General features: G+C 42.6%; 1 protein-coding gene and 1 long non-coding RNA gene across 2 annotated transcripts; one reads left to right on the top strand and one right to left on the bottom strand.

Annotated features, from left to right (window-relative positions):
* Positions 1–34613: 34613 nt before the first annotated feature.
* Positions 34614–52752, bottom strand: LOC136482935 (uncharacterized). The gene is made up of 3 exons (XR_010765254.1): positions 52265–52752; positions 51647–51803; positions 34614–34760 (listed from the first exon to the last, which is right to left on the bottom strand). It is a non-coding gene; the product is annotated as an uncharacterized lncRNA (long non-coding RNA).
* Positions 52753–54804: 2052 nt separating this feature from the next.
* Positions 54805–55395, top strand: LOC136480889 (uncharacterized protein At4g06744-like). The gene has a single exon (XM_066478321.1). It carries the CDS (start codon positions 54805–54807, stop codon positions 55393–55395), a length of 591 nt encoding a protein of 196 aa, XP_066334418.1.
* The last annotated feature ends 16694 nt before the right edge of the window (positions 55396–72089 follow it).

Below are 72089 nucleotides of genomic sequence, written 5' to 3'. Positions count from 1 at the left end.
TACAAGACGTAACTGCCCAGAGTGTAGTAATCAGTATGCAGAGTTTAGGCAATCTCAAGCCAACCGCCGGTCCATCCATGAGCATTTGAATTATCAATCTAGCAACATGGATCGGCGCATAAAAAATAAAGGAGTTCATGGTCGGTTAGGCAAGCATGTCCATGATCAAAATTGGGCTGATCGTGATGGAGAGAAAGAGCATGTTTGACAAGAAGGACAATGGTGTCCAAGAGGTCTGACAAGGAGCTAGAAAAGAAGAGTTTAATGCCTAAGAAACAGAGAACTAGAAGCTTAGAAGTATAGCAGACCTCGGACGTGGCACATTAATGGGAACGGGGATCCCGGTCTTTGGTCAGGTAGTGGTAACTATCGTTGTGGCGGAGAATGACACACTGATCCGGATTCAAATCGAAAGATTGAACCCTGCAATCTTAGCACCACAACTCCTCTGGTTATCAACCAAGACACGGATCCGGTTGACCTCACCAAGAAGGCTAACCCTACCTGTGCAACGAAGAACACAAGCAAGAACAAGAAAGAAAGCAACCAAATTGCAGATGAATGATTAATCTCACGAAGTTGGGGTTTCACAAACCGATGAACGGCGAAACTGTTCTTGACAGATTAATCTAAGCAAAACCCCCCAAAACCTAGTGATGGCAGCAGTGTACGATTATAAAGGTCTTAGGGTCATCGCCTACCCTTGACGCGCCCCCTAATGGGCCCAAACATGATACACGGTCCAATGGACCAAAAGACGGTGTCGCAGCACCATGGTAGATTCTGGACGCTGAATTGTTTTGACGATTCCCGTTGATTCTGAAGGCCTTTTGATGTGAGACCACTTGGATTGGCTTCCTTATCAAATTAGATTTCCAACCATATATGGATCGTTGAAAACAGAGTCCGGATGCGTCCTGGGTGACTAGTTTAAGGCAGACTGGTCCTGGAGGCCAAGGCAGACTTGAAATCATGTTGGACCGGGCCTCCGGTTTCTATTGGACATCCTTGCTGGTCATCAACGCCTCCACCTCTTCCTCTAAGTCCCTCATGACCCTCTCCAATGTTCTTAAGCAAGATAACATCATTAGGTAGTAGTCTATTCTCAAAAGTATGAAAATGATCGCTTAAGAACGAGCTCACCTCTAAATTGAGTTGACGCATTTAAGCCCGGGTCATTGGACCTTGCATGATGGTTGGAGGATCAGCGGGTACATCAAAAGGAGTGATGTCCTCATCATCCTCCCCCTCTTGAAGCTGAGTCGTCCTCGACTCAAACTCATATTCTTCTTCCAAATAAGGCTTCAAAACTACAATGTTAAAGGTGGGACTAACCCCGAACTCGGGTGGCAACTCAAGTTTGTAGGCATTATCATTTATTTTCTCAATTATCTTATAAGGACCAGCTGCTCTTGGCATTAATTTAGACTTACGCAACTCAGGAAATCTATCTTTTCTCAAATGATACCAAACCAAATCACCCGGTTCAAGTTTAATTTCTTTTCTACCTTTACTACCAGCAATTCTATACTTTTCATTCATTCTTTCAATATTTGCTTTAGTTGTTTCATGCAACTTACGAATGAAATCAGCACGCTCTCTAGCATCACTATGTGTTCTCTTAGTGGTAGGTAAAGGCAAAAGATCAATAGGAGCGCGGGGGTTAAAACCATACACTACCTGAAAAGGACTTACCTTGGTGGTGGAATGTTCCGCCGTGTTATATGCAAACTCCACATGCGGCAAACAATCTTCCCACATCTTCAAATTGCACTTCAAAATTGCTCTCAACATTGTGGACAATGTTCGATTCACTACCTCAGTTTGCCCATCAGTTTGGGGATGACATGTTGTATAAAACAGCAGCTTGGTCCCCAATTTATTCCACAAAGTGCGCCAAAAATGACTCAAGAATTTTGCATCATGATCTGAAACAAAAGTAGAAGGCATACCATGCAAGTGAATGATTTCTTGAAAGAAAAGGTCAGCAATATGAACAACATTGTTGCTCTTATGACAAGGAATAAAATGTGACATCTTAGAAAAACGATCAACCACCACAAAAATACTATCCCTCTCCCTCTTAGTCCTTGGCAAACCCAACACAAAATCCAAAGATATATCAGCCCAAGGAGTAGAAGGAACAGGAAGAGGCATATACAAACCATGTGGGTTCAACCGCGACTTAGCTTTTTGACATGTAGTGCACCGAGCCACGTACCGTTCTACATCTCGCCTCATCCTAGGCCAAAAGAAATGTGTGGACATCACCTCCTCTGTCTTCTTGGCTCCAAAATGTCCCATCAATCCGCCTCCTGCAACAACAAAAGACAAACAGAGCCAATTGGAATGCATAGGCAGTTAGCTCTAAACAAGAACCCATCATTGATCATAAACGTATTCCATGTATGTCCCTCTCTACAATTTAGTAACACGTCCTTAAAATCAGGATCAAGCGCATATTGTTCTTTTACTGATTCAAGCCCAAAAATCCAACAATCAAGTTGGGTCTGCAATGTATATCGTCTAGATAAAGCATCAGCAATCACATTATCCTTTCCTTTCTTGTGTTTGATAATATAAGGAAAAGATTCAATAAATTCAACCCATTTAGCATGCCTACGATTCAGATTATGTTGAGAGCGAAGATACTTAAGTGATTCATGATCAGAATGAATAACAAATTCTTTAGGCCACAAATAATGATGCCACGTCTCTAAAGAACGGACAAGTGCATACAATTCCTTGTCATATGTGGAATAATTCAGAACAGGACCATGCAATTTTTCACTAAAGTAAGCAATGGGTTTACCATCTTGCATCAAAACACCCCCAATGCCAACTCCACTAGCATCACATTCTAGCTCAAAAGTCTTACCAAAGTTTGGAAGTTGCAGTAATGGTGCGTGTGTGAGCTTGTCCTTCAAAGTGACAAAGGACTCCTCATGTGCCTTTCCCCAATGAAACACCACCCCCTTTCTTCGTCAACTCATGCAACGGGGCAGCAATGGTGCTGAAATTTTTGACAAAGCGGCGGTAGAATCCTGCAAGACCAAGAAAACTCCTCACCTATGTGATGGTTTGGGGAACCGGCCAGCTCTTTATGGCTTCAATTTTAATCTCGTCCACCTCAATTCCCTATGGAGTTACAACATAGCCAAGAAAAGAAACTCGATCCGTGCAAAAGATGCACTTCTCAAGGTTACCAAATAAACGTGCATCACGTAAAACATAAAAAACAACACGTAAGTGATCCATATGTTCATCAAAAGACTTGCTGTAAATCAATATACCATCAAAGTAAACTATCACAAAACGACCAATAAAAGCTCACAAAACCTCATTCATTAAGCGCATGAAAGTGCTAGGTGCATTGGTCAAACCAAAAGGCATTACTTACCACTCATACAACCCAAATTTGGTTTTAAACACGGTTTTCCATTCATCTCCAAGTTTCATTCTAATTTAGTGGTAGCCACTTCGCAAGTCAATCTTGGTGAAAATTATAGAACCACACAACTCATCAAGCATGTCGTCTAGCCTAGGAATAGGATGACAATACCGAATAGTAATATTATTGATGGCTCAACAATCAACACACATACGCCTAGTTCCATCTTTCTTAGGAACCAAAAGTACAGGAATGGCACAAGGACTAAGGCTTTCGTGTACATACCCGCGGTCCAAAAGGTCTTGGACTTGTTGAATTTCCTTAGTCTCCTCAGGATTGGTTCGATAGGCAGCATGGTTGGGCAAGGTCGCTCCTGGAATCAAATCGATTTGATGCTCTATCCCTCTCATAGGTGGCAGACCCGGGGGTATCTCAGCTGGAAAAATGTCCTCATACTCCTGCAAAAGGTTAGTGATAGCAGGAGGCACCGAGCTAACAATATCATCAAGCGAAAACATAGCTCGTTTGCATAACAAAGCATAGCAAATATTATCATCAGAAATTTCAGCAACGTCACATTTTGTTGCAAGCATAACACCACCCATCAATTTAATCCCGCCGGCCCTAGAAATAGATGTACACTTATCCTTTTTAGGTGGGAGAATAGAATTAGCAACTTGCTGATTTTTAGATTGAACATCATTCAAACTAGCAGCACGTTCTCTATCAGCTTGTACAATTTGAGCAGGAGTCAAAGGTACCAAAGTAATTTTCTTTCCTTTATGCACAAAGGTGTATTTATTACTTCTACCATGGTGTGTAGCATCATTATCATGTTCCCAAGGACAACCCAATAAGAGTGAACAAGCTTGCATAGGTACCACATCACAATCAACAGAATCAGCATAAGAACCAATGGAAAATGATACTCTGCAAGTTTGTGTTACCTTTGCTTTACCAGAATCATTTAGCCACTGAATATGGTATGGACATGGGTGCGGGCATGTGGTCAAGCCAAGCTTCTTGACCAATTCAGAACTCACCAAATTATTGCAGCTACCTCCATCAATAATGACACGTGCTCGACGGTTGCTGATGATGAAGAAAATCTGGAACAAGTTATGGCGTTGTAGCTTCTCAGGTTGCTGTACTTGTGAGCTGAGCACCCGCTGTACAATGATGCTCCTATAGGCCGCCGTGGCCTCGTCACCAAGGACTTCGCCGTCCTCCTCATCTGTATCTTGGTCTTCTCCATCCTTAATGTTAGAGGTGCTGATGTAACCATCTTTTGTAGCAATGTATGCCCGCTGACTTGGGTAGTCCTTCTGCACATGGCCAATGCCATGGCAGCGGTGGCACTGAATGCCCGAAGTGCGTCCCATCGATGCAACGGATGAGGCACTCTTGGTAGGCACCTGCAAAGAATTTTTACCTGAATCTGAAGGTCGTGCGAGAGGTGCCTTAGGTGTAGCGGTAACTCCAGAGGCTGCTGGTTGCTTGCTTGCTGGTGGAGGTGCCCAAAAAGTGGTTGGCTTGGTTAGCCCTGAAGATGGCGCCGAGCATGGCGTGTATGTGGTGCTGACCTTGCTCTTGCTCTACTGTTCACGCCCCTGCAATTCCTTTTCTACAAGCATAGCAAACTGAATCTCGCACCTCAAACCCGAATAGAAATGACAAATGGAATCTTCGTTCCCCTCCACAACACTACAACGCATCAATTCCTTTTGGAGCTCACCATAGTAATCCTGTACAGATTTCTCTCCTTGTTCTAAATGCATCAATTTCTTACACAAGTCTCTATGATAAGGAGGAACAAAACGATCATGCATAGCTATCTTAAGTTCTTCCCACGAACCAGGTAAAGCATCCTATGCAGCTAGCCCATTCCACCAAATAATGGCAAAATCCTTAAACTCACTAGTAGCTTGTCGAACTCTATGATGCTTAGGCACAAGGTGGGTGCTAAACTTTTGTTCTACTGTCATCTCCCAATCAAGATATCCCTTAGCATCATAATGACCCAAAAAAGATGGTATTATGAACTTAATCTTAGCATAAGGATCATCGGGCACACGGTGATTATTACCTTGATGGTGGTGGACCCCACCCATACCTATCGTGTTGCGGCGAAGACGTCATCGTAATCTTGCTTGTCGGAGACTGCTCGATCTATGTTCCTAGTGGCATCATACACCATGTCTTCTAGCAAGAGACCATCGGTGTTGCTGCCGGAGACATCGTTGTTGACCGCCACCAAGGTTTCCAACTCAGTAACCTTGTCGGTTAGCGTGGAAATTCGTTTGTCCAATCTCTCCATGCTGTTGCCAATGTTGAGTTCAATGAGTGCGTTAGTGACGGCCTTCCTAATGACCTCATTCATCCTTTTTGGGGCATTATCTATAGCAGCTTGCAGTTGCTCGTGGCTGACACACTCATTGAAATCCTTGGGGCTGTTATCTCCACTCTGATCACCTCCTGCCATTGTAAACACAAAAATAGGAACAAACGGTGAAGGTTATCCCTACCAAATGACTACGTGGTTGCAGTGGTGTCACTTTTCACAGCAAGTGGAAGCATCTTACCAAGCTCTTACAAAGTTCTTACCAACACAAGCAGTGGGCAGTACAACCGGTGGCTGGTTCGTGATACCTGTGAGGTAGTGGTACCGAGATTGCAAGGCCCTTTTTCTGTACTGATCTGAAGAGTTTGTGGAGCTTCGAAGGCACACAAAGAATAATATGTATATTTGGCAGACAAGTCAGTAACAGAAAGTAATGCTAAATTATAGCTCAAAGTACTTGTTCTCATTGCTGGTCTAAAATGTTCCAAGTACCAGGTGTGTGACAAACAAGTATGGTGGATAGCAAGGTGATAGGTGTGTGAAAAATAAGTATGTGTAGTACCCGGTTTTAAGAACAAAACCAGATACATACCATATGTGAGTCCAGGAAGTCAAATCTCACATATAGCTACAAATAAGGGTAATATCAAAAGACAGTGCTTAAATACATAGCATATAAGTGTAAAGATTATAACCTCAGAGTATAGACAGTGGAAAGACAACTCTGATCTTTAGGCGAAGACTCCAGTTCCACAGGGACAACTGACTGTTTGATCACAAGCCTAATTCCTCCAAACTCTAGCAATATGGTACCCATCCAGGATTTTTATCCAATGTATAGAAAAGTAAATCAAGCATAAGTACATGTCGTACTCAACAAATATAACATGGGGTTCATGAGGCTCAAAAGACTGACACTGGTTCAACTGCGGTTAGCTTTTAATGAGTCATCTTTTAGCAATTGAGTAGCAACAAGTTCATCACAAGCCCATAAACACATGATCAGGTAAGCATGAATAATGAATAGCATAAACAGTAATCATTAACGAGCATCTTCATCATCAGTGTTCATCATCATTAACCATTAGTGATCATCTATTCCGTAAATGTTCCAAGGCCGCTCGTGACCGTGAGCACGGCTGATATACCTATTTTACACTCTGTAGAGGTTGTACACTTTCACTGTGAGTCGTGATTTACCCTTTCGCCCGAGGTAGCTAATCTCTTGACCCACTTCCAAGGAAGGTCGGCAGGGTTCACTATGAAGCTTTTCAAAGGTTCGTCTAACAAGTTAGGGCCATTAGATTCACTCGGCAAATAGATGTAGAGCTCCCCTTCCTGATGGCACATTGACATGCAGCCTATACACATGGGGACAAAGGCCGCTCTATATCCGATTTGGCAAGCCATTCTTATGCCAATAAAGGTAACCTCTAACAAGCTAGAAAAGGTCCTCATACTGAGCTAAAGCCAGAGCCATATAGCCCTCATAGCTATACTGTAAGTCTCGGATGATCACTTACAGATAAGTCCTTAGGGAGAGGAATCTAGAGCACCATAAAATAACCCAATGCTCTAGCCCCCTTGTTCCATGTTGCTAAAAAGCATCTTTTAGTGTTTATTGCATATACCATTAGTCAAGTTACAAGATCATGGTCTTTAATTGAGCACTAGCATCATACTACCCAATGCAATACCCCAAAGGTTTCAAGGCACAAGGTACAAAGTACTAGGAAATCCTTAGTGGTAGTCAAGGTAGACACATACAGTATGAATTAAATAATTAAAGGTATATAGGACAACAAGAAAGATCCCATGCTATACTTGCATTAAACACCGATCCTTCGGTAAGCTTTAATCTTCAACGTTCTTCTTCTTGATCACCACGTATAACTCACCGACTAGACAAGATTATAAAGCACCACACAAGCATCTATGCAATCATACACGAAGGAAACAATAGATCTAAATTAGAACAGTACACCAAACATAAAATCGAGATAAAAAGTTTGTAAAACGAATCTACGTCTCGCTACGAACACACAAACGCGAAAAAGCATTCTAATCGGAGCTACGGTGAAAAAGATACAACTACCGAAAGATCTACTCGTAAAACTATTAGCTTCATGTGCTTTAATTATATAAAAACATATATAAGATATTTTCTAGATAATACAATTTAAGTCAAATTTAAGTTTGAATTGTAATACAAAAGTAAAACAAATCATATTTTATTTATAAAACCCAATTGCATAATTATTATTCAAATTAGAGTTTAAACCATGAAATTTTAGAAATAGTGGCATGGTAACTACTGTTACTAACATGTAGATCTTGTCGCTTTGAATCTAACGCAACTTGAATGGACTAAAACGGATCTAAGACGCAGAAGATATGATTTAAACAATATTTCTTTTAATGAAATAATAGATTAAATATAATCACGAATTTTAAAAGTTGAAAACACATCTAACAATTGTATTAACATGTAGATTAGGAAATTACGAACCTAACGCAAGTTGCGCGGATCAAATCGGAGTTAAAACGGAGAAGTTATGGCTAAAACAAAATTAGTGGCAAAACTGTAAATAAGGGAAAACGTATTTTGGATCTAAACCGATGAAACTACGCTTTCCAAAGAAGAAAACGTAATCTGGATTACGCTTTGGACTGCGGGTTCTAATATTGAAAAGTGCAGGGTCTCTTTAGCAAAATTGGCTGGTGAAGAGGTATCAAGCCATATCGGCCGTTGGATCTAAATTGTAGGGCCCGGATTAGATCAGAGAGGGGATTTGGGGAACAAATGGCCGGAACAGTAAGGCCGGCGCGGGATTTCTCGCCGGTGTTGACAATTCCTCGCCGGAGAATTTGGGGAAGACCATTACGGCCAAATTGGACTCGGGTTTTGGCACAGAAGATAGAGGGGGCCAAGGCGAATGTGACTAGATGATCACTTGCAGCTATCGGCGAACGGAGACAGCGGGCGACGACCTATGGCGGCGGCGGAACAGCTACAACGCGGGTAGACCAAGACGGCATGAGAGAGAGGGGAAAATGGAGTGGTACGGGTTAGAGAGCTCGGCTAGAAGTTCTAGGACGTGCTTACCGTGATGGAAGGAGGATGGGATGACCCGGCAGTGATGACTTCTTCCCAGCGGAACCTGGATGGTGGCGCTAGCTAACTCGGGCAAGGGCGGTGCTAGATAAGGCGCAGGGTAGGAGGCACGGCGTGGAGGGATCGCTATTTATGGGACCGGGCAACGTAAGGCGCAAGGCATCGACGCAGGGCGGAACGACAGCGGACTCCGTTGGTGGAGCAGAGTCCGGCTTTGGTGCGTGCTGGAGGTGGGAGATACTCCTGACAGCGAGGTCCCACCTATCAATGAAAGGAGGGCGCGGGGATGGGCTATTGACGAAACTAGGCGGGGATCAAGCGTTTGCGCGGCCTGCTTGCTGAGCGGCGAAACGGAGACAGGCTGGCCTGCTGAGCTGCGCTGTCCTACTGCTGGGCCGCAGGAGAAAGAGCGGGCCGACGCGGAGAGAGGGATGGGGAAGAGCTGGGCCTATGCGCCAACCACGGCCCACGCTTGTGAGAGGAAGAGGGAGATAGGGAGAGGGCCGGGGCGCTGGGCTGAGAGTAGAGGAAAGGCCGGGCTGGCTTGGAGCATGGGCCAAAAAAGAGAGGGGGAGGATGAGTTTTCCTTTTCTATTTCTTTTTCCTATTTCATTTTCAAAACCAAATTCAAATATAAACCAATTGCAACTTCAAATAAAGTTTTGAATATACTTTTCAATTCTAAATAAAAGTGAGCAAAATTTAGTAAGTTTTCAAAAATAATTTTTTTACAACTTTTAAATTCTTTAATTTTCAAATTTTCTTTTCTTTTACTTCAAAGCCATTTTCATTTACAAAAGAAATTTTAACTGTTTTAAATTTTCAAGCAAAACCACTCAATCAAATACATCAAATGCAAGAGCATGTATGCGCAAACATGTTGCTAAACCTTATGATGAATTTTAATTAAATGAAAATTTTTATTTTCCTATGTTTTATGAGCACAAAATTTAGAAATAAATTATTTTAAACCAATTTTCAAAAGAGGCAAATTTTAGGGTGTTACAGTATGGTGGATAGCAACAACAAAACAAATAAGGAACCAGACAGCACACGCTAACACAACACACTTTGGCCTTCTCTATGTGCTCCTCTAGATATTGTTCCTCTTTTGCCCCTCTTTTTTCTCTATTTTTTTGGGTTGTCGTTGTTTTTTTGGAAAATTTTGACTTTTTCTTTTTCTTTTTTGATATTTTCCTTCACTTAGGAGCACAAAAGAAGTAACCATAGAAAATATGAGCTTAAACAAGTGAAAGGCGTGACCTGTGAAAATTTCAGAAGACGTGCTCAAAATCGACAAAAAGCTTGTGACCATGAAAAGAGGATTTGTGACCAGTTTTTGACCAAAATAGAATTTTCCGACCCTGGCAAAACAGGGAATGGATGGATCCGAAATTTTTTTTCTGATCGATTTTGATATATGGAACGTCGAAATCGGAGTTCGTATGCGAAAACTAGACCAGTTTTAAGAACGGACTCCGAATTAGAGGACAAAACAGGAACAATGCGCGCAAAATTGGTCATGGCAGCAAGGATTTGATGGAAACGATGGGGGAAAACACACGAACTAGACTCTAACATGACCTAACCAGCAACAAGACCTCGACTAGGACACAACACGGACTCTGAAACTGAAATATGCAAAGGCTATGGCGCGGGAGGTTCTAGGACAGGAAAAAAATATGGCACTGGACTATAGGATGAATGCGAAACACTCAAAACTAGGGGATAAATGTGAACATAATGGTATACCTTAGCTTTGATTACCACTTAATGGGAACGGGGATCCCGATCTTCTGTTAGGTAGTGTTAACTATTGTTGTGGTGGAGAATGACACTCCGATCCGACTTCAGATCAAAAGATCGAACCCTGCAATCTTAGCACCACAACTCCTCTGGTTATCAACCGAGACATAGATCTGGTTGACCTCGCCAAGAAGGCTAATCCCTGCCTACGCAACGAAGAACACAAGCAAGAACAAGAAAGAAAGCAACCAAATTGCAAATGAATGATTAATCTCATAAAGTTGGGGTCTCACAAACCGATGAACGGCGAAACTATTCTTGATAGATTAATCTAAGCAAAACCCCCCAAATAATTAATGATGGTGGCAGCGTATGATTATAAAGGTCTTAGGGTCATCGCCTACCCTGGACGCGCCCCCTAATGGGCCCAAACACGATACACGATCCAACGGACCAAAAGACGGTGTCGCAGCACCCTGGTAGACTCTGGATGCTGAATTGTTTCAATGATTTCCTTTGATTCTGAAGGCCTTTTGACATGAGACCACTTGGATTGGCTTTCTTATTAAATTAGCTTTACAACCATATGTGGATCGTCGAAAACAGAATCCAGATGTGTCCTGGGTGACCAGTTTAAGGCAGACTGGTCCTGGAGGCCGAGGCAGACTCAAAATCATGTTGGACCAGGCCTCCGGTTTCTGTTGGACGTCCTTGCTGGTCATCAATGCCTCCACCTCTTCCTCTAAGTCCCTCATGACCCTCTGCAATGTTCCTAAGCAAGATAACATCATTAGGTAGTAGTCTATTCTCAAAAGTATAAAAAGAATAGCTTAAGAACGAGCTCACCTCTAAATTGAGTGGACGCATTCGAGCCCGGGTCATTGGACCTTGCATGATGGTTGGAGGATCAGCGGGTACATCCGAAGGAGTGATGTCCTCATCATGCGTCAAGCAAACAGCCGACAAGGGTAAGCCATTGGCTAATATTGATATGGTCTTCATCTTGCCTGCAGAATTTAGAGCTCCCTGCAAGTATGAACAAGAAGAATCTGATGGGGAGAAGTATGATGAAGAAGAGTTAGGAGAAGCAATAGCTCAGTTAGCCCTCTAGTCCCAACAAGCCATATTTGACAAGCCATCTCAGCATTGGCACTTACAAGCTTTATACATGAAAGGATTTGTCAATGGTAAGCCGATGACCAAGATGTTAGTCGATGGAGGTGCAGTAGTCAATCTCGTGCCCTATACTACCATCCGCAAAGCTCGGGAAGGGCCCAGAAGATCAGCTTGAAACAGATATGATGTCGAAAGACTTCGGTGGCAATGCATCTAAGACCTGGAGGGCAGTTAACGTCAAATTGACGATCGGAAGTAAGACCCTACCTACTACTTTCTTCGTCATCGATGGTAAAGGAACATATAGTCTGCTCTTGGGTCGTGACTGGATCCATGCCAATTGTTGCATTCCTTCGATAATGCACTAACGCCTCATCCAATGGCAAGGAGACAATGTCGAAGTGGTTTAAGCCGATACGTCCATAACCGTCACAACCGCTGATCCAGCATACTGGGAGTTTGAGGATTGTGAGTGCTTCTCTGGTAGACTCTAGGAAGGAGGCGTCATCAAAATCAACGACGAACATCAACAGCCGATCCAGGCAATCAGCTCTAAGAGTTTATTTTAATGACTTCTTTTGTTGGTTATTATGGATCGTCTAAACATTGCTCTTATGAATTGGTTCATCAGAGTGTAGACATTCTATTTCAAGGAGTCAGGTTTAGATTTGACTGCATAGACATTTTAAGAAGCTTGACAGCCGGTGATTTATGATTTAGTGTTTAAATCATCATCGGCTATTTTGGAAACAATTTTCATTATGTAATTCAGAGTCCTGGTGATTAAGGGTTAGCGCTTAAGTGCGGATCATCGCCAAGTCTAACAGCCGATACTAGCAGAGTATCGCCTTTAGAACAAAAAATAAAAGATCCCAACTTAGCCTAAGGAGGCAAAAGCCGGTGCGGTATGCATCGCCTATAGTCCAAATATAAAAGAGAAAATACAAATCATATAGCAAAGAGCGTCAGTGGCATTCATAGGGTCAGACAGAGAATTCCACATAGGGGGAATCAACGTTTTTTATTCATAATAAGTCCCTAAATAAAAACTACTTGCCGAAGAAAACTTTGTTCACAATCCCTTTGGCCGAAGAAGCGTCTATGGCGGCTTCTGCGTGCCCAGCAAAAGTCTCCACCAGCTCATGATGGTTGTCACCGCTGGCGAAGCTGGGTTGAAGCCCCTGGAGTTCATGCCTAGTGTTCACCTTGGCAATCATCTGGGCAACTGTAGCTCCATGGCGGATGCCATGAAGAGCAATTTCCTAGGAGCATGAAGGGATGTCCTGAAGGTGATTGACTACCAGGTCACCCCAGGCGGTTAGAGCCCCAGTGGCATCATTCGCCACCAGTTGGAGGGTCTCCAGTTCTTCTGTCAGGGCTATAATGGTAGGAAAAAAGAACCATCAGGGAAAGCATAACAAGGCAGAATGCTAAGGGAATAGGGTTTCTTCTAAGGATCTTACCCGCGACCCTGGCATCTGATTTAGCAAATCATGCCTGGGCAGCGCTGCTCTCCCCTTCCACGGTGGCAAGAGCAGTTTGGGAGGCAGTTAGAGCGGCCTTTAGATGCTTGGATTCTTGGGCCGCCTCCCAACAGCGACCTAAGGCTTCATCCCGCTCATGGAGGTAACGCCGTGCATCATCTCCGGTGTACGAATCAGAAGAGTCATTGGAAGAGGCCGATGGCGCCGCCGACTGAGTGCCTAGGGCCGCGAATCTCACTAGGGTGCTATGAGTAGTGGCACAAGAGATGGTCCTACAAAGATATGAAATGAGTAAACCTTGAATGAGAAATCTTGAAGCACGACTAAACCTACCCTAGGACACGAAGACGCCGACGTGGTGGAAGATCCTCTTCTGGGAGATCGCCGGTGGGGCATTTACCGTCTGCCATTGCTCTTCGGGACTGAGTTTTGAGATGTGAGGATGAGGAAGAAAATATTGTGCAGCGGCAAGAGGGAAGGCAAACGCAGATGTGACCTTTCGACCATCTCCTTGGGGTATATTTATGGCTAAGGTAAGGATGACGTGGGGTAGGTTCACCGAGCTATGTCAAAGTAAAGTGCACTTAATGGAAGGTGAGAGGCCATTCCAAGAATTGAGAAAGCCACACGTAGCTAAATGAGAAAGCAGCGGTTGGATGGAAGAGTTACCATTTTTCTAAAATTTCACGTTCCTGTTCAGTTCCGGGCTACAGAAAAAGTCCATTCGCTATAGTTTTGTTGCCATCCAAACCCCAAAGCTAGCTCCAAGGATGAATCAACTGAAGACGGTTGCCAGAAGCTGGTTTCAAAAGTCTAGAAAGAATCACTAGGGAGCCAATCGATGAATGACGTCAATTTATACAGGAGGTGGATTGGCTAAAACATTTACACCAAGTGCTACAGGATTAAAGCTTATAGGTTCAAAACCACTCAGATTGCATCTAACCAGATGTCACCGTATCTGCAACCACACTATCACTCAAGATCTAGACCACGGATTTTTGAAGGAAGTTATTCGATATGGTTTCATTTTTCAACCCTGGACGGCCTGACTCGGTCTGATTGGCTGTTCTTAGATCAACTAGAGGACCTAAGTTTTAGTTATTTGATGAATACTTCAAGTTATCAATCCAGAGGCTGTCGCTAGGGGAATTAACGATAATAGAAGAGACGCTCAAAGCCAAAAGTACAAAGAATAGGTGTAGAAGAAATTTTATTAAATATAACCCTTAGTTACAAACTAAGGGCCAAGGAAGACGTTGCTCACAACTTCTTCGGCTGAGGTTATGTTCGCCACGGTGGCATCGGCTCTCTCGAAGTCATCCACTAGGTCCTGGTAGTCATCGGGGTTCTCCTCCTCCAGGAAGCTTGGCTCCACCAGGCGAAGATCATGGCCCGAGCGCACCTAGGCTATTGCTAGGGCGATGGTAGCACCACTATGGATGCCATGAAGGGCCACCTCCCTGGCACGCATGGGAACATCTTGGAGGCAAGCCTCTAGAGTGTTGCCCCGGGCGTTCAGGGCGCTAGAGGTGTTGCCTGCCACCAACTGGAGAGCTTCCAGTTGCACCATCAGGACTGAAAAGGAAGGAACGCAAGAAACCGTTAGAAGACCGGCAAGATGGGGAGCATCAAAGGTAACCGGGATGATTGAAGATCTTATCAGTGACCCTGGCGTCCGACTTCACCAAATGCGCCTGGGCCACGTTTGCTTTCGCCTCCATGGTAGAGAGGGTAGCTTGGGAGGCATTCAGGGCAAACTCTAGTTGCCCATTACATCGGGTGGCCTCGGAATAGAGGTCGACCGCCTCATTCCACTTGCGATGGAAGCGCCACGCGTCATCTTCATCGTAGGAGTCGGCGGAGTCAGAGGAGGAAGCCGCTTGCATCGCCGATTGGGCATCCCGGGCGGCGCCTGAGTGATTGCCACTACAAAAATCAAACGAATCAGCAAAAAGGGGATCAGAGATCAAGAACAATTCAATCTTACCCTTGGAAATGGGGGTGCCGATGAGGAGGAAGATTTACCTTTGGGAGGTCACCAGCAATGCGCTTGCCGTGATCCATGCTTCTCTAAATGCAGTTTCTGAATCTGAGAACAAGGAGAAGGTAAATTGGACGATGGCAAAGACAGAGGCAGGAACCAATGTGATCCTCCAGCTATCCTTTGAGGACGTATTTATAGCCAGAGTGGGTCACCGATGGATATTTTGAGCCATGGAGAGATAAATTCATGGAAGATGGAAGGCCATCTCAGATATCGAGGAGACCATGCGTGGCCTAATAAAAGGGCAGCGGTTACAAAAATGACGAAATTGAAGGCTCTATTCATCAAGATTGATTGTAGTTTCATTCAAATCCAGGCGTGGACGTTAAATATTATCCGCCACAGTTTTGCATTTCCAGACGCGTCCGGAGGTAGGCGTTAGGATTGGTCATTTAATGTTCGATCGACTAAAGGCTAAGATTAGCCGATGGACCAAGCTCAGGATCTCGGCAAGAAAGGTGATTGATCTAGGAAGCCGATCACTGGTGCAACGGTTAGCAATGATAGAAGAATTTGTGTGCAAATATGATAGACTCAAGGAATAACGGGAGATCAGCTATGTGCACGAGTTGGAAGAAGAGAAGGACGGCTCAAAAGGTCGAGAAGATGATCACCATTGGATAACCGAATGTCACGATCTTTGATATAATTCTAGGTCAAGAGAAGCCAATGGAACAAATCTGCAAGGAAGCCGAAGAAGTTAGCACGAGATTGGAGCAGATGGTTAGGTGCAACACGTGCAATGATCATAATAAGTAATTTTGGAATAAAATTATTTTATCCCTGTTTACACCAAAATTTGGGAGAGGAACACGGGAATTTGAAGGCTTCCAAAATTGTGCCCATCAAGGAATCGATTGCATAACGATCGATATCAGCTAATTCAGATACGACTCTGGAATCGGATCTCTTTGGATGACGTCAACATATAGCAATGATGATCTACGGTTGGTGCCAGGAAACAATATATCGGACACAACAAAAAGGGAAAGATTAGGGTCCAAGTTATCTTAAATTCGAAATGTTTTCTTCTATGCCGAAGATTGTAACGAGTCGTGCTTGAGTAGAATTCATGTTTAGGCTCCGAGTATAAATATTGGACCCCGGATATTGTAAAAGACACACAATCAATCCAATACAAGTTACTTACTTTTTTCGGCTCCGGCCACCCCTTAGGAGTAGGAGTAGAGTAGATCTCAGTGAGTTCTTCAGTGAGTAGGGCTGCATTGGTCCGGCCGACCTCCGGCTTGTCTATAAGTACTGTCATGGCTTATACTTCTGTTCATACGGCTGCATCGATCCGGTCGACCTCCACTGCGACTCTGGTATAAGTTAGTTATCGACTCTTGTTTAGTTCAAGTACGACTGCATCGATCCGGTAGACCTCCACTGCTCAAACTAGATTAAGGTCAAGTTATCGGCTTTATCTAAGGGTGGCATTCCTTTGGATAGATTCATTAAGTTACCGATATTGCTTATTGCTTTTATTATTTTTTTTATTACAGCAATATCACTTTGCCCGATTGGGATTAATCTAGATCGACCTTATATCCTTTTTAACCCATCATTTGTTAATCTAAATTTGATCTAATCTGCACTTTAAACGATGAGTTATGTTTTATCGGCTGTTTTATGTCAATCTTGATCATGTATAGTGTGCGGTTAAGACATGTCTGATCTTGAGTAGATCTATTGGCTAGCGAAAACCATTCCATGGTCCGTTATCATGGCCTATGTGATTCTGCCTCACACCCCACTCTTAGCACTGTAGAGTGGGGATCGTTATTTGGTAGATCTGTTCCTGATAGGGCATGACCTTAACTGTGCGCTATGCCTGAATCGGCTGTTTTAGCCAATATCGACTGCTTTCACAAACAATTCACGTCAGAAGACCGTTGAAGTAAAGATAGGTTGAAAGATATGTTAGCCCCATGATCTTATTATTATGTTACAGCATGCATGATTCTGCCTCATGCCCCACTGATATTAGTAATGAGTTAGGGTCATCGAATCTATTGTTGTTTCTACAGCCTGCATGATTCTGCCTCATGCCCCACTGGTCATAGCGATAGATGAGATCTAATATGTTCATTAGATTTATCTTTATTAAATAATTAAATGATGATGAGCTGTTTCTTTTATATAAAAGGGATTCGGTTACTTGTAGTCATTGGCTTAGCATAAACTAGTTATTGTTGACATCTTATTGCCATTGACTAATATTTTGTCTAAATAACGATATTCATCCTGAATGATAACCGATTTTTCTTACGCAACCCCATGAGCTTTAACTGATTTATTCTTATGAGTATGCTAGAATCGACTCTTTAGTCGATCTCCTTTCATATCGGCTCTCAGAGCCACACATTCGGGACTGTCTGGCAACACTAGCACGTTTCGCCTTAAATTTCTAGTTAGCTTTCTCTCCTTATCAATTGCAGGGTTAAATTGACTGACATGTCTTGGGAGGAGTACGTAGGATCGACCACCCCTGCGTTGAAGCCAGACAGATCTACAACTCCATCGAGCAGACCCTTCTGGCTTGCTCATGTGCCCTCAGCACGGGACAAAATTTTTGTGCCGACACACGTTCTGACACGCTAGGTGGGACCCCACAATCGTCATGGCAGTTTACAACAACAATGACATCCTTGTGGTATGTTACAAAGACTTACCTAATGGAGATAAAGGTGTCATTAGCAAAGCTATAGAAGAGTTTCAGAACAAGTGTTTGTTGTCCTACACCAAAACACGTGACAACACAATTGTTTAGAAATATCCACTACCGAGAGTTCTATTGCATGGGCAGTCAGATACAGATGAAGCTGAAGACAAGCGTTTCTTCATGGAAGCTGTAAACAAATCTATTCATGATGCCATATCAAGCCATAATGAAGCTTTCTTTGGCACATTCCACAACGCCATGAACAAGGTGTTTCATGGTTTTCTAGTTGGTCAAGTTGGGCTGGCTTATTACAACATTACGCATCCATCGACCCAAGGGACTAATCAAGTCGGTACCAGCCATCAAGAAGCAGCACTAGCTAGTAATGATGATGTCTAGGCAGTTCAGAGTTCATCTGAACAAGCTGAAGGTACTACTACGAATCAAACACAATATAATCCAAGATCATCAGCACAGCATGTGTAACTGCCAGCCGGGCAAGGTTAGAACCAGGTGATTAATTTTGGTACATCAGGCCACATACCGTCGTCGGCTGAAAAAATAGCACCATCAATTCAAAGGATCCATAGAGATATAGATCCTCATGTCTACAATCAGAGACTTCAAGCAACAAACCAATAAAGGACCCAGCAGATAGAGATTCCACATGGGTATCATTATGGCACATATTATAACACCCTTCACATGATTTTGAATCCAGGGTATCAAGGCATATGGGATTTCAACCCATAGATGGGTCACAGGTGCAGAGAAATCCAAATTCACATGCTGACAAGTTGTTGCTAAAGGTGACCGAGATGATGAAGAATCAGTTCGGTCTGAAGCCAAAAAGACTGACCTTTTCATACAAATGCCCATATACAGAATGGTATGATTTAGTTGCTTTTCTTACAAATTACAGGCTCCCGAAGTTTGTAAGTTCACTGGCCAAGACAGCACAAGCACGATAGAACATGTCAGTCGGTATCTTACACAATTGAGCAAGGCATCAGTTGAGGAGGCCCATCGAGTTCGTTTCTTCTCCCTGTCACTGTCAGGACCAGCCTTCACTTGGTTTTCATCATTGCCAGTCAACTCCATCGCCAACTGGGCTGACCTGGAAAAGAAATTTCTTACATATTTTTATACTCGGACTGGAGAAAAGAAGATTATCGATTTGACAACTATAAGATAGAAAACTAATGAATCGGGCACTGAGTTTCTTCAGAGGTTCCGGGAGACTAGGAATTTATCCTTCTCATTAAACTTGGCTGATGATCAGCTAGCTGCTTTAGCCATTCAAAGAATGCTGCCAACATGGAAAGAAAAGCTACTGGGGCAAGAATTTGACAACTTAGGTCAATTGGCTCAACGAGTGGTAGCGCTCAATAGCAAATTCCAGAGTATGCACATAGATACCCGATTCCAGAAGAGTACCACAGTGGCTGAGGCTTATAATCCATATTCAGTCGATGACGGCTGTGAAGATGAAGAAGAAGAGGTTGCCGCGGCTGAATGCAATTGGGGCAAAAAGACAGTACTGGTGCCCAATCCTTGAGGAACAGGAGTCGAGGAGAGCTACGACTTTGACGTCACAAAATCAGACAAGCTCTTTGATTTCTTGCTTGAGAAGGGATAGATCAAGTTGCCCGATAATCATGTTATGTTGCCTCCTGATCAGTTAAAGAATAAGAAGTTCTGCAAGTTTCATAACGCTACTTCTCATTCCACTAATGAATATAGAATTTTTCGGCAACATATACAGAGGACTATTCAGCAAGGAAGACTCAAATTTGATACACCTCAGAAAATGAAAGTTGATGATAATCCTTTCCTAGGAGATCAAAACATGGTCTATGCTAGGCTGCTCAAAGGAAAGACTAAGGTCCTAACATCAACCAGATCAAGGGAAGCTAGAATAGTCAATCCCGAGACACAAATATCGGCTGACGAGTACAAAGAGATTAGAAGATGTCGCGACAAGCAAAAGAGCCGATATGAGCAAGGAGAAACGTCAAATGAAGGGGCGATAAAGCCGTTGGTTACATCTTGAATTCTGTTGAATAAATGGCAGCGGCAGAAGGAAAATGATTATCAGCGTTGGTTAGAAAAGCAAGAATACCAGCGTCAATAGGAAAAAGAGAGGTATGAAAGAAAGCAAGCTGAATTGCATTGGAATTGTCCTTTCTTCAAACATTGCTGGAATGAAGGTTTGAAGTTGCCTACCAGGAATAGCTATCCAGAGTGCAGCGATCAGTATTGAGAGTTTAGGCAATCTCAAGCCAACTGCCGGTCTATCCATGCTCAAGATGCATATCATCACAATAACATGGATCGGCACTTAAAAAATGGAAGTGTTCATAATCAGCTTGGAAAAAGAGTTGTTGATAAAAACTGGGTTGATTACGAAGAAGGAAGTAATGAAGGAAAATATGTTTGGCAGGAGGGCCAATGGTGTCCAGGAGGTTTGACAAGAAGCCAGAAGAGTAGGTTGCAACGCCTAAGGAATAGAGAGTTGAAACAGGCTCAGGCATCCGGTAAACCTCAAGTATGGCGTACTAAGCAAACAGCCGATAGAAAGCAACCATCGGCTAATATTCAAATGGCTTTTCTGTTGCCATCAGAATTCAGAGCTCCAGCAGATCAAGAAGTTTATTCATATTTCGATGAATTAGAGTATGAGGAGATAGTTGCCAAGTTGATAGTTATACAGCAAGCAATATTTGATAAACCAATCAAGCATCGGCACTTAAAAGCTTTATATGTGAAATGTTTTGTTGATGAGAAGCCGATGAACAAGATGTTGGTGGATGGAGGCGCTTCTATCAATCTCACGTCTTACACCACTTTTCATAAACTTGGCAAGGGACCAGGAGATCTAATTGAGACTGACATGATGCTTAAGGACTTTGGGAGTAATGCGTCCAAGACCCGGGGGGCAATGAACGTCGAACTAATAATCGGGAGTAAGACTCTGCTCACCACATTATTCGTCATCGATGGAAAAGGGTCATACAGTTTGCTCCTTGGTCATGATTGGATTCATGCGAACTGTTGTGTACCATCGACCATGCATCAGTGTTTGATTCAATGGCATGGAGATGATATCGAGCTAGTTCGCGCTGATGAATCTGTGAGCATCGCAATAGCCGATCCAGTCTTTTGGGAACTAGGAGATTTCGAATGCTTTTCTAGCAAGTTATGGGAAGGCGACTTCATTAAAACCAGTAATGAAAGCCAACAGCCGATGCAAGCAATCGGCTCTAAGAGTTTGTTTTAGTAAATAATCACGGCTTCACATCAGCCATTAGATTAAGGAAAAAATAAGCATTGGTTCTGGAGATGGGCTTAGGCCGACGTATGTGAAAGCTAAGTCAAATCATAAGTGTGATTCAGAGTTGATAGATTTCTTACAGGAAGTTTTGTTTCGGTTGATGAGATACTTGCTCTGGATCGATCGATCGTTTAACTTTTGGTCTAGAAAAATTCTGGTACAACCTGTCAATAGCGATCGATGAAAATATTTGAAGGAATATTATACTTGCATTTGATCAACACTTGATAGCCGATTCATTTAGTCATCGGCTCTAATAGCCGGTATCGGAAAGGTATCGCCTCTAGTTCAAAAATGGAGAAACTTCAAAGACATAAAAGCAGATACGATATGTATCGCCTCCAGAGTAAAGAATAAAAACAAAAACATTCATGACACATACAGGGGCATTGCACTGAGACACATTCATGAAAGAATAGGAGTCTTTGTTCATCAGTTTACTCTAAGTACAAACTAATCGAAGACCTTGTTCACTACATCCTGAGCGGATGTAATGTCCACAATGGCCTCCGCGGCAACGATGAATTCTTTGAGCAGGTCCTCATGTTCCTTAGGGCCATCGCCCATCGGGAAGCCAGTCTCCATGGCGTGGAGCTCATACCCAGTCTAGACCTGCGCCACGGTTAGCGCCACTAACGTGCCGTGACGAACATCGTGGAGGGTGATCTCTTGAACGCGGCCGGTATGTCTTGGAGGCGAGCATTGATGAGGGAACCCCGAGTGTTGATGGCATCCGCGGACACGTTCGCCGCCAGTTGGAGAGACTCCAACTGCATCGTCAGGGCTGGCGATCATAGAAAACTATCAAGATAAAGATAGTGGAAATCAGAATAGAAGCATTCATGGAACTCATCTTACCTGCCACCCCGGTGTTAGACTCAGCCAGCCACGCTCAAACGGCACTGGCCTCCTCCTCAGCTGCATTAAGGGCCGCTTGGAAGACCCAAGATGGATCTCAAGCTGGTCATTTTCCGAATCACCTCGGAATAGCGGTCCTCGGCCGCCCTCCATTCTCAAAAGAAGCGCCGGGCATCGTCGTCGTTATACGAGTTGGAAGAATCCGATGATGAAGCAGGCGCTGAAGATGCAGCGTCAGAGGGCTTGTCGGCCCTAGGGAGGGGATGAAGACTGTCATTCACAACGAACCTATAGGCAAGTCAGAATAGTTCATCGTCACAAGAAGAAGATGTTGATCTCACCTCATGCGTTGAAGGCGCTGATTCACCGGCATGTTCTCCTCCGGAACCTCCTCCTCTGCGCGCTTGCTGTGATTCTCCTCGCCGGCCATGAAGTTGATCGGATCCACAGGAAGAGAGAAAGGCCGCTACAAAGTTTTGCGAGGGCGGAGAAAAGCAAAGGAATAGGAATGGTTGCAAGTGCGGATGTGTTTGAGGCCGGAGCCCTCGGCTGGTATTTAAAACCGTGGAACGAAGAAGTGGACGCCTCGGGACATGCAAAAGGCAACCGCAATTAATAGGTGGTGAAGCGTCACCTCACTAATACCGAAGAGAATACGGCGTCGGGTGACTAAGGATAGAAGATCAAAGGGCTCTCTTAATAAAGGCCGTGTTTTTAGACCTAAATGGGATTAAGATCGGGAGTCTAGAATCGACTATTTTCAAAATCTGCTCTTTAGCCAGAACAAAGAAAAATACAGTGAGACAACGAAAAGTGTGGTTGTCATTGATTCTACACAAGACATATGTTGATACACGGATTACAAGTCTAGAACATCCTAGATTGCTTTCAACACTTCTAGCCGAATAGCATCAGCTTCTACGATCTATTGTTTATCTTCTTTGGTTGATCCAAGAATGCTCTCAAGGCTACTTCGGATGGCTCTACTTTCTCTGACTTTGGCCAGCCGCACTTGTTTCTTTTGCTTGATGGCATCAGGTATTTGAGCCAGGGTGGACTTCATGTTTTCTAGCTCCTTCTCAAGTTCTGCACGTCTGGCTTCTAGTTGAGACAATTCTAGGTCAATACTGAGGGAGGAGTCCTTCAAGTGATCAATCGACTATGACAATTCTTTAGCCTCTTGCCTGTTAGAGTTCCCCTTGGCCAATAAAGTTTCATGATCAAATAGATTCCTTTGAGCCTGTTTCACCTTTAGGACCTGACCTTCAAAGATAGAAAAAGGAGACAAGACTCTGGAGAGAGTTGGGGATGGATTACCCTTAATGGCCAAGAAGACTATGCATTGGATCAGTGTCTTGGACCAAATCAGCTATATTTTTCTCAAATATTGGTAGAACATCTCTTAGCTAAATTTTGGTCTCTTCTGGCAAGGTTTCCTTGGAGGAAGTGGCTGACGAACTTATTTCATCTTCATTAAAATACTCCTCAAGATTGAAAGAGTAACTCAGGGCTGGAAGATTGAGTGCCTATGTATAAGGAAATCTTGATTAGGAGGCTTAAATCAGTTTATAACGAATGGATGGCAAAAAGAATACAATACCTTCTCTGTAGTAGCCTCTATCAAAAAACAAGGAACACCTGATGATGCACTGATAGCATCTAGTTGAATCGGCTCTGAGCTTTCAACATTGGTATCTGCAATGCCAAATTTTAGTTCATAATTATTGCAGATGAATAAAAGGGACATATAACTTTCTTACCATCAATTGCATGCTGAGCTGGGGAATCAACAGGATCACCTTCGACGCCGATAGGATCATTAAGTGGACTTTCAGGCTCCTGCTCTTTCATGGGTGTTTCCTCAGGAAGAATCTAGCATGGAAAGAAGCCAGGTGAAGAATGGAAACTGAGTAGATCAAAAATTAAAGAAAATGAATTGTTTAGACATTTTCAGTTGAGACAATTCTGGGTCAATACTGAGGGAGGAGTTCTTCAAGTGATCAATCGACTATGACAATTCTTTAGACATTTTTTGCTGATATGGAAGCATCAGTTATTTCAATCGAAATCGGCTCTTTTTGAGGATCAGCCGATGGGGGTTCAGTTGGTGCTGAGTCAAACGCCTGAGATAGCAGTCCCGCACCTAAAGCAGGTTGGGACTCAATGCTCGATAACTGTAAAGGAACAGGGTTAGCAATTGAATATCATTGTGGGAAGGAAATGAATTGTTTACCTGAGCAGCTGACAGTCTTGTTCTGCAGAGCCTCTTCCCAATAGTGGTTTTCTGGGTTGTCCCTTGAGCATGAGTTTTCTTCAATTTTTTCAGTGAAGGCGCAGCCAATCCTATTCTTGAAATTGGGCATGGTGGCTGGTAATCTATAGGGCGCCCCTTCCTATCCAAGCTCGGAGGATCAAATTCAGCATCCTAAAAAAGTCAATTTAGAACAGTTGGCAAAATAATTCACCGGATAATCTGCTTAAATGAAATGGCGAGTTACCTCACTATAAGAAGCAAATTCCCCATACAGAGCTATGCACAAAGGATGGACCGACCCACAAAAGAGATGGGAGCACCATTCTTGCCACCAGGAGTCAAAAAGAGTGGAAGAGAAGCTGGCCCTGATCCAGTCATGCAAGCAAAAGGAAGGAAGATCTGATCCCAACTAAAAACTATGGAGGCTTCCATCACCTCACTAATGTCTTCCCATGGCTTCAGTATGTTCTTGAAGAACAGTTGAGGAGGCAATTGGCCGAGGCCGAATTAACGGGCTATGAAGGATGGATTGTAAAACTCATAAGTTGGAAGGTTGCCCAGGATAAAGGAGCCTGTAGCCATTTTGCCACGACCATGACAAAATTCAGCTAGAAGAACACATGGCTTGATGAAAGAATTAAAGATTGTAGCCGCTGTCTTGTCTGAACAGCCTGATTCAAATCAAAATTTGAATGGGAAAATCAACTCATCATTCTCATCCTCATTGTATGGCAGCCAAGTCAGGATGCCAACATCGAACCCTCTGTAAAACTTTTTGAAGAGATGGCCAATATCGATATCGATTGTTATGGCCGATGCAGCCTCACCATAGCTTGTACACTAACGGGTTCTTCCTTCTTCGCCTCTATATTCCTCATCAAAGTTGGAGGAAGGGAAACTCAGGTTTCTGAGATCAAGCCTTACAATCTTGTGCATGTACAAGTTAAGCCATAGTTGTATCAACCACCAGGAGCCACTGATAGCATGCACTGGTTCATTGTTCAGTAATTGGGCAGAAACCAGATACATCAGATGATAAGTGGCTCCTAACAGATACTTTCTGAGAGGGATGTCCTTGCCTACTACTAGATGCTCAGCCATGAGTTTATGATTGTAAGTCAGGCCACAAGATGACCCGCAGAAGACAAATCTCTCAAGCCACATGTTCAGAAAGGCTACATATTCCCTTTCACTAACATTTGGTTCGTCTCCGATATGGTTCAGAATGTAGCTGGCCCATCCTATGTAGTTTGATATCTTGGCTAATTTCTTGGATCCAGCACTCAAGTACTCATAAGGCTGCATTGATCCAGTAATTCTAAGGCTGGTCAACATGTAAACATCGGCCAGAGTAATGGTCATTGGACCATGACCAAATACAAAAGCATTAAGGGCATTGGACCAGAAATAAGATGCAGAAATCAAGAGTGAATCATTCCTCTCCATCCCGAACAATGAGAGTGTCAAACATTGATTCAAATCATACACCTCCCAATCTCCACCCTTTTTTCTTGGATACCCTACGGAACCAATATCTCCACCCCTTGGGCATTTTAGGCTAGTTTCTGAAGGGGGTTTTGATAGTATAGGAAGACAAATCTACCATAGATTGTTTGAAGGGGGTTTGGTTAGTCTCTTGGCAGATAAAATTAGATGGGTTAGAGTCACCCATAGTCCCGAGAAAATAGACATTGGAAACAATAGCCGATGGAATTAAGATTTCATTCCTCATCTTCTAAAAATTGGATGGAGTAAAGTTAAGGAGAAAAGAAATACAATGTAGCAGCCGGTATTCGGAGGATGAAAAACTCAGAAGGCATACTTCAGGGACATGGTTGCTGGTCACCATTAAAGCCAAAGTAGATTTGAGTCTGATGAAGAATGCTTGAATAACGGCTTGATAGAACAGAGGATTTGCTAGGGTTTGAGGCCTTGGCGATGACGGCGTCGGATATTGAGATTTGCTCAATGAAAAGGGAAAAGGAAAAAGGGCCGAGTGAGTTGGAAGAGATACTATTGGGATATTATATAAAACTCAGGCCAGGAAGTCAGGAATCATTCGTATATCTCAGAATAGAATGGTTGTGGTGGTAAATAGATAAATATAAATTTTGGAATAAAATCACTTTTATCCCAAAAATGGGGGGCATGTGTTTACACCAAAATTTGGGAGAGGAACGCAGATATTCGAAGGCTTCCAAAATCGTGCCCATCAAGGAATCGATTGCATAAGGATCGATATCAGGTGATTCAGATACGACTCTTTGGATGACGTCAGCAGATAGCGATGAGGAGCTACAGTTGGCGCCATGAAACTACATATCGAACTCTACAAAAAGGGAAAGATTAGGGTCCAAGTTATCTTAAATTAGAAATGTTTTCTTCTATGCCGAAGATTGTAACAAGTCGTGCTCGAGTAGAATTCATGTTTAGGCTCCAGGTATAAATATTAGACCCGGCTATTGTAAAAGACACACAATCAATCCAATACAAGTTACTTACTTTTTTCGGCTCCGGCCACCCCTTAGGAGAAGGAGTAGAGTAGATCTCGGTGAGTTCATCAGCGAGCAGGGCTGCATTAGTCCGGCCGACCTTTGGCTTGTCTGTAAGTACCGTCATGGCTTATACTTCTATTCGTACGGCTGCATCGATCCGATTGGCCTCCACTGTGACTCTGGTATAAGTTAGTTATCGACTCTTGTTTAGTTCAAGTATGGCTACATCGATCCAATTGACCTCCACTGCTCGAACTAGATTAAGGTCAAGTTATCGGCTCTATCTAAGGGTGGCGTTCCTTTGGATAGGTTCATTAAGTTACCGATATTGCTTATTGCTTTCATTATTCATTTGATTATAGCAATATCACTTCGCCCGATTGGGATTGATCTAGATCGGCCTTATATCCTTTTTAACCCATCATTTGTTAATCTAAATTTGATCTAATCTGCACTTTAAACGATGAGTTATGTTTTATCGGCTATTTTATGTCAATCTTGATCGTGCATAGTGAGCGGTTAAGGCATGTCTGATCTTGAGTAGATCTATTGGCTAGCGAAAACCATTCCATGGCCCATTATCATGGCATGTGTGATTCTGCCTTACACCCCACTGTTAGCACCGTGGAGTGGGGATCGTTATTTGGTAGATCTGTTCCTGATAGGGCATGACCTTAACTGTGCGCTATGCCTGAATCGGCTGTTTTAGCCGATATCGAGTCCTTTCACAAACAGTTCACGTCACGAGACCGTTGAAGTAAAGATAGGTTGAAAGATGTGTTAGCCCCATGATCTTATTATTGTATTACGGCCTGTATGATTCTGCCTCATGCCCCACTGTTATTAGTAATGAGTTAGGGTCGTCGAATCTATTGTTGTTTCTACAGCCTGCATGATTCTGCCTCATGCCCCACTAGTCATAGCGGTAGATGAGATCTAATATGTTTATTAGATTTATCTTTATTAAATGGTTAAATGATGATGAGCTATTTCTTTTATATAAAAGGGATTCGGTTACTTGCAGTCATTGGCTTAGCATAAACTAGTTATTGTTGACATCTTATTGCCATTGACTAATATTTGTCTAAATAACAATATTCATCCTGAATGATAACCGATTTTTCTTACACAACCACATGGTCTTTAGCTAATTTATTCTTATGAGTATGCTAGAATCGACTCTTTAGTCGATCTCCTTTCATATCGGCTCTCAAAGCCGCACAATCGGGACTATCTAGCAACACTGGCACGTCCCCCCTTAAATTACTGATTAGCTTTCTCTCCTTATCAATTGCAGGGTCAAATTGACTGGCACGTCTCGAGAGGAGTACGCAGGATTGACCACCCCTACGTTGAAGCCAGGCGGATCTACAACTCCATCGAGTAGACCCTTCTGGCTTGCTCGTGTGCCCTCAGCACGGGACAAAATTTTCGTGCCGACAATCCCAAAATTGTGGGGCATGTGTTGACACCAAAATTTAGTTCGAAAAGAAAGGACCCCGAGATCTAAATTCATCAGGAGAAAGCCGAGATATTCGACATGGATCGGCTAGCCAAATTGCCATCAAAATGAATACAACATCATCATTCCAAGGGAGTGGGCCCTATCGGTAGGATTAGAAAGGCGTGAAGCGAGAAAACTCGTCGGACTTCAAAGAGGGGAAAGATTGAAGCCCAAGTTATCATAATTTAGGAAACTTTGTCTTCTTTTCCATGTTTTTTTAACTGGTCCTGTTCGACCAAGACTTGTAGTCAGGCCTTGGGTATAAATATTGAACCCTGGCCATTATAATAGACATCTCCAACGATCAACACAAACCAGTATCTTTATTTTTTGGCTTACGCCATCCCTTAGGAGTAGGAGTAGAGTAGATTTCGATGAGTTCTTCGGCAAGCAGGGCTGCCCTTGATTAGGTTCGATCTACGGTTTGTCTGTGAGTATCCGTCATGACTTATATCATGATTGTATGGCTGCCCTCGGTTAAGTCTGATCTCTTACAAGCTTGGTATAAGTTAGTTATCGTCAGTTAATTGTTAGGCTACCCTCGGTTAAGTCTGTCACAAGGATGAACGACGAACCCGCAAGTATGTAGTAAACAAGACTAACTTAAGAACGCACCACCAAAGAAGAACACGAACTTTGTACTCCAAGTAGTACTAGGTCCGTCAAGGTACAAGTGTATAGGGAGCCGACAGCTGTGGCACTCCTTGCACTAGTTGCATAAGGGTTGCCCGATACAAGAAGTAGAGGAAGCCGACTACTCCGGTACTCCTCCAACTCTTTGCTCACTCACTCCCTATACTAATTCTAGCTAGAAAGCTAAGGTAGGAATGTAGCTCTTCTTCTCCTGTTCACTTGTGTAGTGTCTTGTGTTGGGGGGGCACCTCCCTTCCTTTTATAGTTTGAGTAGGGCGGTTGTAGGAGAATACTCCCAGCATCTCCCCCCACACCATCCTCCTTTGGATTGATTGCATTGCCTCTCCAAATGTGGGCCTAGTTGGCAGCGGTGGGGGTGCAGCCGCACCCCTAGTGCGCCCGCCCCTAGCCAGCACCTTCCCCCGATTGCCTTTGGCTGGTGGGCTGTTGGTTGGGCCTAGGCTACGCCTAGGTGAATTTTAGGCCTAGAATCTTTAGGCGATGACCCTTTTCCCCTTTGTTTTCTTGGGCCCAAATAAGGGTGATTGAATTCTTATAATCCTTCATTTGTTTTGGGACTGATTTGGTGCATTTCCATGCTTGACCCCTATAAATGAGTAAACTATCAAAACTCATGGAGATGGTTAGCTGTAAGCCCTATTTCTACTCATTTTTATACAAAAGTTGGTGGTGAAAAGTATGAGTTAAGGACCGCCAATAGTAAGCCAACTATAAAGTCCATGCTGATATCTTCCTATTTCCATACAGGAATGTCCAGAGGCTGAAGCAATCATGCGGGTCTCTTATGCTCGGCTTTCACTCTCTTTGGCAGGTATCACAGTGTGCCACATAAGAAGCTATGTCAGCCTTTATAGACTTCCACCATAATCTGCTTTTGAGGTCACAATACATCTTGGTACATCCAGGGTGGATTGAGTACTTCGAGTCATATGCCTCTGACAACATGGATTCTCGAATTTGCTGATCTTGTGGAACACATAGTTGATTCTTCAACCACAAGGCACAAGGTGCCTTGTTCATCGATTCTGTAATTTGGGAGCTTTTCCTCATGCATCTGGCTCTTGATTTTCTGGATCTCCTTGCATGATTTCTGAGCTCCTCTAGTCTTCTCTTCTAAGGTGTGGGTGACTTAAAGTGTGTGAAGGTAACCACTATTAAGAGCTTCAATTCTCAGCTTCTCAAACTCTTCGTGCAACTTAGGCAATAGCTCCTTGGCAACCAAGCTATTGCAATAACTGTTCCTGCTCAAAGCATCTGTCATGACATTGGCTTTTCCAAGATGGTAATGTATCTCCAGATCATAGTGCTTGATCAATTCTAACCATCTATGTTCTCTCGTATTCAACTCATTCTACATGAAGAAATACACGAGACTCTTGTGATCGGTGTAGGTATCACACTTGTTGTTGATCGAATAGTGCCTCTAATTCTTGAGAGCATGAACAACTGTAGCTAACCCATGGTCATGTGCGGGGTAGTTTTTCTCATGATCTCGCAACTACCATGAGGCATAAGAAATCCCTCTGTCATTCTGCATAAGCACACAACCAAACCCTTGCTTGGAAGTATCACAGTAGACCACGAAATTTTGGCGAATCTCGGATAAGGTAAGGATCGGGGTGGTAGTGAGATGCTTCTGCTTAGCTCTTGAAAACTTTGCTCATGTGCCTCATTCAATATGAAGGGAGCATTCTTCTGTAACAACTCTGTCATTGGCTTGGCAATCTTGGAGAAGTTCTCAATGGATAGATGATAATATCAGACCAATCCAAGGAAACTGCTCATATCGGTGGCAGTCTATGGCCATTCTGTGACTGCTTCAATCTTGGATGCGTCACACCCCAAAAATTCTATTTTGGGTTGTGAATAGAAAACACTAAATAAAATGAATGATTTTATTATTTGGATAAAATTTGTCAACATTAGTTTAGATTTATGTATATTTTTATTAATTAAAAATGGTGTTTTCCAAATATTTTGGAATTAATTTGATGGGCTTTTTGTCGATGTGGTGTTTGTTTGTTGCTTGAGTTTTGAGCTTTTATGTGTGCTAAGTTTTAAAATCACGTTTAGACGTCGTTCGATCCTTCCCAGGAATTTTCTAGACTTTTCCGGAGCATTTTCTTATTTTCCTAGTGCAAAATCCAATTTTTGGACACTCCAAAATCCCTTTTCATGGACTCTAAATATTTTATTAGGATTCATCATCTCTCAATCTATCTCTAGGAGTTTTCCTTCAAATTTTAGAGTTTTAGAAATATTTTTTGGTGATTGAAAACGATTTTAGCTTTTAGCGTTTCCGGCCATCTACGGTGTCCCCTACGGAAACGGTCACCGCTACGACGTTCATCTCGGTGTCCTCTACGCCGACACACCTTTAGTTTTGCAAATCCGTGTCCTTTTGATGGTTTCCCGAACCTTTCTTCCTCATTTCCGGCGAGGTCATCCATGGACGGGTCGTCTTCCTTCGTTTTTCGGCCAACTCAAGGCACGCCATGCTCACCACTGGGCCGTGCCCCTAGGCCGAGCGCCCTGCGCCTCCGCCTCGCCGCCCCTTCGCGCGTGCCTACTCACGCGAGGAGGATGGCCGCCGCTGTTACCCGTGGCCGTCAGGCCACGAGACGCGCAGAGCCTGCTGCGGGCCCTGCCCCGGCCGCACGTGGGCCACCGCACCGTCGGCCTTCCGAGGCCCCTCCCTTCCCTGCGCACAGCAGCAGCAGTGGCCATGGAGGCCACGATCTCCTCCAGCCCAAGGTAGAAGATGATTTATTTATGGTTTTGCCATTGATAGTTTAATCTCCGTCGTTTAGTCGTTTCAAGTCTGTTTCGAGTAGTTCTTGTTGCGTTAGTTTCATAACGTCGCACTCTACGCAGTAGTGGTACCATTTATCATGTCACCCAATTATGAATTTATTGATTTAAATATAATTTGATTAATATTTATTTAATACCTTTTTCATTAAAATCAACCTAGGGTTTCAACTCGTTCTTGTTGTGCTGTGATCGTGTCGACCATAAGCTATGTGTTAGAAGTAACGTTTACCATGTTTTATGCTTTTAAATTTCCAACATAAATATTTATTTGATTAATGATTATTTAGTGCCCTTTTAAATTAAAAGCAACTTAGGCTTAAACATCGGCTTTTCATAAAACAATATGAATATGATTAATACCAACATTAATGCCTTTTCAAGTATAACCAGCATAGTTCAACCTTGAATCATAAATGCTTTTGCTTAGTTTTTGTCACACGTTCTAGGTTTTCTAAAACTAAAATGTTTAAATGACTTAAATACTATAAAATATTTACGATATTTCTCTAAAATCTCCATCACCTTATTTATTTAAATGAAATGAACCAAGCATATAAAGACTATTTCTTCAGAATGTTGCAAACACCTTGATAGTCTTGTCCTTTTAACGAAAGCTCCGTTCTCGGTCGTTCTTGCGCTCTTGTGACCCTAGCATCAACCCATGCCGTTTAGTGCGCTCTTTTCAAGCATCTCTTTTGTTTGATGTCTGTTCTTAGTCATGTCTGTTGTTTGCCTGTTTGTGTTGCTTGGTTACTACGAGTAGAGGAAGTGCGGTTTGTTAGCGCTGAAGACCAGGAGCTAAGGACCGACAAATGCAGTGAAAGTTGGAGACTAGAAGATATAAGCCTAAGACTTCTGAGCAGCTACTTGGGAAAAAGGTAAGTGCAGGCTCCCTTTGATCATATTGTACCTATTCATTAAATTCACTTTTACTTTCATTGCATGTGTCTAATATTGCAAACCCTAAGGACATGACTAGCTCTTTCATTTCCTTCCTTGTGTTACCTAGGGTGCAATATTGTGTAGTGGTTATGTTTAGCTGCTCCACCCACAACTAATACATGTTAATGAAAGTAATTATGACTAATGACTACCTAAATGATGATTAATGAATACTATAATGATGATTAATGGTGACTATAATGATGGAGACGTAAGGATGCTCTATAGTATCATGGTTAAGGTGGTGAAAGGGGGAACGGGTACTGGAGCTTGGCCAGGTTTCCGGGGGTACCCGTGTCAGCCCTCCATAAGGACCTATTCGTGGAGCAGCCACCTGGGACATACAATACAACTTCAAGCCATATGGCTCTAGCTTGACGTAGTATCAGGACCTCTACTAGTAGGGTGTAACTTTCCGGATAGGCATAAGAAAGTAACCTAGGTAATGAATATTAAGTTGACTGTTAGTCCGGGTTCCATTGCTATGGGCATGGCTGCCGTGCACCTAGGCCAAACCTTATGAGTTGCATCCTATTAGCTAGAACCTGTGAAAAGTCTCATAGTGAGACCCTGCCTGCTCACCTTGATAGTGTTTTGGGGAGTCGCGACCCCGGGCAAATGAGAATCACGACTTGAAGTGAAAGTGTACACCTCTGCAGAGTTAAAACTGATATATCAGCCGTGCTCATCGACACGAGCGGCCTAGATCCTCGTATGATTAGAACTTGACTCACTTGGATAGTGGAGGTGGTTTATGGATTGAGGTGGCTACCTCGTGTTTTGGTGGGATGGCTATCCCGTGTTCTTATTGGGGTTGTTACCCCGGGTTACTATTTGAGGTTGCTACCACGGTAATAATGATAATGGTTATTACTAATAGTGCTAATATTCTTCCATTAATTAAGGGTTGGGATGAATTACTCACACTAGTAATAGGTTGTTTTTAATAAAAGTTACCAACTATAAATGCTAATCTGCAGTTAAATCGTGTCAGCCTTCCTTTTGGATTAAGCCTTGCATGTCATATACTTTCCGCCTGTGCTTGTTGAGTTCGACATGGACTCACCCTTGCTATCCCCCCCACACCCCCAGTGTGTAGTAAGGTGCTACTCAGAAGAAGGACAAAGATGCTGTGGAGTTTCCAAGGTCTGTTAGAAGTGCTTGGCGTACGGAGACCCTAGTCAGCCGTCCCTGAGATGAATGGAGCCCAAGGAGAAGTTTAGCAACCGTTCCGCATAACTCTGATAGCTGTAAGTGTTAATATAAGTATGTTTTCCGCCTTATATAAACATTGTTACTGATATTTCTATTCTGTGTTGTATGTGTGGACTTCCTGGGCACACATATGACGAGTGCTTGGTCTTCTTTTGAAAATCGAGCGTGACAGATGGGTCCACTCACTACACTCCAGCCAATCTGTATCGACTCCAAATCGGTTGCTATAAGTCGTTATAGCGACCAATGTAAAAGTCACAGTAAGTGGCGTCGCTATAAGTCTATAGCGACCGACAGGGTTTATAGCGACCGATAGTTAGACACTAATATTTCTAGAGACCGATGATCCGTTACATGTTTTAGCGACCAATGGTTTGAGGATATCAAATTTTTTAGCAACCAATAATCAGTCGCTATGAACTTGCACCATTATATAATTAATTTCACATTATACCATATAATTTTAGGCTTGTTTAACATCCATACAAGTTCACAGTACACATCAACCATAAAATTTTATAAACAAATCTCATATTCATTGAAATCAACATTTTGTACAATTGTAGTTTGGATAAATTCTACAACAAGGCATCTATCACACCGGCACACAACCCATGAACTTCTAAAGAGCTGAGTTCACTATACAGAAGACCAAGCCTACCCTAGTTGTCCAAAAACTATGGCTAGAAACACATCTGAGCGCTCCACATCTTCAATGAGAACTCTAAATAGCTTGTCGACACCATCAAGCATGCTGCTAACTCGCACCTCTCAGAACTACATGCCTGAAATTCACATGCAATCCAATATAAGTATTCTGGTATTCAGCTAGGATCCAATAAGTAGACAGGTAGACAGGTGCAGGTGCACTAAGAATAGATTTGTAACACCCGGTTTTAAGGACAAAGCCGAATGCACACCATATGTGAGCCCTGGTAATCAAACCTCACATATAGCTACAAATGAAGGGGCAGTATCAATTCGTAATGCTTAATATATAGCGAACTTAGCAAAAGAGATAACCTTAGAAAGCAATCAACGGATAGACAACTCTGATCTCCGGGTGCAGACTTCACTCCACTGGATCCAACTGACTGGTTGATCATAAGCCTACATCCTTCAGACTCTAGCAAACTGATATCCAGCCTAAGGTGTGGGGGAAATTGCAAGGGTGAGTCCATGTCGAACTCAGCAAATATAACAACAAGGTAGTGTATTCCATAACCACATGACCAATGAACATGAATAATCAATATCTTAAACAATTAACATAAATGATCATCTTAACAAGTAAAAGTCATCATCTCTTATGTAAGGGTTCCAAGGCCGCTCGTATCCGTGAGCACGGCTAGTAAACCAGTTTATTAAACTCTGCGCAGAGGTGTACACTTTCACTGTGAGTCGTGATTTGCCCTTTCGCCCGAGGTGATCAGCCTCTTAACCCACTACCAAGGAAGGCCGGCAGGGTTCACTATGAAGACTGTCAAAGGTTCCGTCTAACCGGGAAGGGCCGCAGGGTCATCGGATATAGGAACCCCCTTCCAAAAAAATAAAAGGCCGCTTCCATAGCTAGGCTCAACAGGACAGAGGTTGTCCTATACCCAACTCGCAGTATCCTCTAAGCTGGCTAGAAAAAGACCTCATACTGAGCTAAAGCCAGAGCCATATAACCCTCACAGCTGTACTGTAAGTCCCGAATGATCACTTACAAGACAAATCCTTATGTTGCTAAAAAGTCATCTTGTTTATGTTTATAGCATATTCATTAATCTAGTTTCAAGATCATGATCACAGAAAGAAAACCCAAGCTATACTTGCCTTAGTCTTGCTTTACACCCAAAGCAACTTGCTTCAGAAGCCTCACTCTATCTTCAATTCTGCAACTTCTGTAGCTTCGGTACTCAGCTTCTGATCACCGGCGCTTACCAACAATTCTGGTTCTACTCGCGGATCAAAGCACACCAACAAACATACAAGGAAACAAAGTAGACTAAGAACAACACAAACTACACTGGAGAAAACATCGTACTAAACGAGAACTCGTTACTACGACCGAGAGAACGTAAGAAACACCGATAGCCCAACTATCATTAAAAAGAAACCACTAACGGAGTTTTACATTATATAAGAAAAGAGATGACTACAAGCTTGATTAATTTTAGTTAAACAAAATCAAAGAGTGGTTATTAGTTCAGATTAGTCAAATCATAATTCAATTTAAAAGCCAAGTTAAATCTAGTCATATGTTACCTATCAATTTTGTTATATATTTAAGAAAATTAAACACTGACTTTGAAAAATAAAAGGACATGTGAAACACCCACTCAAACTACATATCATGCGGCTTAAGCTAAATAACTTATAACTCAAAAGTACATTGGTGATAACAATTAATCATATTAATATTTATATATAAAATACCGAAGTATAAAACCTATATATTGATTTTTAGTTATAAAACTAGTTGCATGTATATATAAATTAAACCAACATGTTTAACTATATATGAAAAAACATATTAAAGTCATTTTAAATTTACTTTGCAAAAGAAATAAATATTTGAGAGCATCTACGTCTATTATATGTAATATGGTTAAACTAATCATATTTTAATTTATAAACTAGCATGTATTATTTAACCAGAATAAACTTTAGCTTTTCAAAATAAAAGAACATGTGAGAACCTCTAATAGAACTGTATCTAACGTCTTGTTAAGCTAAGCAAACTTATAATATATATATATGACTTTTAAATTGGAAAACTAGTCGCAGGCATGACGTTGATAGTATTTACGGCTAATAAAATAATAGGGCAAGGAAGGCTGGGCTGACCATTGAACGTAGGTGTCCTGTCGTTTACTTGCAGCCGATGCAGTGTTCTGGACGCTAGACATAGCACCAGTTGCAAAGAACTGCAGCAGCAGATGCAACTTCCGTCAGGCGGCTCGGCGAGCTCACGTCACGTTGGTGGTTCTCGGCAGCTTGATAGAGCTTGCGCTGCATGCCCGACGATGGACGAACGACTCTTCACGTAGGTGTGCCCGTCAGCTGATGGATCAATGATGTTGATGACTTGTGACTTGTAGACGTCAGGGCACCGGGCACCAGTGCAGAGAAGCTCAGGCGGTGATAGAACGCATAAGACGTCGTGCAAACATTGTTGGAACTGGCCAGCGAACAACTTCGTTCCGTCGTGTCTGAGATGAATATATGAACATGATGTCCAGCTGGAAAGATTTGCAGGGCATCTGCATGACGGCTTGCTGGCTAGTTGGAACACATACCTTAGGGCTCGGCAATGAGTAGCAGATTGCATGGCCACGGAGCAACGACAGGATGTAGCCACGAGTTGGAGAACGGCAGGGACGGCGGCGGCGAGAGAAGGAGCAGAAAAATATAATTTACTACACGAAGGATTTCCCAAACTAGGGGCTCCCCTTACGGTAGTTTTGGTGTGCTTTGCCCAAGGGGTTGGTTGATATATATAGGAAGAAAACTCCCCACATCTACATCAACTAGCAATATGGTACTAATTGATGTTGCACCCTCCACCTTTACTAATAGGCCTAATTAATTATTAAAGCCCATTAGTAAATAAAGACATGGGCCTTTGGGCATGAGGAAATCTGAGATATTATTTTCGGAATTAATTAATTTCATGGATAAAATAATTCTAGAAAAGCCCAGAATTGAATTTTAAGCCACGAAAAATACTCCGAAGGCTCCGAAAATTCAGGGAAAATTCTCAGAGATAATTTAGAACAAGACGAACCCAAATAAAGTATTTGGAGCTCATGAAAAGATATTTTGGAGCATTTAAAAATTAGACTATGCTCACAAACAAGTGAGAACAAGTTCCGGAAAAAGCCAAAGAAATTCCCGAGGTATCCATGGAGATAGGTTGATGAATAGTGAGTAGGAAGGAGTGATTTGGATTTCATGGAAAATATTTTAGGATACTTCTCAAGCAAATATTAAGTCAGAAAACAAGGAATTTGATCGGTGAGAAAGACTAAGAATTGCTGGAGAAAGAAGATCGACTTACTAAACGCATTTTAAAAATCTTTTCTCACAACATGAAATAAATCAACAACCAAGCATCACATCAAGCAATAGCTCGTCAAATTGACTTGGAAAAGCTTGAAAATTCACATTTTTTCTGTAACCAGATTTACGCTAGTTCAAACTAAGATTGGTAAATTTTATCCAAATATCAAAACATTTATTTTAATTAGTGTTTTCTATGCACAACCCAAAATTAGAAATTTTGGGGTGTGACAATTCTACCCCACTTAACAGGAATCTCATCCCGAGATTCGGAGAGACTAGGGAGAAAGATAAAACGGATCTCCTGCCTCCTAAGGTTCGAGACTGATGGTGATGTAAAACATGTATCAAGGATAGAAAAAGGATGACAAGAAAGACAAAGATGAAGATTTAGTTCTTCGTTCCTTCTCGCTTGAGATACTCAGGTCTCATGTCATTGGCAGCAGATGCTACCCCACTTAACAAGGGCTTTACTTGACTTTGGAACTTCATCTTCAAGTTTTTTTTGAACACAAACATTGAGATGGCATACAAGAAACACTACAAGCAAAACAACACATAGCACCACATCGACACTACACGTGCTTCTGTAGAAATGGCGAACATCTTAAGGAGTGGATTAATAGATGATGAAAGGCCATCGTGATTTGAACAAGATGAGATCAGAAAACTTTAGTAAACCAAAGAAAATAGAGAAAACAAGGAGTTAAGAAGCAATAGCTCAAAGGAGGCTATCAAGGAGGAGACAATAAGACAAGGATGAGAAATAGAAAATCAATGATCAAGGAACTTAGAAAAATAGTTTGATAGCAAAATAAACTTTGCAAATCGACCGGTGCTAAGTAGGCTTGCGTCCTACAGTCAGCATTGCTCTGATACCACTTGTAACACCCGGTTTTAAGGACAAAGCCGAATGCACACCATATGTGAGCCCTGGTAATCAAACCTCACATATAGCTACAAATGAAGGGGCAGTATCAATTCGTAATGCTTAATATATAGCGAACTTAGCAAAAGAGATAACCTTAGAAAGCAATCAACGGATAGACAACTCTGATCTCCGGGTGCAGACTTCACTCCACTGGATCCAACTGACTGGTTGATCACAAGCCTACATCCTTCAGACTCTAGCAAACTGATATCCAGCCTGAGGTGTGGGGGAAATTGCAAGGGTGAGTCCATGTCGAACTCAGCAAATATAACAACAAGGTAGTGTATTCCATAACCACATGACCAATGAACATGAATAATCAATATCTTAAACAATTAACATAAATGATCATCTTAACAAGTAAAAGTCATCATCTCTTATGTAAGGGTTCCAAGGCCGCTCATATCCGTGAGCACGGCTAGTATACCAGTTTATTAAACTCTGCGCAGAGGTGTACACTTTCACTGTGAGTCGTGATTTGCCCTTTCGCCCGAGGTGATCAGCCTCTTAACCCACTACCAAGGAAGGCCGGCAGGGTTCACTATGAAGCCTTTCAAAGGTTCCGTCTAACCGGGAAGGGCCACAGGGTCATCAGATATAGGAACCCCCCTTCCAAAAAAATAAAAGGCCGCTTCCATAGCTAGGCTCAACAGGACAGAGGCTGTCCTATACCCAACTCGTAGTATCCTCTAAGCCGGCTAGAAAAAGACCTCATACTGAGCTAAAGCCAGAGCCATATAGCCCTCACAGCTGTACTGTAAGTCCCGAATGATCACTTACAAGACAAGTCCTTATGTTGCTAAAAAGTCATCTTGTTTATGTTTATAGCATATTCATTAATCAAGTTTCAAGATCATGATCACAGAAAGAAAACCCAAGCTATACTTGCCTTAGTCTTGCTTTACACCCAAAGCAACTTGCTTCAGAAGCCTCACTCTATCTTCAATTCTGCAACTTCTGTAGCTTTGGTACTCAGCTTCTGATCACCGGCGCTTACCAACAATTCTGGTTCTACTCGCGGATCAAAGCACACCAACAAACATACAAGGAAACAAAGTAGACTAAGAACAACACAAACTACACTGGAGAAAACATCGTACTAAACGAGAACTCGTTACTACGACCGAGAGAACGTAAGAAACACCGATTGCCAAACTATCATTAAAAAGAAACCACTAACGGTGTTTTACATTATATAAGAAAAGAGATGACTACAAGCTTGATTAATTTTAGTTAAACAAAATCAAAGAGTGGTTATTAGTTCAGATTAGTCAAATCATAATTCAATTTAAAAGCCAAGTTAAATCTAGTCATATGTTACCTATCAATTTTGTTATATATTTAAGAAAATTAAACACTAACTTTGAAAAATAAAAGGACATGTGAAACACCCACTCAAACTACATATCATGCGGCTTAAGCTAAATAACTTATAACTCAAAAGTACATTGGTGATAACAATTAATCATATTAATATTTATATATAAAATACCGAAGTATAAAACCTATATATTGATTTTTAGTTATAAAACTAGTTGCATGTATATATAAATTAAACCAACATGTTTAACTATATATGAAAAAACATATTAAAGTCATTTTAAATTTACTTTGCAAAAGAAATAAATATTTGAGAGCATCTACGTCTATTATATATATGTAATATGGTTAAACTAATCATATTTTAATTTATAAACTAGCATGTATTATTTAACCAGAATAAACTTTAGCTTTTCAAAATAAAAGAACATGTGAGAACCTCTAATAGAACTGTATCTAACGTCTTGTTAAGCTAAGCAAACTTATAATATATATATATGACTTTTAAATTGGAAAACTAGTCGCAGGCATGACGTTGATAGTATTTACGGCTAATAAAATAATAGGGCAAGGAAGGCTGGGCTGACCATTGAACGTAGGTGTCCTGTCGTTTACTTGCAGCCGATGCAGTGTTCTGGACACTAGACATAGCACCAGTTGCAAAGAACTGCAGCAGCAGATGCAACTTCCGTCAGGCGGCTCGGCGAGCTCACGTCACGTTGGTGGTTCTCGGCAGCTTGATAGAGCTTGCGCTGCATGCCCGACGATGGACGAACGACTCTTCACGTAGGTGTGCCCGTCAGCTGATGGATCAATGATGTTGATGACTTGTGACTTGTAGACGTCAGGGCACCGGGCACCAGTGCAGAGAAGCTCAGGCGGTGATAGAACGCATAAGACGTCGTGCAAACATTGTTGGAACTGGCCAGCGAACAACTTCGTTCCGTCGTGTCTGAGATGAATATATGAACATGATGTCCAGCTGGAAAGATTTGCAGGGCATCTGCATGACGGCTTGCTGGCTAGTTGGAACACATACCTTAGGGCTCGGCAATGAGTAGCAGATTGCATGGCCACGGAGCAACGACAGGATGTAGCCACGAGTTGGAGAACGGCAGGGACGGCGGCGGCGAGAGAAGGAGCAGAAAAATATAATTTACTACACGAAGGATTTCCCAAACTAGGGGCTCCCCTTACGGTAGTTTTGGTGTGCTTTGCCCAAGGGGTTGGTTGATATATATAGGAAGAAAACTCCCCACATCTACATCAACTAGCAATATGGTACTAATTGATGTTGCACCCTCCACCTTTACTAATAGGCCTAATTAATTATTAAAGCCCATTAGTAAATAAAGACATGGGCCTTTGGGCATGAGGAAATCTGAGATATTATTTTCGGAATTAATTAATTTCATGGATAAAATAATTCTAGAAAAGCCCAGAATTGAATTTTAAGCCACGAAAAATACTCCGAAGGCTCCGAAAATTCAGGGAAAATTCTCAGAGATAATTTAGAACAAGACGAACCCAAATAAAGTATTTGGAGCTCATGAAAAGATATTTTGGAGCATTTAAAAATTAGACTATGCTCACAAACAAGTGAGAACAAGTTCCGGAAAAAGCCAAAGAAATTCCCGAGGTATCCATGGAGATAGGTTGATGAATAGTGAGTAGGAAGGAGTGATTTGGATTTCACGGAAAATATTTTAGGATACTTCTCAAGCAAATATTAAGTCGGAAAACAAGGAATTTGATCGGTGAGAAAGACTAAGAATTGCTGGAGAAAGAAGATCGACTTACTAAACGCATTTTAAAAATCTTTTCTCACAACATGAAATAAATCAACAACCAAGCATCACATCAAGCAATAGCTCGTCAAATTGACTTGGAAAAGCTTGAAAATTCACATTTTTTCTGTAACCAGATTTACGCTAGTTCAAACTAAGATTGGTAAATTTTATCCAAATATCAAAACATTTATTTTAATTAGTGTTTTCTATGCACAACCCAAAATTAGAAATTTTGGGGTGTGACAATTCTACCCCACTTAACAGGAATCTCGTCCCGAGATTCGGAGAGACTAGGGAGAAAGATAAAACGGATCTCCTGCCTCCTAAGGTTCGAGACTGATGGTGATGTAAAACATGTATCAAGGATAGAAAAAGGATGACAAGAAAGACAAAGATGAAGATTTAGTTCTTCGTTCCTTCTCGCTTGAGATACTCAGGTCTCATGTCATTGGCAGCAGATGCTACCCCACTTAACAAGGGCTTTACTTGACTTTGGAACTTCATCTTCAAGTTTTTTTTGAACACAAACATTGAGATGGCATACAAGAAACACTACAAGCAAAACAACACATAGCACCACATCGACACTACACGTGCTTCTGTAGAAATGGCGAACATCTTAAGGAGTGGATTAATAGATGATGAAAGGCCATCGTGATTTGAACAAGATGAGATCAGAAAACTTTAGTAAACCAAAGAAAATAGAGAAAACAAGGAGTTAAGAAGCAATAGCTCAAAGGAGGCTATCAAGGAGGAGACAATAAGAAAAGGATGAGAAATAGAAAATCAATGATCAAGGAACTTAGAAAAATAGTTTGATAGCAAAATAAACTTTGCAAATCGACCGGTGCTAAGTAGGCTTGCGTCCTACAGTCAGCATTGCTCTGATACCACTTGTAACACCCGGTTTTAAGGACAAAGCCGAATGCACACCATATGTGAGCCCTGGTAATCAAACCTCACATATAGCTACAAATGAAGGGGCAGTATCAATTCGTAATGCTTAATATATAGCGAACTTAGCAAAAGAGATAACCTTAGAAAGCAATCAACGGATAGACAACTCTGATCTCCGGGTGCAGACTTCACTCCACTGGATCCAACTGACTGGTTGATCACAAGCCTACATCCTTCAGACTCTAGCAAACTGATATCCAGCCTGAGGTGTGGGGGAAATTGCAAGGGTGAGTCCATGTCGAACTCAGCAAATATAACAACAAGGTAGTGTATTCCATAACCACATGACCAATGAACATGAATAATCAATATCTTAAACAATTAACATAAATGATCATCTTAACAAGTAAAAGTCATCATCTCTTATGTAAGGGTTCCAAGGCCGCTCATATCCGTGAGCACGGCTAGTATACCAGTTTATTAAACTCTGCGCAGAGGTGTACACTTTCACTGTGAGTCGTGATTTGCCCTTTCGCCCGAGGTGATCAGCCTCTTAACCCACTACCAAGGAAGGCCGGCAGGGTTCACTATGAAGCCTTTCAAAGGTTCCGTCTAACCGGGAAGGGCCACAGGGTCATCAGATATAGGAACCCCCCTTCCAAAAAAATAAAAGGCCGCTTCCATAGCTAGGCTCAACAGGACAGAGGCTGTCCTATACCCAACTCGTAGTATCCTCTAAGCCGGCTAGAAAAAGACCTCATACTGAGCTAAAGCCAGAGCCATATAGCCCTCACAGCTGTACTGTAAGTCCCGAATGATCACTTACAAGACAAGTCCTTATGTTGCTAAAAAGTCATCTTGTTTATGTTTATAGCATATTCATTAATCAAGTTTCAAGATCATGATCACAGAAAGAAAACCCAAGCTATACTTGCCTTAGTCTTGCTTTACACCCAAAGCAACATGCTTCAGAAGCCTCACTCTATCTTCAATTCTGCAACTTCTGTAGCTTTGGTACTCAGCTTCTGATCACCGGCGCTTACCAACAATTCTGGTTCTACTCGCGGATCAAAGCACACCAACAAACATACAAGGAAACAAAGTAGACTAAGAACAACACAAACTACACTGGAGAAAACATCGTACTAAACGAGAACTCGTTACTACGACCGAGAGAACGTAAGAAACACCGATTGCCAAACTATCATTAAAAAGAAACCACTAACGGAGTTTTACATTATATAAGAAAAGAGATGACTACAAGCTTGATTAATTTTAGTTAAACAAAATCAAAGAGTGGTTATTAGTTCAGATTAGTCAAATCATAATTCAATTTAAAAGCCAAGTTAAATCTAGTCATATGTTACCTATCAATTTTGTTATATATTTAAGAAAATTAAACACTAACTTTGAAAAATAAAAGGACATGTGAAACACCCACTCAAACTACATATCATGCGGCTTAAGCTAAATAACTTATAACTCAAAAGTACATTGGTGATAACAATTAATCATATTAATATTTATATATAAAATACCGAAGTATAAAACCTATATATTGATTTTTAGTTATAAAACTAGTTGCATGTATATATAAATTAAACCAACATGTTTAACTATATATGAAAAAACATATTAAAGTCATTTTAAATTTACTTTGCAAAAGAAATAAATATTTGAGAGCATCTACGTCTATTATATATATGTAATATGGTTAAACTAATCATATTTTAATTTATAAACTAGCATGTATTATTTAACCAGAATAAACTTTAGCTTTTCAAAATAAAAGAACATGTGAGAACCTCTAATAGAACTGTATCTAACGTCTTGTTAAGCTAAGCAAACTTATAATATATATATATGACTTTTAAATTGGAAAACTAGTCGCAGGCATGACGTTGATAGTATTTACGGCTAATAAAATAATAGGGCAAGGAAGGCTGGGCTGACCATTGAACGTAGGTGTCCTGTCGTTTACTTGCAGCCGATGCAGTGTTCTGGACGCTAGACATAGCACCAGTTGCAAAGAACTGCAGCAGCAGATGCAACTTCCGTCAGGCGGCTCGGCGAGCTCACGTCACGTTGGTGGTTCTCGGCAGCTTGATAGAGCTTGCGCTGCATGCCCGACGATGGACGAACGACTCTTCACGTAGGTGTGCCCGTCAGCTGATGGATCAATGATGTTGATGACTTGTGACTTGTAGACGTCAGGGCACCGGGCACCAGTGCAGAGAAGCTCAGGCGGTGATAGAACGCATAAGACGTCGTGCAAACATTGTTGGAACTGGCCAGCGAACAACTTCGTTCCGTCGTGTCTGAGATGAATATATGAACATGATGTCCAGCTGGAAAGATTTGCAGGGCATCTGCATGACGGCTTGCTGGCTAGTTGGAACACATACCTTAGGGCTCGGCAATGAGTAGCAGATTGCATGGCCACGGAGCAACGACAGGATGTAGCCACGAGTTGGAGAACGGCAGGGACGGCGGCGGCGAGAGAAGGAGCAGAAAAATATAATTTACTACACGAAGGATTTCCCAAACTAGGGGCTCCCCTTACGGTAGTTTTGGTGTGCTTTGCCCAAGGGGTTGGTTGATATATATAGGAAGAAAACTCCCCACATCTACATCAACTAGCAATATGGTACTAATTGATGTTGCACCCTCCACCTTTACTAATAGGCCTAATTAATTATTAAAGCCCATTAGTAAATAAAGACATGGGCCTTTGGGCATGAGGAAATCTGAGATATTATTTTCGGAATTAATTAATTTCATGGATAAAATAATTCTAGAAAAGCCCAGAATTGAATTTTAAGCCACGAAAAATACTCCGAAGGCTCCGAAAATTCAGGGAAAATTCTCAGAGATAATTTAGAACAAGACGAACCCAAATAAAGTATTTGGAGCTCATGAAAAGATATTTTGGAGCATTTAAAAATTAGACTATGCTCACAAACAAGTGAGAACAAGTTCCGGAAAAAGCCAAAGAAATTCCCGAGGTATCCATGGAGATAGGTTGATGAATAGTGAGTAGGAAGGAGTGATTTGGATTTCATGGAAAATATTTTAGGATACTTCTCAAGCAAATATTAAGTCGGAAAACAAGGAATTTGATCGGTGAGAAAGACTAAGAATTGCTGGAGAAAGAAGATCGACTTACTAAACGCATTTTAAAAATCTTTTCTCACAACATGAAATAAATCAACAACCAAGCATCACATCAAGCAATAGCTCGTCAAATTGATTTGGAAAAGCTTGAAAATTCACATTTTTTCTATAACTAAATTTACGCTAGTTCAAACTAAGATTGGTAAATTTTATCCAAATATCAAAACATTTATTTTAATTAGTGTTTTCTATGCACACCCCAAAATTAGAAATTTTGGGGTGTGACAATTCTACCCCACTTAACAGGAATCTTGTCCCGAGATTCGGAGAGACTAGGCAGAAAAATAAAACGGATCTCCTGCCTCCTAAGGTTCGAGACTGATGGTGATGTAAAACATGTATCAAGGATAGAAAAAGGATGACAAGAAAGACAAAGATGAAGATTTAGTTCTTCGTTCCTTCTCGCTTGAGATACTCAGGTCTCATGTCATTGGCAGCAGATGCTACCCCACTTAACAAGGGCTTTACTTGACTTTGGAACTTCATCTTCAAGTTTTTTTTTTGAACACAAACATTGAGATGGCATACAAGAAACACTACAAGCAAAACAACACATAGCACCACATCGACACTACACGTGCTTCTGTAGAAATGGCGGACATCTTAAGGAGTGGATTAATAGATGATGAAAGGCCATCGTGATTTGAACAAGATGAGATCAGAAAACTTTAGTAAACCAAAGAAAATAGAGAAAACAAGGAGTTAAGAAGCAATAGCTCAAAGGAGGCTATCAAGGAGGAGACAATAAGACAAGGATGAGAAATAGAAAATCAATGATCAAGGAACTTAGAAAAATAGTTTGATAGCAAAATAAACTTTGCAAATCGACCGGTGCTAAGTAGGCTTGCGTCCTACAGTCAGCATTGCTCTGATACCACTTGTAACACCCGGTTTTAAGGACAAAGCCGAATGCACACCATATGTGAGCCCTGGTAATCAAACCTCACATATAGCTACAAATGAAGGGGCAGTATCAATTCGTAATGCTTAATATATAGCGAACTTAGCAAAAGAGATAACCTTAGAAAGCAATCAACGGATAGACAACTCTGATCTCCGGGTGCAGACTTCACTCCACTGGATCCAACTGACTGGTTGATCACAAGCCTACATCCTTCAGACTCTAGCAAACTGATATCCAGCCTGAGGTGTGGGGGAAATTGCAAGGGTGAGTCCATGTCGAACTCAGCAAATATAACAACAAGGTAGTGTATTCCATAACCACATGACCAATGAACATGAATAATCAATATCTTAAACAATTAACATAAATGATCATCTTAACAAGTAAAAGTCATCATCTCTTATGTAAGGGTTCCAAGGCCGCTCATATCCGTGAGCATGGCTAGTATACCAGTTTATTAAACTCTGCGCAGAGGTGTACACTTTCACTGTGAGTCGTGATTTGCCCTTTCGCCCGAGGTGATCAGCCTCTTAACCCACTACCAAGGAAGGCCGGCAGGGTTCACTATGAAGCCTTTCAAAGGTTTCGTCTAACCAGGAAGGGCCACAGGGTCATCAGATATAGGAACCCCCCTTCCAAAAAAATAAAAGGCCGCTTCCATAGCTAGGCTCAACAGGACAGAGGCTATCCTATACCCAATTCGTAGTATCCTCTAAGCCGGCTAGAAAAAGACCTCATACTGAGCTAAAGCCAGAGCCATATAGCCCTCACAGCTGTACTGTAAGTCCCGAATGATCACTTACAAGACAAGTCCTTATGTTGCTAAAAAGTCATCTTATTTATGTTTATAGCATATTCATTAATCAAGTTTCAAGATCATGATCACAGAAAGAAAACCCAAGCTATACTTGCCTTAGTCTTGCTTTACACCCAAAGCAACTTGCTTCAGAAGCCTCACTCTATCTTCAATTCTGCAACTTCTGTAGCTTCGGTACTCAGCTTCTGATCACCGGCGCTTACCAACAATTCTGGTTCTACTCGCGGATCAAAGCACACCAACAAACATACAAGGAAACAAAGTAGACTAATAACAACACAAACTACACTGGAGAAAACATCGTACTAAACGAGAACTCGTTACTACGACCGAGAGAACGTAAGAAACACCGATTGCCAAACTATCATTAAAAAGAAACCACTAACGGAGTTTTACATTATATAAGAAAAGAGATGACTACAAGCTTGATTAATTTTAGTTAAACAAAATCAAAGAGTGGTTATTAGTTCAGATTAGTCAAATCATAATTCAATTTAAAAGCCAAGTTAAATCTAGTCATATGTTACCTATCAATTTTGTTATATATTTAAGAAAATTAAACACTAACTTTGAAAAATAAAAGGACATGTGAAACACCCACTCAAACTACATATCATGCGGCTTAAGCTAAATAACTTATAACTCAAAAGTACATTGGTGATAACAATTAATCATATTAATATTTATATATAAAATACCGAAGTATAAAACCTATATATTGATTTTTAGTTATAAAACTAGTTGCATGTATATATAAATTAAACCAACATGTTTAACTATATATGAAAAAACATATTAAAGTCATTTTAAATTTACTTTGCAAAAGAAATAAATATTTGAGAGCATCTACGTCTATTATATATATGTAATATGGTTAAACTAATCATATTTTAATTTATAAACTAGCATGTATTATTTAACCAGAATAAACTTTAGCTTTTCAAAATAAAAGAACATGTGAGAACCTCTAATAGAACTGTATCTAACGTCTTGTTAAGCTAAGCAAACTTATAATATATATATATGACTTTTAAATTGGAAAACTAGTCGCAGGCATGACGTTGATAGTATTTACGGCTAATAAAATAATAGGGCAAGGAAGGCTGGGCTGACCATTGAACGTAGGTGTCCTGTCGTTTACTTGCAGCCGATGCAGTGTTCTGGACGCTAGACATAGCACCAGTTGCAAAGAACTGCAGCAGCAGATGCAACTTCCGTCAGGCGGCTCGGCGAGCTCACGTCACGTTGGTGGTTCTCGGCAGCTTGATAGAGCTTGCGCTGCATGCCCGACGATGGACGAACGACTCTTCACGTAGGTGTGCCCGTCAGCTGATGGATCAATGATGTTGATGACTTGTGACTTGTAGACGTCAGGGCACCGGGCACCAGTGCAGAGAAGCTCAGGCGGTGATAGAACGCATAAGACGTCGTGCAAACATTGTTGGAACTGGCCAGCGAACAACTTCGTTCCGTCGTGTCTGAGATGAATATATGAACATGATGTCCAGCTGGAAAGATTTGCAGGGCATCTGCATGACGGCTTGCTGGCTAGTTGGAACACATACCTTAGGGCTCGGCAATGAGTAGCAGATTGCATGGCCACGGAGCAACGACAGGATGTAGCCACGAGTTGGAGAACGGCAGGGACGGCGGCGGCGAGAGAAGGAGCAGAAAAATATAATTTACTACACGAAGGATTTCCCAAACTAGGGGCTCCCCTTACGGTAGTTTTGGTGTGCTTTGCCCAAGGGGTTGGTTGATATATATAGGAAGAAAACTCCCCACATCTACATCAACTAGCAATATGGTACTAATTGATGTTGCACCCTCCACCTTTACTAATAGGCCTAATTAATTATTAAAGCCCATTAGTAAATAAAGACATGGGCCTTTGGGCATGAGGAAATCTGAGATATTATTTTCGGAATTAATTAATTTCATGGATAAAATAATTCTAGAAAAGCCCAGAATTGAATTTTAAGCCACGAAAAATACTCCGAAGGCTCCGAAAATTCAGGGAAAATTCTCAGAGATAATTTAGAACAAGACGAACCCAAATAAAGTATTTGGAGCTCATGAAAAGATATTTTGGAGCATTTAAAAATTAGACTATGCTCACAAACAAGTGAGAACAAGTTCCGGAAAAAGCCAAAGAAATTCCCGAGGTATCCATGGAGATAGGTTGATGAATAGTGAGTAGGAAGGAGTGATTTGGATTTCATGGAAAATATTTTAGGATACTTCTCAAGCAAATATTAAGTCGGAAAACAAGGAATTTGATCGGTGAGAAAGACTAAGAATTGCTGGAGAAAGAAGATCGACTTACTAAACGCATTTTAAAAATCTTTTCTCACAACATGAAATAAATCAACAACCAAGCATCACATCAAGCAATAGCTCGTCAAATTGATTTGGAAAAGCTTGAAAATTCACATTTTTCCTGTAACTAAATTTACGCTAGTTCAAACTAAGATTGGTAAATTTTATCCAAATATCAAAACATTTATTTTAATTAGTGTTTTCTATGCACAACCCAAAATTAGAAATTTTGGGGTGTGACAAGATTAAGTCTAAATCTGACAAGAAATGTAAACGTAAGATGACAACCTTTGCACATAATTTTACAGCAGACAAATAAAGACTATATATGCAGACAACATGATTTGCAGGCTTGATTCAATTAGAAAAAAGAATATGTAGTGCTGGCAAGTGGAACTAGAACCTTTCGAGTACCATCAGAAACTTCGAATGCAAATAACCAATATTATAACTGTGATGTGAATAACTAGAAGTTTTAGCAACAGTGCCCAATATCATGCGTTCAGATAAAAGTGAGGCAAAATAAAGATTAGTCAACATGTCCTGGACTCTTTGCTCACAGTTTAGAATAGATGAAATGAAAGTGTAGTCACGTGAATGAATGTCTAACTGGTTCGAGTGCTGTAGTAAGATCATATATGGGACATGAGTGCCATCTGGGTTGTTCTTTCTGAAGCATCATGTGCTGTGATGTCAAGTGGCAATACTTTACAAGTGTTTTTACTGGCTTAACAATGGCATCATCTACAATGGCAATACTTTGTAAGTGTTTTCACTGGCTTAACAATGGCATCATGAGGTTGGTCATGATTTTGACACAGTAAAAAGATGTCGTAGGATTTCTGGGAATATTTGATTCTAGAGACGAGACATGAGCATCTCCATACATTCATTGCCTAATGGTAGAACAGCTTCTAGAAATTTAGAACTTGCCTCAGAGAAAATGAATTGGCTAGGAGATATAAGCATCATAAGAACTGATCTCAAAGTCGGCTCTTGCTCCTCTTTAAACAATTTCATGGGGCTGTTTTTCAGTGTTAAATCCATTGCTAGTGAGCCGCACAACGAAGCATGAGGTAGAGAAAATTAGATCTGAACTATTATCATGACAACACTAGCAGTCTTTCCTGAAAGTAGCAGTAGAAATTTAATGATCTGGCAGTTCCAAAGTGAGAATATGCACGAACTCTCCGAAAACACATTATGCACAGCACTAACACATCGAACGGATCTTGAGAGTTAAAAAGAAAGAAATATATTGAGCTGAATTCGATAATATGCCCAAGCCTCTGTTGTACTAATGTTAAACAATTCTTTTTCACACAGCTGGGAGAAAATATTATCACAAGGAGCTAAGGAACGCTCAAAGGTTTTTGCCAGATACAACATGATAAACACAAACCCCAACTTCAGCTTGGATAGGTTCAAACCAAAAACAACATATGTTTGGCACTGTCAAACAGATAAATTACCTTCAAAGGTTTTTTAACCCATTAATAGCTTGAAAATCAACTTTAAGATGCCCAGGAACCAAAGGACCAAAACCACGAGTTGTATCCTTGTCACAGCTCATGGCAATGACATCAAGAGTTCGACCATGGAAACACCACATGAAGAGACAAGCAAAGCCTGCAGCAGCAAACATTTTGGCAAATGAGTGAATTTCCTGCTTCTGAAGATCTGAAATTTACGTTTAATATTGCGCACACCAAACTTGCATTCTTGGCATACACATGGAGACCAAAGGACGCACTGTCTACCACATGGGCATTCGTCATCTATGTTAGTTGAGCAGCAGTAAGTACTAGTATGTATCTCTACTAAGCAACCATGTGAAAAGCAGTGGCAAGCAAGCAAGCAATCTACGGATATTTTGTTGGTCATGTGGGCTTGCATGTATTAGCCATGAATCCCACGAAACTCATACGAGCTTAGCTACTAAATTGAATAACAAAGCATGTGAGCAGAGAAAGTCAGAACAGGTTTACCTGCAGCTGTTAACAGCCTGGAACAGAAAGAGAGAGAGCAGATCGACGATGGGACGAATGGAAAACAAATTAAAAAGCTACAATCAAAGTGCGAGATTCTACCAGGATAGTGACGAAGAGGAGGAGCCACCAACAAATCCTGGCTTGTCCTCGATGAATTGCGAGTGGGAGCCGGTCGCCGGGGCGGAATGTGGATGTCGGCCGCGCCACTCGGAGCTCCGGGACTGGTGAGTGAGGCGCGAGCAGCAGCCGGGGAAGATGGTGTCAACAATTATACCATTTGACATGTATATAGAACTTTTAGTATTTGTGAACTTATTGGTTTTTACCTACACGATCATCAATCCATGTTTTATCCATGTGCAACCTTCATACAAGACATCATGCAGATTTTTTTTTTTTTGAGAGGACATCATGCAGATTTCAATATGAAATAAAAAAAACATATCGTAAGCACTGAAATAGTTGCACACTTCCACCACATAAAAAAAGAGAAATAGCTAGGGAAACAGAAACCTACTGATACAAACAAGTAGAGCTGCTGCCAAAATCACGTTCAAAAGTGAGCCAAGGTGTCCAGCTACACGTGGAGCAGCTGCAATTATAATATGATGAAGGGAATATGACATAAATCATTTATTATGAATTTCCATCATTATGGTCCGTACATATTGGATCCCTACTGTTATTCTATTATTAAATTTCATAACCTATATCTAAATAGTTTCGAAAAATTAAGATATATTTTTTAACATAACTTATAATGTCCTCACAATATCAGATATTAAAACTCTTTTTATATGTGGACAAACACAAAATATCAAATCTTGTTAAATGGTAACTAGACCAACTCAAACAGTTGATGAGTAAATTGAACCAAATATTACTTAAGGAGGTTATCTGGACAGACGTTAAACTAAAGAGGTTATCTAGAATTTTTTTTCTGTTTGGAACAATTTTAAATCCACCGAGAGAAGCCACTTCTCAGAAAGAGCCTGAGCCAGAGTAGTTTTTGGAAGGAACTGGAGCATTACCAAATCGTCCCTAGATCTAGGAGAAATGTTGCCAAAAGAAGATGGAGAGATCATGCAAGTATGCACACGACTGGTCAGATAACTGATGGAGATGGACGTGCGCGTGTGAGCATTGGAGTACTGGACACTGTGACATATCTATCCATAATAATATTAAAGAGCAAAAGGCTTCTGGATCCTTCATTGCTCAAAAAAGTTCAATGGGGATCCAACAGACTTGATCTCTCCCATGCCCATGGATATTAGAGTAGCATGTCCATGCACATGGAGTCTGATTTCAAAATAAATTGAGATACGAAGTGTTTCCATTGTGAGCTAGTCTTTCCTACACCTGTACAAGTTCAATGTTTGAGCATAGTGCTAAGTTCGATCCCAAAATGAATTGGAACGCATAACACATTCATTGATAAAGCTCTAAGCCTTCTATACCTATATGAGTTAGAGCAGCACAGATCCAGACATGGTATAAAAATTTGATTCCAAGACGAATTGAAACACAGGACATGATCACTAAATTAAATCTCTAAGCCGTTAGCAGTAAGATGTTGCAATGGACGTATATGTTTGCTAGTAAAATGGATGGTGGATCGATAGTAAAGCACAGGACGTGGACGAGCATTCATGAAACATATAAGGAAATTACTCTTGACGCATGAGGAATAATTTCCCTAAATGAATGCGGAATGCCCGACAAATAAATTAGTCTGCAGTAGACTGTATTCTATTTTTCTAGTACGTTTAGGTTGTGAATATGTAGTACAATCATATAACCACTGGCGGATGCAGAACATGATTGAAGGGGCTGGTCTCTTCTTCTTTCTCTCTCTCTATTTTTCTTCTTTCCTCCACCTCTTCTTCTCCCTCACCCTCCCCATATTTCCTTTGATGCACCCGCTGTAGAGGGGGGGGGGGGGGGGGCAGCCCCCCCTGTAGATCTGCCCCTGCATATAACAGTGTACATATATATAGAGCGGAAGAAAGTGCACATGCTCACTATATATACACCATGTCATCATCTCTCTTTTCGCCGCGTCGTTTCATAACAGCCAGAGAGAAAGCATGGCCAGCCACCCCAAGTGTCATCTGACCCAAGGTTCACTTTACCGGTAGCAAAAAAATACCGGAGGTCACCGATAAACGGGTTTATCGGATTTATCGGAAAATTTCTCGGTCAAAAATAAAAACAAAAAATTCCTAATTTCTCTAGAAAATTACATAAGTTGTCTCTAAAGCATTTAACATTAAGAACTAGCACATAATAGTATTGATATAAGAGAATATCACACTTTCATGTAGGTGGACTAGTGAAAATTGGAATCTCGGTGATAAATAAAATTTATCGGACCTCAGCGATAAACGGGATTATCGGGTTTATCGAAATTTTATCGCCGATAAATTGTTCCCTGATCTGACCCAAAACCTCTTAATCCGTCTATCTTACACTGCTGCAATCGTAGCAGTTTCTACTCTGACGCTGCCACTGCTGCTTCATCCCAAATTCTAGACTTCAATAGACTATGCATTGGTCCCAACCACATACTACAGTTATGTGTGGGTGCCAAGCCCAAACGAGGCAACAGCGTATCCCTAGTAGCTACCACCGGTGCGATGAACAGTGAAGACATCTCTGGGCCTCTTCCCACGGACTTCGGCTTCTCCAAATTGAGTTACCTCGCCCTCGCCAACAACAAGCTCACCGGGCCAATCCCACCATCAGTGATCGGGCACCTGCACAGCTCCCTCCTAGAGATTGTACTGCTGAACAACCAGCTCTCCAGCTGCCTCCCCAACGAGCTAGGCATGCTCAGCAAGGCGGTCGTGATCGACGCTGGCATGAACCATCTCACGGGCCCAATCCCTTCATCATTTTCCTGCCTTAGCAGAGTCGAGCAGCTCAACCTGGCTGGGAACCGCCTTTATGGACATGCGCCCCACGCTCTTTGCAAGCTCGCTGGGCGAGCTGGCCGCCTCTTCAACGTCACGCTGCGTGGCAACTACTTCACCTCAGTCGGGCCAGAGTGCACAGCGCTAATCAAAGACGGCATACTGGACGTGAAGAAGAACTGCATTCCGGGCTTTGCAAACCAGAGGCGACCGGCGGAGTGCATCGCGTTCCAGAGCCAGCCAAAGACGTGCCCGGAGGTGAGCACTGAGGTGTCCTGCCCTGCCACAGCTTCCACGAATTCAGCGGCTACCTGACGTACGCTAGTCTGCATGAGTGAGGCGCCACGGCCATGCAATGGAGGCGAGAGTGCCTAGCTGGAATTTGGCTATTTGTTCTTTTATCATTATTGTGTACCCTGTGTTGGTGTGCTTGTGATTGTTGTTTGTTCGTTTGTATCACGTGCTACTGTCATATCTTATATATTACACACCATTTGTGATTTGTCGGTATCTATTTGTGAATGACCGAAAACGGCGATCAGAGGAGGTGAATGGGAGCCGTAAAATTTCTCGCTAAACTTTTAGGCCACTGTGCCAAAATCACCGCCAAACACTCAAAGCAAATACCGTGATGCCCTCGACGCAGATGAGTGGGTGGATGTTCCCTAGGAACACAGCGGGACACCACAACAAGCAAGAAAAGCTTCTCGAACTGGAGAGAAAATATAATACTCAACTCCTATATAGAAGAAGCGAGTTCCTAAATCTAAAATACCCAAGCTAACAGGTGACGAGAGTATCTATATAGGTTCCTTGGATGCATGGACGAACAACGCAAAAAGCAGAACTGAAATCAGAGCTCAAACGCACGAGATACGGAAGAAACAACAAAACAGGCCAGAATTTCCGGGCGCTGAGGCTGGAATTTCGGGGCTACGAGACGAAACAAAGAGAGAGCGCACGCGGTGGGTCAGCTGACTGCTGTGCTGCACAGAAAGAGGGAAACACACGGCACCAGAGAGAGGGAGGTGCTCGGCACTAGAGCCCGACCCTGACGCGCCTGCTGCACCCACGCGACGGCTCTAGGGGCCGAGCCGGCCTGGGTGCTAGGTAGGGATGAAAACGGATCGGATATGGACGGATATCACCGATATTATATTTGTTTTCATATTTCTGTCCGGATTCGGATTCGAATACGGATAGTGTCAACTATGTCGGATAGGATACGATTGGATATCGACATCATAAATATGCGATTTGAGTATTCGGATACGGATACGGTATCGGATGTTGGATATCCGGACTCGGATACGGACAGATCTCAACCCCTCTAAACGGATTCGGTTTCGAATACGGTCGGAAAATATCCGTACTGTTTTCATCCCTAGTGCTAGGCGCTGGCAGCCCCCTGAGCTTGTCCTCCAAGCGACGAATAGAGGCCGAGCACAAGAACAGAGAAAAAGAACGAGAGAGAAGAGAACGGAGGGAGATCTGGGAACCGGTCCAGTGCGACGTGGCTGCAGGGAACACGGCAACGGGCGCACGGCGCCTGCAGACCTGCACCGGTGTGCCACCAGCCAGACGCACGAACTGAGACCCGACACAAGAACAGAGCAAGACCGAGCGCTACGAGCAGCAGCTCGCCTGGAGCAAAATCGAGTGGATCTCCATCAAATCAAAACAAAAAGCTCCCAAAACATGCAGAGAGGATCACCATTGAGTTGAGAAGTGTCGGATATCTATACCCGGTATCCGAGCCAAAGGATTAAACAGCGTCACGTCGCCTCATCCGATGGTTAAAGACGCAACTACGGCCTCATCCGACTCTGAGGGCGAAGTTTCCGCCTCGTCCGACACCCAGGGGCTGGGCCACGCCTCGTCCGATGCCAAGGACGAGGTTTCCACGTCTCGTCCAGTCCCACGGAGAGGGCCCCGCCTTGTCCGAAACCGGGGGTCGGATTCCATCTCGCCCGGCTCCTAGGGAGAGATTTCCGCCTCGTCCGATCCTTGGGGATCGGATCAGCCACCGGACCAAAGTAGTGGTCCCAGGGTAGAACTCGAACTGCTTCAACCACTACAGCCTGCAAGCGCACGCCCGAGAGCACGTCTCGGACGTGTCCTGATGCGACTGGTGGTCGCATCGGGCCATGCTGGGAAGCTCGCGTCGCCCATCGCGTCAACAAGCCAGCACTGTGCCTACCAACTCCCTGATTGACCACCGTCCAACGTTAGTCAACCGGCGTCAGTTGACCGACACTGTACCGCTAGCCCTCCGCATGGCTTTCTGTCAGGGGACCCTTTGACCATTCCGTCCGCTTGGATGGAATGGAAGACAAGAAAGGCGCGCGACCCACGAGGAGGATAGTGTAGCGGCCAACAGGACCCCGGTACGACGCCACTACCACCACGATCCACAGGGTTAGCGGGACCCACGAGGAGGACGGTGCACCTCCGGGAGCCTTATTTCTCTTTCTTCTTCTCCTCTTCCCTTCGGTTGTAACCCCTGCTTTCCCTTGACCTATAAAAAGAAAAGCAAGGCGTCCCACTAGGAACATCGACTCATCGCTTATTGACTAATCACACGGCGATTCATCAAACAAACACACCGCATCACACCAAAAACTTGGGAGCTACCTTCCTCTCTCGCCAGTTTGTAACCCCCTACTACAAAATCAGTGCTAATAACACGAGCAGCTCGAAACTAGACGTAAAGACATTCGGCCCGAACCAGTATAATTCTTATTTCCTCTTAGAACACCATCCGGATCAGACGCGCAATATACAAATTTACTAGCCAGTGCTTACTCGAAACACCAACAGTTAGCTACTCCTAAGATATCATCGCCCAAAATCAACACAAACTCTGGGAAATTCCGATTTCGTGCAAGAAAACAGTTTTTCCCCGAAACAAAATTAAGTTCAATTCTTCGTGCTCATGTGGAATTAATCAAATTCACTCTAGAGTACCATGATCACATGTCCTTGCACGAATTAAACCAAAAAGAAAGAGCCGAAACACCCTCAAATCGACAAATCGAAGAGAGGAAGGGGAAAGGGGAAAACGGGACAGAGAACAGGAACACGAAATAAAAACACAAATTCAGCTCTTGAATCCCAGAGGACACAAGGAGGTTAGGGCTTCCATTCTCGACTCGAAAATCATAGGTTCAATACACAGATCGAAGATTTCTATGGACCTAATGAGCAAACCCTAGAAGAGGGGAAAAACTAAGGAGAGAAAATGAAAAAGCTCAAAAGGTGGGGAGGATTGGGTCATCCCCATCTCTTATTTGGAAGCTATTACACATTCCCCATTTGTCCCTTGATATTTTTGAGCGAACCACCTAGTCTAAGGGTATTGTGGTCCAACCTGATTTTTGTTGATCCGACGGCCACGCGCCCTTCATGACGTAGCTTCGCCTCGACGCAAGCCTCGTGATGACACCACGTGCCGCCTTCGATTCCCGCCGGAACCGCACCGGGATTCTGAGGCCCAAATCCAGAACCGTTCACCCAATGGTTTTGAGGCTCATCCCACCAAACCGCTCGCGAGTAGCGTACTCCATACGCGTCCCCTGCAACTCGACGCGTGTCACCGACGTCCTAGACCGCCCGGCCGCCAAGTCTTCCAGAGCCTCCGCTCGACTTGCTCGATCGCTGTCTTGACTCGGTCAACACGGTCCACCAAGTACACTTGCAGTACTTGTCGATGTCCCCAAGTGTCAGCCACCGTGGCTGGTCACATGGCCTCCTGGTCCCTTAGTCCAAGCCTTACATCCGTCTTTCACCACTCCCAGTCCATCGGCACGGCACATCCCTACTTGACCTTCACCTCGCCGTCGACCACTGCCTCCGAGTTCCACACTTGCGCACCACAAGCCAAGAGACATGTTGCAAAATCCAACCCATGCCATGGTTAGTTCACAAACTCAACCCAAGATGCGAATCAGGTTGACAATTACTCATCACAAATCCAAACCATAAGGGCACATATCAACCTTGTGTTCGCAATTTGCTTGAGCCACAATTATTTATTAACTTGTTAATTAATGGCTAGAGTTAATTGTTAGCCAGCTAAAATTAGTTGGCGCCTATGTAGATAACTGACCAACACTACTACATAGAAATTCATCACCGCCAGGTTTAATACCATTTTCAGTGTCACTACCATTAGTTTAGTATTTAGTTTCTCAAGCTTAATAAATTTATCCTGGGATCTTCCTTTCACAACACAATATTTAATCAATGTGATTGGCATCACTAATTAATGTGCTTTTACTCAAAATGATGATGCAACTTAATCGTACCAGTATTGTAACATCCAGGAACAAATAAGGCACAAATATGGATTTTCAGATGGAATAAGTTTTTTTTTGAAGGTTGACCAGATACTTTAAACATAGATCAATAATTGACTTTTTGATCTGTTGCTTAGATGTACGAACGCTGATGCGTAGAGCTCGTCGAATGCTTTTCGTTTCACTACTTATTGGTACCGACGCCGAGAAAACGGAGAGCGAGGCAAGAGTTTACGCCGATGCCCAAATACAAACAGTTTCGCCTCCAACTGCCACCTACCTCGTGGTGGCGTGGGACGCCGACGCAAGACCAACAGCCGCCGGTAGCAGCCTCGCCGCCCGCCTGCACGCGGCTTGCGGCCAGTACTCCGCGTCACCTGCTGGGGAGGTGTACACCGCGAGATTCCACATGTAGCACGGCGGTGGCGGCGGGCGGCGCGCCCAGAGGTGAGAGAAACGAGCGGAGCGACGCGCTCTTGGAGCCCGCTTGCCGGCTCGTCATCCACACTGCTAGGCTCATCGATCGGACGAAGAGAAACAGAATCATGTGCCCTGTGAGCAAGAAAGAGGATATGTGCGCCTGTTAGTTTTTTTTTTGTTTTTTTATTACTTTCCTGTGGGTCACACGAGAGATTGTGTCCCTATCCGACGTGTGAGATTTGGAGCGCGATGCCGAAAAGCAGAGATAGGATCCGGAATTTTTCTAGCACCACTGCAATCGCCTCCGTCCTACCTCCACGCCTTACACGAAGCTGTCCTGTGTGCAGCGGGCTTGTCCAGGATGTTTGAAAAAGAAATTTGATTACTTGGTCTTTGCAGGACACACGATGACACTATGTTCTAGCTAACTCGTGGGCCATGTCATAGCTATAAGTATTATATGCCTAATGTGTTGGGTAATTCTGGACTCTGCAGTCATATATACACACATGCATGTTGCTCTAGCTAGGGTCCCGGCTCTGGTCTGATGCACAGTGGCCTGTTCTTTTCTCATGATACATTACATTCCCTCCCCATATGTGTTGCTCAATAAAAGAAGCTACGATGAACAAGTAAAATCACCTTATAAGGTGTTTTCAGTTATTTCTCTTTTTAAATATCCTTTTAATCCTACTCCTCATTAAACTTTTCAGAAGCCCAAAAAGGAGGCACCATATGATTTGAAAAACAAAATGCATTGGTGGAAGATGGCATAGGTTGAAAATACTTAGATATTAAGATGGTGGTCAAAGTTAGTATCTCACACACTACCCCAGATCTGGACATCACTGCCGGTTCAAAAACTCACTTCACTGCCGGATTTTGAACCGACAGTGGCATACCGGCAGTGATGGGGGGTTGACATCACTGCTGGTCCTTAAAAACCAACAGTGGCATACCGGCAGTGATGGGGGGTTGACATCACTGCTGGTCCTTAAAAACCGACACTGATGTACAGGAAACAATGTCGGTTCCTGGCTCCACCTGGCAGTGTCCAGTTGAACAACACTGCCAGTTTGTAGTACCAACCGACACTGGCGGTTGCTTCAAGAGTGTCGGTTCTTGGCTCAAGCCAGCAGTGTTGAGCAAGCCTACACTGTCGGTTCATGGATCAAACCGACAATGTTGTAGTAAATATCAGTGTTGGTTCGTGGATCAAACCGGCAGTGTTGTCGTAACCATCAGTGTCGGTTCATAGTTCAAGTCGGCAGTGTTGAGCAAGCCAACACTGTCGGTTTGTTTCTAACCGGCAGTGATGGTTACGACAACACTGCCGATTTGTTGCTAACCGGCGGTGCCCGTTCGTATTTTATTGTTTTATAATTTATTTTAATTTATATTTTTTCATGGAATCGGGTTTCGCTTTATATACGCTACGTAGACGACAGGTCCATCAATATTAAACATTACAAATGTCACGGTTATAGTTCAAATGTTCTTATCAAGACCTCGATAACTCAAAACAAAAAAGAAATGTTCTCAGACTTCACAGATTGTGCAATGCTTCTCGGACTTCTTACAATAATCTGGCGAGCCACACTGGGCCATACTGGTCCTTGTACTTCACGGATTGTGCAATAGAAAATACTCCATCTTTTTCCAATACCTCGGTTGTCGATGTTTCACCACCGATAGCCTGCCACGGGGGTACCCGGGGCAGTTTGTTCGGGCTTCGGCGTATGCAGAACTCGACGGTAAACGCAAGAGACAGTCGATTTATCCTAGTTCGGGCCCTCGACTGTGATCGAGTAATAGCCCTACGTCGAGTCGGTGTTAGCCTTTGCGTTAGATTGATTGTAAAGTGTTGTCTCTAACTCTTTTCTGCCCTCCCGACCTAAGGAGCCTTGCCCTCCTTTAGATAGTCAGGAGGCCACACTGGTAGAGAACAGAGCTTTACTCCCGGTGGGGAACCCCCTCTAGTCCCGGTTCCGCACCCGGGAGCAAGCATCCGGGACTAAAGGGGGTCCTTTAGTCCCGGGTCAGGAACCGGGACTAAAGGGGGACCTTTAGTCCCGGTGAGTAACACCAACTGGGACTAAAGGTGCCTCCTGACATGCCACGAGGCCGGCACCCTTTAGTCCCGGTTGGTAATACCAACTAGGACTAAAGGTTATTATTTTTCGTTTTTCTTTTCTTTTCATTTTTTTGTTTTCTTTTCAACATAGGTTTTCAAAGTCGTATTGTACGCTGCTAATTATATATTTATACGCGCGTATAGTATGTTTCGGTTCAAGCACAATGAACGTATTAAATCACACAATTCAAGCATAGAATATATATATATATATATATATATATATATGCATGCATGCATATGTATATTTTACATTATATTATTTCATGTGCATATATTACAAAAGATTGCATTACAGTTGTTGTGATATAGTCAGGAGGCCAGAGTCCTAGTCGGTTTACAATGTAGAGTCCTAGTAGGATTATAGGGTAATATTACTACTAGAATTATATGGGAGGAATCATAATCAAACTAGATCTCCTCTTTTCCTTGAGGGGTATCCCATGGGTCCCGCATCGACAAGCCCCCGAGCACTTCATGGTTGAACTCTAGAAACCTTATCTTGTTCCTCCAGGTCTTGCCGAGTAGGAACAAGCGTCGCCCGAGTGCTTTCTGGAGTGAAACCATGTAGCGCTTCTTGAGATCTTCGAGTAGTGTGTGCTTTTTTGAAGAAAAAGCACGCCAACTGGGTGTAGCCCCGAGCCTCTTGCTATTTGGAACAAGGAGCTGGAAGGTCTTGTCTTAAAATTGCTCTGATTCTTCGTCGAAGGGCTCCTGAGCATATACCCAGGTTCTTTATCAAAAAGAACTTGGATTTAGCTCGGTCCGGGTTCTTTTTGTCTTGAGGCCTTGAAGTGGTCTGTCTTGAAGAAGTCTTCTTGGTGACGTGCGCTTTTTTGAAGAAAAAAGTGCACTCACTGAGTGTAGCCCCCGAGCCTCTTGCTATTTGGAACAAAAAGTTGGAGGGTCTTGAATCTGAGTTGTTCAAAGAACTGAAAACCTCTTCTGAGGATATGTGGGATCTTGTAGACATTCTCAAGGGTGTATCCAAGTAACCCGCGAACTGCAGTAGGCTATCCATATACCATTGCAAGTCAACATAGTTGCGCCACCGAGTACTTTCCATAATTAGCTTGCATGCTTGATGTCTTCTTGCATGCTGCTGTATGTCATGCCTCTTCCTTTGTTTCGCTTGAGTAATGAAAGTACATATAAATATGCACGTGCATCCTCATATTCGTGCTCATCTTGCTGACACAAAATCTTCTCGTTCGACCATGATCCGATCCGAGTAAGGCAACCTAGATAATCCGTCAAAAGACTTCGGGTGGGCAGTCCCCTCACCGGAGACCCCGTATCACCCCCACCTTAGAATTTCCAAATCACCGCAACAAGGTCGACCTTAGCTGTCGAGTAGTTGATCACCCCAACCGAGTAGTCGATCACCGCAGCCAAGTAGTCGGACGTCCTGGCGAATTGTAGAGCAGCAACCGAGTAAGACAGCGCGGGGCGTGTGTCTCACCCAACGAAGTAGTGGCCAAGTAAGGCAACCAGCGGTGGGCGAGCTCCTTATTTGATGACGTGGTCCAGAAAATGGTTCCCTGCAAAGTAATCATACGAAAGTATGTAATAATTGATACACAAGATATCAAGTTGGAAGTATGTCCTAGTATTATAAAATGCATATTAATTTTTTCGCGTCTTGCTCTTACTAGGCTATGTAATTTCCCTAGGTAGGTAGCATGTTATGTTTAAACACCTCTCGCACCTTTCCGGCGAGTAGGCTCACGGATTAAGGCCTCAGCAATCCAGGTAAATTAACAACCGTTAAGAGAAGACATTATAAAATGCATATTAAATTTTTTCGCGTCTTGCTCTTACTAGGCCATGTAATTTCTCTAGATAGGTAGCCTGTTACGTTTAAACACCTCTAGCACCTTTTCGGCGAGTAGGCTTCACGGATTAAGGCCTCAGCAACCTAGGTAAATCAACTGTAGTAGAGCCGCGGAGGCATGTTGATAATATCCAGAGATATATGATGCTTAAAGAATATTTAAAAAAATATTAAACCATGACTTAGCTTGATTGACGGCCGCGTGGTAGAATCAGCGCGCGATCCTTACATTTTGCGCTCAGGAGACCTCAGTGGTTGTAACCCCCGAGCATCAGCTTGCGAGTACTTGGACATGAGCTGTCGAGTACTTGGTCACCGCAGCCGAAGTAGTTGGAAAATGTGACGAGTAGTCAGACAACTGGTTTGCTTCCGGCTCGGGACGGTTTGATGCAGTCGGATGGGTGCGCGGTCTGAGATCTTCCTGGTACATCTCGATCTCATCTGTGGACGTACGTTGCGTGCCGAGTTGAGTTTTGTCGTGACGGACCCGGTACAGCAATGCTCACTCGAATGATTCTTGTGCAGGAGCCGCTTGACGTTGCCGTTGAGGCCACATGTATCTCGTATTGACGTACGTAGTTCCTAGTAGCTAGCTTGCTTGCGTCATCATGATGCTTTCTTTCTTTATTTATTTGCTGATGGAAGCACGTAACCAATTCAAGTTGGGCTTCGGGAACTATTTGGCTGACTCCTTGATGCAGTCCAGAATAGGTGAAACTCTCCGGTACGATCTCTGGCTTTGCATCTGTTGACTTGGATATTCCGATCTCAGCGCGTGCGGTTGCGGGGGAGGTAAGGCAAAGTGAAATTCGTCCTCCATCTTCGCTCCGAAACTTGTGATTGGATCTAGCATGCATAGCGTGGGCTGAACCAGCTTGTTGGCTCGTTTCTGCCGATGATCTCAACGGAAATCCAGGTAGTCGGAGCTTGATCGATCGCACCGGCCGAGTCCCGTCGTACCCTGGTCAAAACACTGCCCCTAGGAACCGGGTGGCCGTGGACGCCGCTGAGGAGTTGCACGTCATCGCTTCCTCGTCTAGCCGATTCAATCTTCGCTGTTGCGGGCACCCTCGTGATGTCCAATTGTCGCGGACGATGATGACCAAGAAATTCTCGTATAAAATCGAGGAACGATCGTGCGGAGAACATCATGTTGATCTTGAGGTCCTTCGAGTTCTTGATCGCGATTGCACCGAAAGCCTCTACCTGGCGCGCCAGCTGTCGATGTTTCACCACCGATAGCCTACCACGGGGGTACCCGGGGCAGTTTGTTCAGGCTTCGGCGCATGCAGAACTCGACGGTAAACGTAAGAGACAGTCGATTTATCCTAGTTCGGGCCTTCGACCGTGATCGAGTAATAGCCCTACGTCCAGTCGGTGTTAGCCTTTGCTTTAGATTGATTGTAAAGTGTTGTCTCTAACTCTCTTCTGCCCTCCCGACCTAAGGAGCCCTGCCCTCCTTTATATAGTCAGGAGGCCAGAGTCCTAGTCGGTTTACAATGTAGAGTCCTAGTAGGATTACAGGGTAATATTACTACTAGGATTACATGGGAGGAATCCTAATCAAACTAGATCTCCTCTCTTCCTTGAGGGGTATCCCGTGGGTCCCGCATCGACGTTGGCTAAGATGAATTTTGCCAGCTCCGATTGTACTGCGACGATCTCCGTGTCTAGCAGCCTTTCGTGCTTATATTTCTTGCGCTGTCATTCAAAAAAGATGATATCCAAAGAGGAACAGTAAATCATTTTGTTGAATTATTAACAGACATAAATGAAATGGGGATTATACACAACAACTTATTGGCTTCTTCTGATTTCCCGCCGATGTAGCGAAGCATTGCCCACATTACATAAAACTCGCATTCATTATTTTCCGCCGGCTGTGATAGGTACTTCCCCTCCATTTCGACAACGTTGAATGGGACCGGCGTCCCACCGATTTGTCTTCTTCGGACAATGAGCAACATTAAAAGGAGAAACATTAGAAAGCGGTATGTGTGATTAGAAAATAATATGTTATTAGGATCGCTTACTAATTCAGCACTGCCACCAGTGCATCCAGATGATGAAATGGTTTTTTCTTTGAGTCCCACACCTCGAGCAGATTTTTGGCAAGATTAACACAAATGAAGACAAAATGGTTGCTGCAATCACATAATCCTAATTATCGAATAATCTTAACGAAAAAAGAAGCATAAAATTAAAAGCCGAGAACACATACTCGTAGTTGTAGGCTAGAAGTATGTGGGTTTTCTTCTTCATCGTGAATTCGTCAAAAACAGCAATCAATCTCTGTTTCAGGTCTTCCACATCACATCCATAGAGGCCTAGACATGTCCTCTCATTGACTCACATGGGGTTCAAGAAGCCTATGTAATCCCATTTTCTTTTTAGAATGCAAAATTTTGCTACACACCTACATAAAATCATGGGAAGTGCTCAAAAGTTAACAATTTGTGTCTCGAGAGAGTAGTTAATTGTAAAATCGTGCGTGTAGGGTACTTACATAGTCCACAACATCAATATTTGAACATCGAGAGAGCGTTTCTGGTATAGCTGGAACAAGTACTCCCACTCGACATCGAACTTCTCTTCTTTAGGATAATGGAAAACATGTGGCGAATGGATAATAACCTCAAAACCAAAGTTGTCCGTCTCTGTTGCTTGAGCCATGTAATATTCATGTAACTGACGCATATATGTTGTCAGATTTTTATACTCATGATCGGGAACCAAAGGATTGCCCCTTTCATACTTCATTGCCGGTGTTGCCATCCCTTGTACATCATAATAGATGGTCGTGGCCTCTTCCATGGTTAATCCGGGGTTATCTTCAACGTACTTTTATATGTTCCTTAAATCTTTATTGTGTATTTCTTCGTCTCTTGTTGTAGTGTATTTATTCTGTGTTTGCCTTTCAAATTTGGACTTCAACAAAAACGAAGGCAGTGAGGCATAGAGATTGAAGAAACTAACACAATCTTCCTTCGAGATGTGTGCAGCAAATTTTTCTTTCATCAAGGTGGTAACGCTGCCACTGAACGACCTTTTCCTTTTCTGTTGGTCCACTTTGGGAGCATTAGCGACCGAATCCAAGGACCTTTTCTGCGACTGCGAGGATGTCCTTGATCTTGTTTTGTGCTGACGTGGAGGAGGAGGATGACGACGAGAATTCTGTTTTCCCGGCGCTGATGAAGATGGAGAAGGAGGAGGAGGAGGAGTCTCTTTTCTCGGGGCTCATGAAGATGGAGTCGGACGAGGAGGAATAGAAGGAGACCTCTGTCTTCTCGGGGGTGTTGGCTCCGGATGAGGAGGGGAGTGATCTCTGTTGGGAGATGGTGAGTTATCATCGTGGGTGGGTGAAGACTCGCAGTCGTCCTCATCATCATAGGACAATTGATGGTCAAGCTTAATGAAGCGCTTGTGCCAGGCCACTTGAGAGCCCTTGTTTTGACCAAGTTTCGGCCTATCTTCCACTACGGGGTACTCAATGGGTATCTTGTTATACTTCTTATCAAGTATTCTGTCCACCGGATGAGGCACATTCGCCTCTTCTTCGTCGAGCAGGGTCGATCTTCAGCTGCTGCGACCCCTAAGCTGTGGGCTAAAGGCAGTAGGAGTAGGGTTTTGTGGTACTACTGACCTCTTGGACAGCAAAATTTGCTCGACTCGTGCTTCAACGGTCGCCTCAATCCGTGCTTCCATTCTGTCTTCCATCTCTTTTAGTCTTCTCAAATACTCTACCTCATGTTCCGCTGTACCCCTCGAGCGGCTCCGGTAAGTGTTAGATTCATGGGGGAATGCTAGTTTCCAAGGAACAACACCAGTTCCTCTAGTGTGACCAGGGTGCTCCTTGGTTCTGAGTGCTTGGGTGAGCACGTCTTTCTCCCTATTAGAAGTGCGAGCCCCTTGCCTCACCTCCTTAGTTACCTAGGAGATCCTCTGGATGAGTTCGCTCATGGGTTGATTTGAGGAGCTAAAGATCCCGTCCTCGGCGTGCCGTACATTTCTCCCCATACAGTATAATACCGATCTAGGCTCCCAGTTGGTGGTCTCAACCTGAACGCCTTCCTCAGCAAGACGATCCATCTTTTGAAGTTCTGCTTCAAATTCTGGCATCTTTTTGGCGTAGCCACGAGAGCCGAGATGATGAGGATTCATCGCTTTCTGCAAATTCTCCTTATTCTTCCTGCTCAGTTCTAAGTACTCCTCGGATAACCTGTATTCCTTGAAATCCTGCTATAAGTCCTTCTGCTTGCTAAACTGTCCACCATCAAAATCTGGCTCTTTATTTTGGAGGACAAAATTCTTGTACAATGTCTCCTTGAAATTCTTGAAGCATGTCCCCATGATTTCTTTTGCTTTTTTCTTGGCTAACTCCTTGTCATACTCAGCTAGGAAAGTGAAATACTCTGGGATCTTGACATCCCATATGTAATCCTTCTCGCTTTCGGGAACCCTCCACCGGTCATCATCTTTCCCAATCCACTTCCTGTACTTAATTGGGATGAAGTCCCTAACAAGTAACCCGAGGATAGTCTTATATTTGGTCAAAGCTATAGGCGGTGAGAGTGGATCCCCGAATTCATCGAACTCAGTAATATGCCAGTGTGCATTCCTACCAACAAGAATCTTTGACACGCCTCGCTTAGATCTGGTCTTCCTGCTACCCAAACCCTCTGGCTCCTCGGCTGGCGGAGGCTCCTGCTAGAGACACCAAGTAAGCTATGACCCTCTCAATTGATTAGCGTGTGTGGCTACATAGTCACATGATACCAAAGTTACCTGGTCATCTTGGTCATTTTGACCCAGATCGAGTAGGCTAGATGGGGTCCATGGCTGCTCGTTCTCACTGACCTGATTGACACCGTCACCATTTGTCGGATCATGCGGCTCTCCTGTCCCAGCGATATCAGCCGCTTCTTGTTGCCGATCTATTCTTCAGCGATGGGGTAACAGGCGATGATGAGTCATGGCTGTGACACGATCGTGGTTAGTTTTGGCCGCGGACAACTACTAAAAGCATATGTTCATATATATATATATATATAATATGTTTAATGCAAAGTCTAATAATAAGTCCACATACAACAAAGTCAAATAATAGCATATGTTCACCTAGAACAAATTCATTGTTTGATTGACCACATATAACAAAGTCCACCTACTGTTCTACGAAACTAAGCCTACATCAACATCAAAATAAGAAAAGCGATGACCATAGCCATAAATAAAAGTATGACATCTTTCCAAGACCAAGGAGCAATTTTTCCTAATCTTTACATCTCCGGTGGGTGACTTCTCTTCGATCTCCAGTGCCAGCGGATGGCCATGGTTTGCATTCATTAGACCATAGTAGGCCGGTTGCCCATGGTTTGCAAGGTAGGCTGGATGACTATAGTAGGCCCTCAAAGCTTCAGCTTCTGTGTTGTATTTTTTGTGCAAATTACCAAGGTTGCGATTGACTTGAGCATAGCAATCTTCCCAGATTCGATAAATCTCAATCATGTGACCAACATGCACTACATACCATGCCATGGTTGCCTATACATTTAAGTAAATTAGGCATGTGGTAAGTGGTAATGGTAACTCATTGAACAAGAGTTATTATTCAAGTTATATGGCCAAACTAAATTTATTTAATGTTCTTTATCCTTGACATGATAAAAAATTACCTCAATAATTGGACTGTTTATTATTCGGAGATCAATGTGGTTTAGTAATCATACTTGCTGCTGTTGCCGAGCTAATTTTAAAAGTTGTTTTAACTTTTTTTTTTCTGGAACAAATATCTATAGATGCCTTTTTTAAGCATGCTATACATTCCATCAAAATCAATTGACACTCAACCTATAGCGATTATACCTGTACACATTTGACAAGAATCCATCATTGTTTAAGCAAGAGCAAAAATTCTTATCTAACTCTTACACAAACAGAACACTCCCTACCGTCACAAATAAGACGTCCACAGTCATTAACGTGTACCTTTGACTGCTAGTTTCCATTGCTTGCAATAATTACAAAGTACAGAGATATCATAATATTATGCAACTACTATTCAAGACAGATATGCTCATATCATTGTCACATATTCAATCTAACTATGTCAAGAGGTGTTGATGATCAATGTTTAAATACTTAGACTGCACATAGCGTAAAAGGTGACTTAGCTGTGACTCGAGGGAATAACTTATTGCGACAACATGCAAATAACACCAATGGTTCTTAAACAATTTAGGGCCATGATTACTAGGTCCTCAACAAATCAGTAGGTAGCACAATTTCTTTAGGGAAAAACTAACTGGTTTATGTAACAGCATGTACATATAAGGATAGCTAAACCAAGGAGTAATAACATGTAACTCAATCGAATAGGAATCGGCTGCTATTGGAAAGACAACAACCGTGGGGCATTTCATCAAACACTTAGCGGGCAGTGAGCCACGCACTCACCATGGGGGTGGGAAAGCAGCTGTCCGCGCGCGCGCTCCTGAAGGCCTCGGCGGTGCTCTAGCGTCGGGCGGTGGACGACGTGGGGAGTGCTCCTAGGAACGGTTGGCGCGGGGTTGAAATTTGGATAATTTCAAACCGTGGCGGGCTTTTATACCAAACCTCATCACTGCCGGTTCTAATTAGAAACCGACAGTGATGGGGGTACATCACTGCCGGTTGTAAGTATAACCGATAGTGATGTAGAAATATCACTCCCGGGCCATTCTTTAAACCGACAATGATTGCTGTGTAGCGGTTACAGCATAAGTAAGTTATCTTTTCCACTTCTTTCGAATACCTCCTACTGGCTCAATGGTTAAGACCCCGTAACTTAGCCCCCGATACCCGTGTTCAAATCCCGGATAACCCAATTTTTTTGGTTTAATTTTATAATTTATTAAGCGGTCTAATATCAAAAAGAAAAAATAAATAAACCTTGGCACACATCCTATACCAGCGTAGCGGTTAAGTCCCTGAACTCTATAGCCCAAGACCCGAGCTCAAACCCGAGGGCTGGCACAATTAGTTTTTAATTTTTTATATATCACTGCTGGTTTTCAAAATAAACCGACAGTGATAACCAGCATCACTGTCGGTTTCTTCTCATCACTGCCGGTTTTTTTGAAACCGACCGTGATGTTTATATATATTAAAAAAATTCTTTTATATACTGAATTAATAGAAGCATATGTATTCATATGTCGAAATGGCTTGAAATTTTTTTGACAAGCTTGTACATCCAAATTAAGATCCCACACAGGATCTTAGGTTTTTCTAATCATTTTTTTATTTATTATATTTTTCTATGTGCTGAATGAGACAAAAGATGGTGAATTTCATCTTGGACCCAATAGATTTTTTTATCCACCTCCACAAAATTCTTATCCCTGGGGCACATTAGAGCCTATGTAAAAGTTTGGCACCATTCTGAATCTTTTCGTGGGTAGACTCAGTTCAACCTATAATTAATCGGTGTCGTTGCGCGGAAATTCAATTAAACCTCAAAAAGTAGCAAACCATCTCCGAAAAATCCCAAACTAGGTGTTTCCTTCGCACGTGGCACGTGCAAGCCTAAGAGAAAGTTTGAGACCAATATGACACCGGAATCAAAATGGCTTGAATTTTTTTTACAAGCATGTACACCCAAATTAAAGACCCCACACCGGATCTGAGGTTTTTCTAATCATTTTTTTATTTATTATATTTTTCTCTGTGCCGAATGAGACAAAAGAGGGTGAATTTCATCTTAGACCCAATAGATTTTTTCATCCACCTCCACAAAATTCTTATCCCTAGAGCACATTAGAGCCTATGTAAAAGTTTGGCACCATTCTGGATCTTTTTGTGGGTAGACTCAGTTCAACCTATAATTAAACAGTGTCGTCGCGTGGAAATTCAATTAAACCACAAAAAGTAGCAAACCATTTCCGAAAAATCCCAAACTTGGTGTTTCGTTCACACGTGGCACATGCAAGCCTAAGAATAATTTTAAGACCAATACGACGCCGGAATGCCTATAAACCACAGAAACCTTGATAACCTATGTGTATAGTAATGATTCGATGAAAAGGCAAATGTACCTCTGTGAAGCATCTATACTCCGCCTATGTTGAAATGGCTTGAAATTTTTTTGGCAAGCATGTACACCCAAATTAAGACCCCACACAGGATCTTAGGTTTTTCTGATCATTTTTTATTTATTATATTTTTCTCTGTGCCAAATGAGACAAAAGAGGGTGAATTTCATCTTGGACTCAATAGATTTTTTCATCCACCTCCACAAAATTCTTATCCCTAGGGCACATTAGAGCCTGTGTAAAAGTTTGGC

The sequence above is a fragment of the Miscanthus floridulus genome, chromosome 9 (genome assembly GCF_019320115.1).
Source record: "Miscanthus floridulus cultivar M001 chromosome 9, ASM1932011v1, whole genome shotgun sequence".
NCBI lineage: Eukaryota > Viridiplantae > Streptophyta > Magnoliopsida > Poales > Poaceae > Miscanthus > Miscanthus floridulus.
This window is presented reverse-complemented; position numbering and strand designations above follow the sequence as displayed.

Excerpts from the sequence above, each read along its gene's own strand:
- LOC136480889 (XM_066478321.1), top strand. The coding sequence starts at position 54,805 with ATGAACAGTGAAGACATCTCTGGGCCTCTTCCCACGGACTTCGGCTTC.